This window comes from Orbicella franksi, unplaced genomic scaffold, assembly GCF_964199315.1.
Source record: "Orbicella franksi unplaced genomic scaffold, jaOrbFran1.1 SCAFFOLD_32, whole genome shotgun sequence".
In the NCBI taxonomy this organism is placed as follows: Eukaryota; Metazoa; Cnidaria; class Anthozoa; order Scleractinia; family Merulinidae; genus Orbicella; species Orbicella franksi.
In genome coordinates this window covers 17,688-77,003 of record NW_027670378.1, presented here as the reverse complement: position 1 = coordinate 77,003, position 59,316 = coordinate 17,688, and the positions used below count along the sequence as shown (strand labels likewise).

The 59,316-nt window shown below is 39.3% G+C and overlaps 6 protein-coding genes across 8 annotated transcripts in view; 3 read left to right on the top strand and 3 right to left on the bottom strand.

The window, feature by feature from the left end:
* Positions 1–5,498: 5,498 nt before the first annotated feature.
* Positions 5,499–7,278, bottom strand: LOC145471174 (neuropeptide SIFamide receptor-like). The gene has a single exon (XM_081454815.1). It carries the CDS (start codon positions 7,025–7,027, stop codon positions 5,915–5,917), a length of 1,113 nt encoding a protein of 370 aa, XP_081310941.1. The 5' UTR covers positions 7,028–7,278; the 3' UTR covers positions 5,499–5,914.
* Positions 7,279–11,929: 4,651 nt separating this feature from the next.
* LOC145471176 (uncharacterized) lies at positions 11,930–16,825 on the bottom strand. The gene is made up of 7 exons (XM_081454818.1): positions 16,816–16,825; positions 16,430–16,680; positions 15,758–15,866; positions 14,865–14,987; positions 14,053–14,098; positions 13,468–13,761; positions 11,930–12,233 (listed from the first exon to the last, which is right to left on the bottom strand). Exons 1-7 carry the CDS (start codon positions 16,823–16,825, stop codon positions 11,930–11,932), a joined length of 1,137 nt encoding a protein of 378 aa, XP_081310944.1.
* Positions 16,826–21,132: 4,307 nt separating this feature from the next.
* On the bottom strand, positions 21,133–39,214 carry LOC145471179 (large proline-rich protein bag6-A-like). Its single transcript, XM_081454820.1, has 25 exons — positions 39,022–39,214; positions 38,725–38,766; positions 36,847–36,922; positions 36,160–36,219; positions 35,684–35,811; positions 35,280–35,351; positions 34,891–34,941; positions 34,149–34,229; positions 33,000–33,115; positions 32,023–32,128; positions 30,831–31,052; positions 29,217–30,177; positions 28,511–28,644; positions 27,767–27,860; positions 27,133–27,204; positions 26,577–26,648; positions 26,151–26,248; positions 25,567–25,620; positions 25,269–25,368; positions 24,231–24,361; positions 23,378–23,638; positions 23,059–23,235; positions 22,826–22,933; positions 22,467–22,569; positions 21,133–21,746 (listed from the first exon to the last, which is right to left on the bottom strand). The coding sequence occupies exons 1-25, from the start codon at positions 39,088–39,090 to the stop codon at positions 21,586–21,588; spliced, it is 3,549 nt and encodes a 1,182-aa protein (XP_081310946.1). The 5' UTR covers positions 39,091–39,214; the 3' UTR covers positions 21,133–21,585.
* A 77-nt stretch (positions 39,215–39,291) lies between these two features.
* Positions 39,292–43,130, top strand: LOC145471180 (F-box/WD repeat-containing protein 5-like). Its single transcript, XM_081454821.1, has 3 exons — positions 39,292–40,073; positions 40,244–41,027; positions 41,510–43,130. Exons 1-3 carry the CDS (start codon positions 39,488–39,490, stop codon positions 41,772–41,774), a joined length of 1,635 nt encoding a protein of 544 aa, XP_081310947.1. The 5' UTR covers positions 39,292–39,487; the 3' UTR covers positions 41,775–43,130.
* A 3,186-nt stretch (positions 43,131–46,316) lies between these two features.
* LOC145471169 (uncharacterized) lies at positions 46,317–50,447 on the top strand. The gene is made up of 3 exons (XM_081454812.1): positions 46,317–47,159; positions 48,113–48,291; positions 48,918–50,447. The coding sequence occupies exons 1-3, from the start codon at positions 46,847–46,849 to the stop codon at positions 49,089–49,091; spliced, it is 666 nt and encodes a 221-aa protein (XP_081310938.1). The 5' UTR covers positions 46,317–46,846; the 3' UTR covers positions 49,092–50,447.
* Positions 50,448–50,906: 459 nt separating this feature from the next.
* Positions 50,907–59,316, top strand: part of LOC145471166 (uncharacterized) — a 9,753-nt gene continuing 1,343 nt past the window's right edge. Inside the window, exons 1-3 of one of the 3 annotated variants that reach the window (XM_081454810.1) lie at positions 50,907–51,128; positions 51,818–51,896; positions 54,277–59,316. The exon at positions 54,277–59,316 is cut by the window's right edge and continues 1,343 nt beyond it. In XM_081454810.1, the coding sequence (XP_081310936.1) occupies positions 54,289–59,316 (5,028 nt within the window). In that variant the 5' untranslated portion in view covers positions 50,907–51,128; positions 51,818–51,896; positions 54,277–54,288. The other 2 variants (XM_081454808.1, XM_081454809.1) reach the window with 2 other exon arrangements.

The window sequence follows — 59,316 nt, the reverse complement described above, 5'->3', positions numbered from 1 at the left end:
TAAATGCGTGTAATTCAATTTTATGGTGATATAAACTAAGATAAAAGGGTAACAAAAATGTCAGTGGTCCTTTAAGGCAAATCGAACTATCCACGACCAACCACTGTTTGCATCTTTAGTGTACCTGCCAGCAATATAGTACAAAGGAATAAAAAGCGACTAAACAACTGGGAATTTTGTCCCCAAGAGGGAGCTTTCCAAGTATTCCTTCGCAGCAGATTGTCGCTATGCGGAATGCAATTCCCGATGAGCAGAAAAAGCAGATTTCCAACGGTAACACCGCCTTGCAAACTCTTATCGTACGGAGTCTTACTGATTGGTCCCATAGCCCGATGGAAAATAATGCGAGGAATGCCGAAGCGCAAGTGGTACTGCAATCTCTGCCTGCTGGAGCAACCGAGAATGAGTGGTTTCATTCTCTAGACGCATTGGAACTTCACTCAGCTCTCGTGCGAACAGGACAAAACGAGGTTTCCGCAGAATCAGGAACGATGGAGGCGTTCAGTTTGATGCTGAAGGCTCCCCTGACAATTTACCTCCCAGGATACACCGAACTGTACCCTCAGGCAGTACAACTCGGGCCCGATAACGAGGAGTATCTTGTCGGAATCTACGACGGCCCTCATTTCTTCCTTGCTGTACCGAGGAGGTGGATTAAAGACCAGCAGGAGCAGCACAAAGGTATGTTCTGGATGCTTTCAAACTTAATGTCTCTTATTATAACACCGGAGGACAAGTTTTTCACCGTAGGACAAATTTTTCAAAATTCTCTCAAATCCCGTTTAAACTCTCCAGGATGAGAAAAAGTGACACCATTGAATGTTCAAGAGTCTTTATTCGGTAAATTACCCATACATTGAACGAATTTAACGTTAACTCCTGATCTCCATACAAACTATTATATTACGCTTGGGTGACCTGTGGTAATTATTAAACTAATAAAAGAAAAAGTAATTAGCAGTAACAACAACAACAACAACAACAACAATAATAATAATAATAATATATCTTTTATATAGTCGATAAAAGTGCCGTTTTTTGTCACTGACTTGTATATTTTAGCAAGACGTTTCGGCTAACTCTTACGCCTTCATCAGTTGAAAAAACCGCTTGATGTTACGCGTGATTTAAAAACTTTTTTAAATTGAAACGTTGCGCGTGCTGTATGACCGTGACTCGAGAGAATTTTAAATGCGTGCTAAGCACTTTTAGAGTATCACCTAACTAGCGGACTAACGAAAATCCTGCATTTTAATTTTAAATGCGTGCTAAGCACTTTTAGAGTATCACCTAACTAGTGGACTAACGAAAATCCTGCATTTCAATTCTCTACGCTACCAGAGGACTCGTGGGCTTCGCCTTATGGGCTATTGACCCGTAGCCCTTGCGGGCAACGGGTCTTATTGTTAAGTAGACTTCTGGGATGACCATGTGACCATTCCCAGCGTTCGGGTCTTTTACAGACATCCAGGCTTCTAGAAAAAGCCGCTGATGGTAATGTACCTCATGTCCGACGACTTCAACGTCTTCAAAATCCATGTCATGATGACATTCGTGAACACGGCAAGCAAGTTTGGAGCTATGATCGAACATCAAGACAGCCTTTTTGTGGTCGGAAACCCGAGCATATCTCTTATATCTCTGTTTGTTTTGTCGCTCCATGTTTGTGCCTCCGCTACTTCAATTAGAATGGAAGTTGAGCGCCGTAAATTAATACGGTAATAACACTGTAAAAATAAATTTTAAATTAAAGGGAACTAACGTTTATATCTTGTTTTGACAGAAAAAAAAACAGATCAGGGGAGTGGGTACTAAGTAAGCCATTAAAAAGAGCAGGGAAATCAAACAAAAAAACAATTGGTAAGTGCCAAGATCAACTCTCTCGACAAAACCTTAGGAAGCCTATTTACAACAATGGCACAGTTATTTCTTGGTAGTTTATGATTATAAAAGTGGCAATGATTATATATTATTACCCTCAGTTTAGGAAGTGGACCCTTTCCCAGATAGCCACCGACGCACCAAAGACAGCGAATATGAACCCTCAAACACCGACGGTAAGTCACTAAGGAAGTATAATTGTTATTTATACATTTAAAAGTTATCGAGAGAGAGGGAGGACATAAACATGGCCATATAGTTAGTTCGTCAAGCTTATACAAAGTAGAAATTAGTTTAATACTGTCAGGAAGGGATTGAAATATTGCAATTTTTCTCAGAGGCTGGAAGATCTTTAAAAGAACTAGTGCTAGTGATTTAACTCTTGTCATAACCTTACGTATCCCTGTTGCCGAATTTCCAAAGAAGTATTTTTTTTTTTTGGTGACTCCATCACGACGGCTTAGAAACTAAGGTGTTATTATAGACTCGGACATGGAAAACTTTACGTATTATTACCTGAAAGTTCTTACTTAATATGTTCCTTACTGTCTGACACGGTAATGGTTGACATGATTCAATCTTCTAGTGAAGTGCAACATGTGACTGTACCTAGTCATGGCTTCTACTATCTTGACACTACTCAGGAAAATACTACTTTTAATTCCATATTCATATATAGAGTTAAAAGTAGTATTTTCCCGACTATATATATAGGAAGAAGCTTACACACAACCAACCTGCCAGATGAAGTACTACAGGAAGTGTTTGAATATGTACGGTTCAATGGCGGAGATACAGCCATTGCAACTCTCAGTTTGATATGCAGCGGCTGGAGGGCACTTGTGGGAGATGATATTTTTCGCCGCCGTGCGCATTTTAGATGGCTTTCAACAGTTCATGATTGGGAGAAGGCCTCCCCTGAATTTAGCGAACAATATTATCTTATGTATGACACATATGAGTGCTTAGGTTGCCAACGAGAATCCATAAATACAAGCAAGAATCCGACGTTTACTAGTTAGAAGGCTCCGTTCTCGACTCGGGCAATATGGCGGCAGACACTCTCAAGTGTCGAGTGTTGTTTTTTCTTCCACTCTTGTGACGAACAAAGCGAAAGCGACTACAGAAAAGGAGGAAAACGAAACGTTTTAGGGTTAGGGATAAAAATCTACCGCGGCCTCCGCAATTTTGTTCAAATGCTCAGACTCGTGGGAATCTGAAACGACTGACCAGACGTGGTGAATTTCTCTGTGCTTATGCGATGTCTCGTTTTCATACGCTATAAGACGAACGCAAGCACAAGCGCAAGCACAAGAAAATGAAAAAAGGTGATCTCTTTGCTTGTGCTTGCGCTTGTACTTGTGTATTCTTGCGCCGAGTCCGTTTTCACGGTGAAATTAGAGTTGTTTATGTTTCTTGCGTTTGTGCTTGTATTTGCGTCACTAGTGAAAACCAGGCTTTTAAAGTTTAACACTTTTATTTATTAATATAAACCCAGACTTAGGACTTATATTTCATGTGCAATAACCTTTATTTTGCCAGCAATTTAATCTCTGGACAAAGGCTTTCTTAAATCCACGTAACATGTCTATTTAAAAACAGATGTACTGTAATGCAATATTTATGACATGATAACGGCCTTTTTGAATAATGTAGTTGCTATCCGCCTGTTTAAATGAATTAAAATTGAGAGCGCATGTGATACCAAATCTCGCCATCTGAAGATTATATTATGGTTAATCTCCATCTTTGGTGTTGTTCTCCTTTATTAAGTGCACATTAAGTCAATGTTTCTATTTTTTTAAATACATTTTCCACTATGAGATCTTTGTTCTAAAAAATTAATTTACATATGAAAGATTTTGTAGTGATACATCTATCGTAATACATCCATTTGTGTTTTCTTTTTTAACATTTCTAAGGACTAATGTATTTGATTCCTTCTTGACAATCTTCTAGTATTGATTTAGATTTGTAAAGTTATTCAGAGTTTGGTTCCGTTTTGATCACCTAACAGGGATTCATTTGTACCAATAGATCTTCTTGTGTTCATGAGAGTAGAATCGCGCTGTTTTTGCTTTCCAAAGCGTCTTCGGAAGCAACAGGATAATATCGACTAAACTTCCGTACAAAATTCGTGATGAATATGCAATTCTGCCACAGAATTCGTGGATGTAGATATAAGAACGGCCTGAAAAAAAAAAAAGGAATAGGGTATAGCCCTGATAAAAGAAATTGTCCCATTAAGCTGAGCCGAGATTGAACACATTTAGGGACTGGTCGAAAAGTATTGGGCGGAGGGGGCGGAGCAACGATTAATTTAAAAAAATAATTCGTTTGAATAATCAAAGTCTTGATATTTAATAATGAAATAGTTGGCCATACATTTAAATTTTGTACGCATCGAGCCGAACTAAGAAACTCTCATTCCTCTTTTGTGTCTTAATACAAAACGTAACTTATAATAGGTAAATGTTCTGTATTGTTCCATCTGGTAAGGGCAACTAAAATGAATTTGGGATCATTGGTTAGTAATAAATAAATAAATCAAGATATGTGTGAGTCTAAGGACTCACTATAGCCTTTTTCTAGATGGATCACTGTTCCACGCAAAGCGAAGACCGGACGTTTTTGGTTAAGTTTTATCAAGGGTTTACGCACATGACTTAAGGTTCCGATAGTAAAGGGAAACAACATTATTTTTAGAGGCCTTTGTATTACTGTTAAGAAATAAATCTAGCACATAAATAAAACCACAAGTTCAGACACAAGATATGATTTTGTTGGATTATGCAACCCAAAAATGTCATGTTTTATAAGGGCGGGTATGTAATATTCAACCTTTATTTAGGGGTGAGTCGCTCAGTTTTGTGCCAAGTGGAGGGAGTGGGTCATGTCTTTTCTATCCAACACATTTCTAAATGCTCTCGCCCACCACCCATCAAACCACCCAACTCGACACCCCCTCCTCCCCTATTTTTCCTATAATTTTCGATCAGTCCCATATGGGAGCACGGTCATAGCAAACACGATCACCAGTGGCTTGAAGATTCGCTGTGTTCTTTTGGTTTGCTGCAGTTCACCATCGACGAGGAATTCCTATTTTGCGGGTTATTCTTAACTTGGTAAGCAGTATTTTTGCGATGTCTGCACTGCAGTCGTGGCGATGAACCAAATTGCCGAGCTAAAGAGCAATTGCAAGAAGGGTACAATGTGCGAGCAGAGCGCTTTGGCGAGAACTGATTCGATGGAAATATAACTTATAGCTGCAGTATATTAACTAGAAACCGTAAAAAATTACACAGAGGTTATTGATTACGGCCGGACCGTAAAAAGATTCTGTTATGTATGACGATACCGTTGGGCATGACACACGTTTGTCCAGTTTTGTCGGTTAACCAATCACATTTAACCTCGCTGTTGAAGCTCTGATCCAGCATGGCATTCGTGACTGAACATGTAACAGGAAAAACATTACTCCTAATTAGACGCCATTCAAAGTCGCAAATCCTTGATATTCTTTGGTAATTTCTAGACTCATAAAATCCCTCTGTCTTGATAATCTTAAATGGTCTTTATTTTGACAACATTTTATTCTCTCAACAAAGACTTAATTAAATCCATGCCACAGATGTACTCTTGGGACCATTCATCAATACAATATATATGACGTGTTAACGACCTTTTTGAATAATGTAGTTGTTATTCGCCTGTTTAAATTAGATTTTAAATTGACAGGATGATAAAACTCGCTATCTGAAGATTACAGTATGGTTTATTTCTTTAAAATTTGCACCATTTTTTTCTTTTTCATCTTTACGTGCACATAAAGTCAATGTTTACAGTTTTTAGTACAACTTTCACTAAAACTAGGTCTAATGTGAAATATTTGCATTAACGAATTTTGTAGAGATTCATCTATTTTAATATGTACATTTAAATAGTGTTTTACATTTTTAAAGATTAAAGTGTTCACACGATTTTCATCCCTTTTTAACAATCTTCTAGTATTGATTTCGATTTCTTAAGTTATTTACAGTTTCGTTTCGTTTTGATCACTTAACACGGATTCATTGGTACCTTGCGATCTTCTTGTGTTCATCAGAGTAGAATCGCGTTGTTTATGCTTTCCAAAGCGTCGTCGGAAGCAACAGGATAACATCGATTTGATCTCTGTACGAAATTCTTTACTGACTATGCAGTAAACAAGCGGATCTGCCGCAGAATTCGTGCAGGTGGACACAAGAACGGCCGAAACAAGAAGAATAGCGAAGTCCTGATAAAAGAATTTCTCCCAGTAAACTGTGACGAGGTTGAACACATTTAACGGGAGCATGGTCAAAGCAAACAAGATCACTAGTGGCTTGAGGATTCGCTGTGTTTTTTTGGTTTGCTGCATTATGGCTTTCGTGTTCATCACCGACGAGGAATCCTTGGCTTGCAGTTCAGTTTCTGTTTCGTTTTGAAATAACCTTGATCTTTCTGAAACTCTTTTCCCGATCCTCTGGTAGCAGAAGGTTATAATGCTGAGTGGCAAAAAGTACTGCAGTGTGGCGTTGAGGGTGACCAAACCGCGTCTTACAGATTTCGGAAAAGGGGCATGGCATCTTCGCCGATGTGAATCGTACACATGTTGAATGTACGCTGGGAGGGAAGTTGTGACGAAGGACATCACCCATATAGCGATGATGATCAACCGAGATCGCTTTACAGACCGGCTTCCTCCAATCCGCATCATTTTCCAGGCGATGTTCGCGTAGCGTTCTACTGCAATCGTGGTGATGGACCAGATTGACGCCGCAAAGAACAACTCCGAAATGGGTTTGATGTACAAGCAAAGCGCTTTTCCGAGAACCCATTTGAATGGATAATGAACTCTTAAAACACCTACGGGGAGAATAAACAACAAAACGCCCAGATCTGCCAATGCTAGACTTAAAAGATACTGGCTCATTGCAGACAGCACTTGTGGTCTTCTAATGATCGTTGCGCAAACGATAACATTTCCAACTACACCCAAAAGGCCGATGATGATAAAAACGCAAAGTTCGAAGATTGTGAAGCCAATTGGTGGCGTTAGGTAAATCCCGTCTGTACCGCCTGTCGGGACGCTAGCTGTTGTGTTTAAAGAAGTATTATTTGACATTTCCCCTTGGTGTTCGCTTGACCTCGGCAAGGAATGTTGAATCTAATTACGGACAGCCTTGGAACGGAGTTCTCTTGGAATTCTGCTCGTGGTGCAGGTTTCAATGGGCTGTAGTTGATCGTGGTCTAAACGAATGGTAAATATATACATTGCCTCATGAATATTCATTTAAACACAAAGTAGTGAACGATGATCATAAATATTTTATTTGAACAATCACAGTGAAGTTATGACGTATCTGATATTCGCCTTAATAAAACATTTTCATCTGAACGAAATGCGCTTTTTATACATACTACTTGGCTTCATTTTTGTTTTTCGCTCTTAATTCCATTTTGTTATCTAATTTGTCCTTAAGAACTGCACGCAATGTCTTGAAAAGAAGGGGAAAAAACTAAAAAGTGTCCACGAAATTTTAGTTACGATTTCATTTGCCTGCATGAATTAAAAAGCAGTGACATTTCTTGTTTTAAAAATACTGACAAACAATCAGTAGTTGCCAGCGGGATAATTATGAAACGAGCTGAATTTTTAGTTAGGCTGTCTAGCTGATCTTTATTAATAGTCTCGCTGTTCCTGCATTTTAAAGCCGATTAAAAACATTTTCGGTTGCTTCAAATCCTTCATGTTTTTCATGCCAAAATGCGCTTTCACATTTATAAATTTGGAGCGAAATGCTTGTGTAACACTGCCACACCCATCGCATCTTACACAAATAAATCTTGTTATTGCTGACAATTAGAATGTTAGTGTAAGTTCGAAGTGTATTGAGAATGCTGACTTTCAGGCGAAGAACAATTTTTTACGTGTATTTCGGAATTGAAAATTAATCGCGCGCTAATTAATTAAATAGGCCTTGTAGAAGTCAACATGCAGCACAGAATAATCTTTTTACCGAACGGAACCGAAAAATAAAAGTTTACTAACCGGTAGATTAAGAAGAAGGAGATAATGAATCATAAAGAAGAATGAATTGCCAAGATAACGCAAGACGATAAGGCGGAAAATGAAACTAACAATTTAATTCCTTTTACCATTTAATAGCCAGTTGGCTTTTGGTTTTGTAAGAAAATTAAAATACACGTAAAACCTTTTCTTTTTGCCATTATATAAGGTTATGAGATATATATTTAAAAATATTTTATGTCGACCTTCTCCTTGAACTTACCGCTCTTATATATAAAATAGCTGGAAAAAGCTTTTTTGTTAAAACACCTGCAGTCATTGTTTACACAATAGATGCAGAACGAAAAAATCACAAGTGTGACATAATTTTTAAAAAGCAATTATCGGTCCATTTGAATGGGCATATTGTTCCACATACACATAAAATTCCTAACTTCAATCGTTGTAATAGTTTTGTGTTTAAAAACCAGTCGTCAAATGATACAGTGTTAGACTAAAGCCGACTTGTCTGTCAAGAAATATGAAAAGAAATAACTTAAGGTTTGCGTGCATGAGCTGAACTGAACGTGGGCAGGCATCTTTAGCTCCTCCAAACGGACAGAACATAAACTCAACAGTTCCCTTAGGCCAGTTATTAAGCATATAATGTAAACTGGGAGTTTTCAATGGAAAATATTCTACAAATTGGCTGAAGAGGAAATTAGCTGGAGAGGCCTGATTAGAACTAAGAGGAAAAGTGGGCAGGAAAAAGTTGTTTTTGCGTTATTCACTTCAGGAGATCACGAATTGCTCGAGGCGTCGAGAAAGAACTGAAATAAAAGGAAATGTGTCTGATACTAAATGAGGTCTTGAAGTCGTTAACATGATGTCCAAAATTCCTTTTAAATGGAAGGAATCCTCAAAATTATGCTTTGCTCAAGTCGGAAAAGAAATTATAGATACCAAGATGGCTATGAATGGGGAGGATGAAAGCACATAAGTAACCTTGGCCATGTTTTTCCAAATGCGATGTTCGTGGTATAATATTTTAAACTGAAATTAAAGATTATTTTAATAATACTAGTTTTGAACTCGAGCTGGACCGTCTTGGTAAATTTCGGAAATGGGTAAGTCTGCGTCAGGCGAGCGGCCCAGTACAGTAAGAAGCGATTATGAGTATTAAATTCACCGGGGACGCGTGGTCTTCAGGTTTCAAGAACACAACCCAATGACCCTGGCTAGGGCTCGAACCTGGATCGAACCTCGCTAACCATTAGGTCATCAAGCTTCCCCTGTGTTCTGAGCATAATTTTAAATCGAAAATTTAATTCTTCAATGAGTTTGTCGTTTTTTTTCTCAAATAGAAGACGCGTGCGTGTGGGTGGGTGGAAGGGGAGAGGAGGAAATTGAATGCTGGCACTTTCTTGGTTCAACAAGAGGGGAAAAAATCTCAGTCCATAAGTCGACAAGCATCGGCCAAGTGATTTCCAAAACTTGGAGTTACCTTTAATTTTAAAATTCTCCCCACCCGCTAGTACTATACCCTGCCTTTGTATTCAGTAAAGAGCAACGCCTAATTAGCTAATATCTTATGCTAAAAAGGGATGAGCACATTTGTGTTTATAAGCAAGGTGAATGTACTCCTTTGTCGCGCTGTTTGAAGATTTTACTAACAATATGTCTTGCAAGAAATTGGAAATGTTACAACTGAGCATACAGCGAGTAATGGATGCAATGAGCAGGTTTGGCAATTACAATCAAGAAGTCGTGCCTCAAGCAAGTGGCAACTACTCTTACGTTTCTTTCATCCTCTCTCGATCTCGTGTACATCCATAACGTAATGGCTTGCTAGCAGCACTTCTAGCATTCTCTTCTTAGACAAACAAACTGGACGCGAACATCATCACTAGAATTTTCGTGACAGGAAAAATATGTTGTTTACCTTTCTCTCATGACGCACCCATCTCCCGCCTTTCCTTTGAAATAGTTAAGATGTGATGTTTTTCAGTCCTTGCTTTGCACATTGCTTTTTATTATTACCATTATTTACTTATTTCAAATTTCATTTGGACAGTCGCCTTACGGGGTTATTATTTAGAGCAACTCGCTGTAGATCTCGTATAGTTGGTAGATCGAAAAGGTCAAATTATCCTCGTGAAAATTTGCGATTGTACATTTTGCGTAGGGAGTTTGAAGGGTAAAAATAAAGACAGCCAAAAATCACTTCCCCGTGGATTTCTTGTTTTTTTTATTATTATTATTATAAATGAAGGAGGCAGCGTGGCCGAGTGGTTAGGGCGCCGGACTTGAAGTCGGGAGGTCGCGGGTTCAAGTCCCGCTCTGACCACTTAGCTTTCTCGGTAGACCCTAGTTCAACTCCTCAGTCATGCTGGTAAATAGCCAACTGGTCTGCCTCCCGCTGGTTGGGATTTTTAGGCCTATTACGTTTAGTTGATATATTTGTTTCCTTCATTTAAAGTGGCATGCCTGTGAACTAGCTAGGTGTAGCTAAGAGCATTGACCACTATAAACAACCACAATGAATTTTTGTTAATATTTTGTTTTTGTGTTTGCTCAATACCTAAGATCCAACAGGAATTCTTTTTTTCACTTCCGTTTCTGTGCTAAATGCGTTTTGTGATTAAATGACACAGCAAGCAGCATACCATCAAAACAGCAAAAGTACACGAATGTCTGGGTCTAAAAAATTACCCACTTCATATTTGGCATTGAAATGCATTTTACTAGGCAGGAAACTGAGAGATCCATTCTGAAATCACAAATGACTTGTTTTCGCTGACCTTTTCTTTGGTGCAAACAATATTTTTACTTGAATAACATGTTCCGGCCTCCATGAGAAATGTAATTCGAATTCCATCAATTAAACACCTGGAGATATTCATTCAAATAAAAGGTTTGACATTTAATCGCTGGAATTTGATATGAAAAATTGTACAGTCTATTCACAAAGTCTATTCTCACACATTCCATTCACAGGGCGCATGGATTCTTCAAACTTTCTAGTATCCAGCCGGAATTCGGATATTTTGAGAAGATGAAAAAGTCTTTAACTCTTTAACATCGAAAGCAAAATTTAAGCAATCAATATCCAGACTAACTAACTTTTAACTGTATTTATCCCCCGAGGAACGAAGCTATGAGAAACAAATTGAAATAACCCCACTACATCAGCAGTCGAAGTACTACATTATCAGTAATAGCAACATCAACTTCAATACACATTTTCACGGTTTTTAACGCCATCTTGCTTGGGGAGGGGGGCAAACACGGTAGAAACTGCTGTCAATGAATGGGAAAAGTTACAGGTTCGATGCCCAATAATTTGAGATCGATTGTTTGAGAGCGAACATTTCTTGAGTTATACCCAGCAGAAGGTTTTATTGATTAAAGTAGAAGATATAGATTTGCTGTGAGAAGAAGAAATGCACTTTGAAATTTTCATTCAAATGTCAGCTTAATCTTCTCGCGAATTTCTCTCGGTTTCGTAAATTCTTTCACCCGGTATTTTAGTTTTTTAATTCACAAATATTTCAGAACTCGAATTTTCAGTTGGTTGTTAGATTATAGATTTCCCCAAACCAGAAATATACGCACGTATCAGTGGAAAATCTACGGTATAAAATTAACAGCGCCTGAAGGTTAAGCATCTTTTTATTTTTTTTCTCGAGTACTTTAATATATATGGGATAAAGTCATCCTTCAGAAAAAAAAGTCGACTTTCCCTCACAGAGATTAAACACTATCAGTTTGCACAACTCAACCCGAACAAACTAGTTCATTATTATTTAAAGGCTCTGCGACCTATCTTCGACGAAACTGTACTCGCTTTCTTTTCCAAGTTAAATCGCTTTAGTCTCCCGTTGGATTATTAAAAAATGGAAAAATAGGCACCACGCATAAAAATTTTGCCCCACTTCTTGCTTTTAAACTTGTGCCGACGAAGTAAATAAACTACCCGTTGAACTATCTTGTATAAATTGAGCCATGTTAACATATTCACATTATTTGATATCGCAGCGGATGGTTTAGAATCAAATCATTTGTTATTTCAGTGTCTGATAGCTGTCGATTGAAGACCGTGAGGTCACTGAAGTACACGTGACTGGTTTCGCCACTGTCCCTTTTCAGTCCAATGTCATATACTTGATGTCCTGAATTCCTCAGGTCCACAATCGGCTCGATGCTGGTATCAGCGAGTTCACTCTTATAGTTAACTCCATTTATGTACAGTTTGCCAGTATGCCTAGCACGCTCCCACGTGAATACCACGTGACTCCATACGTTTGTTGGGACGATATTGCTAAAGAAAAAGTGAATATGTTGAATACTGAGTTAAAAAAGAACAACGTGATGTTAATTATGTATATTTTGACTAATGACTGGACGAAAGGAAACAAGTATGTAGTGTGTTATGGATTTTAAAGCACAGATCTGGACTGGCTGCCTGGCTCCGCTAGCCCCTATGGTTATTCCAGGCACCTTGTACTCTAATTTTTACTTTTAATATTTTTATTGAAATTGTAATTTTTTCTTTAGCTAGAGTGAGTACAAATAAAGATTGATTATTAAAGAGTATTGAGTGCTGAAACAAGGGGTCTTAAAACTTGATGAAACACAACCATTGACGAGAACCTCCGTTTGAGTCGTTTCATGGAAAGATGTTTCAGTTTCCGAATTAGCTTTCAAGGCTTTATCTTCAGTGTTTGAAGACACAAAAGGAAAACAGTATCAAACTGAGAAATAGAATAATTTACTTATTCCGTCTGGTTGGCGCATGTTCAATAGCGTATGCTAGTTGTCAAAAGCTTTTGGCATCCTATAGGCATGCATGTACAAATCACATGATTTGCACACTTGCTATATGGACATATTCCCTCTATCAGACGCACCTGCAGGGAATCATGGTAGTTGTATTCATCAAAAAAGACGGATTAAAACAACTACCTGGCTTACCTACAGGTACGTCTCATAGAGGGATTTAGCCATTTAAAGGGAGGGTTTCACGGCTTGGCGCATGCCTAAGCTTCAACATTAATCATTCAATTAACTGTTTATAAAACAAACGGAGGCGTGCAAATGACTCTTCCGGGAAATTTGCCTTTGGAAATTTCGTGGTCAGTCACGGAAAACCTGACGATTTGGGTGAAATTTCTCATTAGAATTCCTTTCGTATGTTCCGACTGCGCGCATAAAGTACATTTTCGTTTTCGTATCAGCAAGATGTATTTCAGAAATCATTGACTTTAATTTTGTGACAGCGTGATAGCCTTTGAGTAGCTACTCGGCTACACGAAGGCTGGCAGAACGATTGGTGTCCAAATTTTACGGAAGATGTAAACGGATTTCGACAGAAAAATGGCGAATTTAAAATTGAACATCCAATTTGTTTTTCGGAAACCGAACCGTTTATTTTAGACAAGACGAACGAGTTATGTACTCGCGTCTGATTGGTTTATAAACAATGGAATTGGGCGGAGCTACGTCACAGCTTGCACATGCGACGAAACGTGAAACTATCCCTTTAAAATACTTACTCCCAGGGAGTGCAAAAGTTAAGGAGTCCGCTCAAGGCAAGAGATTCCCGTTTCACATCGACGCATAGGCGACCATCCGTCATGATGTCAAATCGAAACTGATGAGGTTGCGACCAATCACCGTAAATCATTTGTCTGTGGTTTGGCGAGGGGAATCGTTTGATCCAAACTGCAACGGTCAAGTCAGTTTGTTGGAACGGTAAGGCCGGAGTCTCAGCATACGTGCCTGGTGTTCCATCGAGGTACAGCACCGTTAGACCATCCTGCTTATCAAATTCCGCAGCTCCTCGAAGACTAGAAACAAAAATAATTTTCTCGTCACCCTCGTCGGGAGAAGAATGGCACCAATGCAATATTGATTCCCACGAGCGTGGTCAACTTAAAAGTTGACCACTTTATTTCAAAACAATCGACTGACATTAAAAAGTAAAAAGTAATATTTATCATCTCTACGTCATCAATTTATTCAGTGTGGCTGTGATTGGACCGCATATGTACATTCCGACCGACTTTTACTGGAAATTTTCACAAGCACATCTACACTTTGAAAGCTGGAATGATGTAAAAAAATCCAAACCTACTTACGTGAGAAACCGATCTGTACTGTTGAATGTCCAGCGGAAAGGAAAGTCTAAAATACGTAAACAAAGCAAAGCAAGGAATTCAAACAAAAAATTGCAAAATCAGATATGATTAATTTATTTGGCATGGCTGGTATTCTGAGCTGAGGGCAGGGTCATCGATCCAACGGATTGATCTGTTCCTTAAGACATGAGTTCCCTGGCGTAAGCTGTTCTGGTTGGGAACCCCAGGGATGCAAACTAATTTAACCAATCCGCAACCCGGAAAATGGCTTTGCCGCAACAGGAATTCTTTTCTGGCGACCGGCTCTTGTAATCAATCTCCCCCCTCGCCCCCCACCCCCCCCCCACTTCCCACCCCCACCCCCACCCTTATCGTTCACTGAAGGGGTAGATTTTACCCTGCGACCACACCCAACTCTCTAATTGGAGGGTTTAGAGAGTGGAAAAAAAAGTTTGGTTTCATTTTGATTGCACGTCCTCTGGCTTGGAGATTTTAACAGGGATGTTGCTAGGAAATTGGAAGTTCTGAACTTTTTCACTTGGGAAAAAGCAGTCGATATAACTCTGCCATTAACAGAAAATAGTTCCGAAATGCTTTTTTGTTGGTTACTTCGTAGCTGCCATGATGGTGCCAATTGAATTCTGACAAATTGGCCCTTGTGTCCCCTTGAGAAGGGACAGTACACAAGCTAAAATGTAACAACGGAATATAACATGTAAGAGAGTATTAAGGGACAATACCAGATTACCGGTGTTATTACTTAGTTATTCGATAACACTGAAAAAATGTTACATGTTAGGAAGTATTAGTACCAGCGCATGCCTTTCCATCTGATATCTCCCCTTGAAGACATGAACACGTGAAATTGCCGACGGTATTCTGACAAGTGGCAGTGTCGTCACAATCGTGCTGGCCTTTTGAGCATTCATCTATATCTTTGTTTTGAAAGGACACAAAATGTTAATAACACCTTATTTAAAACGTTCTTGTGAAGTGCAAAAACGGATAGTGAAGAAAGTTTCGCAATTATGTTTGTCGCTACTGTCGCGAAAATATTCGATTGTCGAATTGTTTGTTGCATGTTTTGCCGTCAAATTCACCCCAAACTAAAGAAAGATATTCAGCTGTCTGGGATATTTTACCCTGTCTAGGGTAACCCTAGTACTAGGGTTACCCTAGTTACTCATAAACGGGGCATAAGTATTTTGTGTTAATAGTCATCACCTTGACACGTTTTTCCGTTTCCTTCATAGCCTTCCTCGCAGGTACAAGTAAATGAGCCTGCGTTATTCGTGCACCGCGCATTTGCATCACAGTCATGCGCACCAGTTGAGCATTCATCAGTATCTATAATTGACACCAAATTCAGTACAATTGTTAATTTCTTGAAATATGAAGCAACCCAAAGGCGCGGCGGGTGTGTATAACAAGAAAATACAAGTCACAAGTGGGACATTCCTTGGGATACCACTTAAGAGAGTGGCGCAACTAGTATTAAACGATAAAAAGATAATCTTACCTTTATCGCTGAAACGTCTTGGGTTTCTTGACGGCCATTTTGAATTTTAAATGCCGTTAAATTGGGGGAGGTCTGGGACCGAGAATTTGTGGCGTTCTAAGTTCGGAAGAGGTTCAGAAAGTCTCCGAAAATCCGATTACGGTTTACAGGGATTTTCTGGTTCCAGACTTCGCATAAAAAATTTACCTTCACTGCATGTCCGTCCTTGAAAGCCAGGATCCGTACAGAAACAGGAATGTCCTTGGCTATCGGGAAAACAGGTTTTGTTGTCGGGGCATGGAGGTTTGCACAAGTCCTATCCAAATCAAAGGTAACGATATATTCTATAAACTCGAGTAACCAAATTTCAATAGAAACTAAAGGCTAGAGTGCTCCATGGTGTGAATCTCTGAAAGAAATAATCTATAATACCATAAGTAGTTTTCATTTCGTAATTTTTCTCCAAAGTGAGTAACGTTGTGACATCTTGGACATTCTAATAGGCCATTTTACAGTTGTGTGCTTAGGTACCTGGCCATGACTGCCAGCGAGGCGGGAGGTGACCTCTCTGCTTTTTTCATTTGAATACCAACTAGTGAGCATAAGAACAACTTGATTTACACAACAAAAGCAGTAAGGTCTGTGTCAAGACAAGGTCACCTGCAGCCTCGCTGCCATTCAAAGGCCAGATCACCAAGCAGACATCTGTAAAATGGTCTATTTGCATCACATGGCTACATAAATATGCAATACCGAATTTTAGAGACGATAAATAACAATACTGAATTCTAAACGAAATTTCGATGAGCTTGGTTTGTTTTATTTCATAGGCCGGTACTTAGGGGCTACTTATTGTTCACTAAAGGCTAACGAACTCACCACAGACGGACAGTAAATGAAATTGGAACGCGGGATAAGATGATCCGGATGAAAAATATGACGAGAACTGCTTAATTCGCAGACACGCCCTTGTTCAGTCGGTGGACCAAGGTTGTACGATTTGCAAGCAACGTGAAAATAGCACTCCAGTTGACAGTCGTCTTCGCTTTGTACAGTTGAGACCTTGATGATGCTCGTATTAAAAACTCTATCTGGATAAACATCTCTGAACTGAAGAGTTCGACAGCGATCTGTCAAGCAAAAGATATAAGGACCATATTCTGGAAAAGAAGTTTACGGTTACTGGCCTTACTACTGCGGTTAATTAGACGACTTTTATGTCATTTAGATTCATTGTTTTCAACAACTAAAAACTTTCTACCTACCGCAAGACATCCTGTGTATCCTATTCTCGGCAAGTATGAACGGTTTTTGAACAGGTATTTAAAGTAACCCTCTGACAAACTTAGATCTTGACCGTTTCTCCCTTTCTTCGCTTGCAATTTGGTTAAGTTAGCGATATACATTCTTGGTGACCTCAATTTACTCGTCCATTTTGTAACAGAAATTGCCTCAATCAATTAAGCGATTAACACTGAAGCCCCAGCGATGGCTCCAAAATTTCTGCGATAACAAGAACACGAGTTCTAGTTTTTAACTGAAATTGTTGCCTTCCTGAATAGCTAACTATTTTCTCATAGAAGTGCAGGCTCCCAACGTCAACAAATCCTCTTGACGTGTTGTTGAAAATATTCAAGTTCAATTACTTTGTACCGAAGCAAACTTCACAAATATTACTTCACTTTTGTTAGAAATGTGAATACTTTTCGAACACAACCAAAACTTCCTATCTTACCTCTTATAATTAATTCATCCTTTGCAGTTAACTAGCGGTACCTATTTAAATTGCTAACTGTGTAATAGAAACCCCTTCTCATTCTTCTAGCATGCGATGAGCCAAAACGAGTTTATACGAAAAGCCAGAAGAATTATATAGACAAGTAATGTAAAAGCGCGAATGACCTTCATATATCCACTTGTAAAAGGCAGGTAATATCATGAAAAAATAAAACTCATAAAGGTATCGTTTCGAAAAAAAACAAACAAGCAAACAACGCCAAAAGCAAAATTTCAAATTTTTGACGTTGAAATACTTACGAGAAACAAAATCTCAGTAATTTTTTCAATTACCGCTTACGCTGACTACCTAGTTCAGAAGCTACAGATAGGTTAGATTACCTTCTGTGGAGACAAAATGAAAGAAGCACAGCCAAAAGCAAAGGCAACTGATTCCACTGTGAATATAAACTCTGCCTTCCATCGATGTAGCGAAATGATTTGAGCCAATCTGATCAAAGTTGTCGCAGTAGCCGTTTACAGTCCTTCAGCACTAAGGTTTCATCGCTATTAGTACTATTTTGATGACACTAAGTCATTTAAGCTCTTAAGTCGGGTTACTTAGCCTTAGAATGGAACTACAATTAACTCCGTTGCGAAGTCATTATCAGTAACGTGTTTTTTTAATTTCAAAAATGGTCTCATTGGACAAATGAAAACTAATAGATACTAGACCCATTAAAAGTTAATCGTCTCCGTTTTGTGTTTGATGAATTATATATGGTACATTAATTAATTACGATAGTTTGAATGAACTTTTTAACTAAGCTAGTGTTGTTAATGATGAGGAAGACATCGATCTTGCACCCTTTATTCTTAGGCATTAAAAAGACAAACGTTACCGACCACATAAAGGTATAGAATGAACAAAATCTATCAAAAATTGCCCATTTCCGAGTTGCCTTTTGCCTCTGTGTGAAACCATTCATATGAAAATGTGTTCCTCCTACGGGTTTTTGCATGGAAATCAGACTCATTTTCATATGAGGGGTTTGGCGCGAAGACTTGTTTTCATACAGAGGCAAAAAGTAACTCGGAAATGGGCTATTAAAATCCACACAGTTTAAACAACTACAAATACAGTCATAAAAAATTTAAGTGGAAAGTGTTACATGTAAAGGATAAATTCAAGTTGATATCACGGTTTAAAACTCCGTTCAAATGCTGTGAATAAAAGAAACATGCTTTGTTAATTTTTCTATTGTTTCTAGAATGTTAAACAACTCATCTGTTGTACAATCAAGATGAGCCCAAATTATGTGCTTCTGACAGGTGGAAACCTTAATGAAATCATTATTGTTTTGAATACTGTCTTTATATCTTCAGAAGAGTGCCTCTCCGTGTCATGGGTAGGTGGCCAAACAGGATGCTAGGACTTTTCGTAATATTTCACACAAATCAGTATACGAAATACTTCGCTGTAAGTCGTCTTTCCAGCATCTCTTCAGTGCTCAGAAATGTTACTTTCTCTTAATTGTGTTTGCCTCTATGCAGCTGTCACATTTATGCAAACAGGACACAATTTTGCATGGGACAAATTAAAACTGATAAGAAAACATTTGGAAATACAATTGATTACAAAAAGAAGTGAAAGTAAACTCCGACATTTCGAAGTCATAATGACTCCATTATTAAGAAACGAAAAGAAAATAACACTCGAGATGTTGGTTTATAGTGCGAAAGGTGTTAGAATATATTAAAGTGTTTGGTACTGTCCAAACCTCGGGCCGATATTCTTCTAGTGCGGCTCTCCCGCGTAGTTAATGAGATATATGAATTGATATCAAGCTTTCGGACTTGTTATACCCTTACAGATTCTCCTTACAATAACTCAAAATGATGAGAATTTAGAAAATAATCAACTAGGTCGCGTTTGTCTTATTCATCTATCATTGAAGTCTCGGAAGTAGTGATAAATATTTCGACCGGGACTGACGGTTTAAATCGAAGCTGTTAATAAAGGTGGGCTGTACTCTGCTCAAGTTTGATCACAGTCGAAAGCGACGTTATAATTTATTTGTAAAACATAAAATAGTTACAGCCGGTTTAGAAGTAGCATTTTAATTTTACATATTGTCGAGTTTGAAGTTGAGTGATTTAAAAACAAGAAAATGTGAATCTGATGCAGGAAGTAAAACTAGCAGGCTGGAGTTGCAGTTAGCTGTTTTAAGTGAGCAATTTGTTTGTGCTCACATTCTAAAAATCAGAGAACTGGACTCGGGCGGCGTTTGGCTCCGTTTTCCTTAACGACTAGCCCGGAGCATTAAATTGCGTTTAGCCTCCGTTTTCGACCACTTTGCGTTCACCAAGCGTGAGGCTTAAACACGTGAAGGCTGAGGATGAGTAACGACCCTCGTCTCACTATCATAGACTATCTTCAATTATCATTCACTTTGAGCTTGTTCAAATTCTTCATGATAGTCCACGATAGTTTTCCCGTTTGACCACACAATGTGACACTTGATGATGGTAAGGGCAGAATCAACTATCATGGACTATCATGCGCCTTTTAACCACGGCTTTAGGTGCCTAGGCTTCGTCCAATTAAATAATACAATGGACTGTCCCTCTAGACTACAAAACAGTCATTTTTCGCGTTTCGTTGGGCGCTCTCCGCAGTTTGACAAACCGTTTTGACACTCACTCTATAGCTTCAGCTCGAAGACTGCGCACGTTCGCAAAAAAATACGGCTGCTTTGCAGTCTACTCCCAACAGAGTTCACATCGTACAGCGGTAACAAAAAACAAACATAACATGACTGCGGTAGTGATTTATTTCAATTGCCGTTTCCGTTCTTATCTAGTGTAGTCGATTGTAGTAGAACTTTTCTACCATATACTTTCAACCCTCCTGGCAAGCGATACACAGTTCTTAATAAACTCACAAGTCTTGACTGATTAATTAACAACGCTTACTTCCCTGTGTAACGCAGGCCTAGGTTTTGAGATAACGAATTAACAGTGCGTAACTGCAGGCCTAACCATAACTCTTTGTCTACAGCCCCAGCATCAGTCTTCACTGCTACAAATTTGGTTACCACGAACACTTGCGCCCTTCGTAACACAGCTATAAAACACAACTTGCCTTTTGCTCCGAAGAATGCCAAGGTTCAAAAAAGAAAACTTCTTTAAAAGACTAACTATGCAGAATAAGACTAGAAACGAACAGTACCTCCTGAAAGCACTTCTCGATTTCGTTAGCTCCATTCGAACGGTCATACATTAGGGGTTAAAAGACCTTACAATCCCTGTTCAAGAGTCTACTGGCAACAATCTCGTAATCGCAACTGGAAGTAGCATTGTGCAGAAAGACTAAGAAGAAAATATTTCTGCCCACGACCGTCACTGCTGAACAGGTTGGGTCAAGCTCCAGAGTGGAAGTTCCACGTAACATTTTGAGGAATTACGATTGATTATTACCCGACTAAGTTAGTTCAGAGTTCAAATATAACTAAAATCAACCAACCAGATTGCCCCATTGCCGGTCCAATATTCTCTAAGTATTGGACCGTGCAATGCCCCAAATGATCCTATAAAATAATTCTTAAAGATTTTCTGGTAGTTTTATGGCTTATGTTTCTGGAAGAACTTGCTTTGACATAAAAGATTCCGTGATCGTGGCATTTTTTTCCTAAACATTTCCAGTCGTGTAATAAGTTTCTTATTAACAGGTTTGCTCGGGACCGTACTGGGAGAAAGTCAGCCCTCGGTCTTCTTTTGTACGGACCTCGGTCCGTAAAGACCGAGGGTCAATATTCTCCCAGTACGGACCTCATGCTTAGTTAAAAAGATATATGTGCACGGTGTCTAATTACAAGCACCATTCATTTATTCGATTTTCGCCATTCTAGATTCAATCTTGAATACTGTACCTACCAAAAGTTCAGGTTTAAGGTTAAGTAAGAACTGACATGAGAAGTTTGCTTATACAAGTCAAACAGGAAGACAAAAAAGGAAAAAAAAAAAAGGAAAAAACCAACAAAGAAAGCAAAAGAAAATTTGAAAACGTTTGACTCATAAATCTGTGCAAGTTCTGAACTTGTCCACCGAAACACAGCTCTTGCTCTCACAAAGATCGAAGGTCCATCAGGTTAGCTTGAAAAAGCACCTTCATTTAACGATTTTCAACTTCAATACGAAAAACCTCCTCTGCTCCAGGCGAATCGCGCGGATGGGTGGTCAAACACTAAGATGACCGATTCCGCCCGCGGCAGAGTACCTTTAAGAAATTCTAAGTTTGGCCCGCTGTTCTCTCGGGTCTACTTCCTCTGCGTGTCTTTGTCAAAATAGTCTCTTGTCTGAGGAAATCTATCTGGACGGTAGTCGGTGTCTTTTTCCAGTCTTGTCTTGACTTCTTTCTTAATCTCTCGGCGGTACGCTCCGTGGAGTTTACGATTTCCCTTGGCGGCTTTGGAAAGATCTGCAAAGGGATGAGATAAAAAGGATCAATTCTATATCAGGAACCTGTTCTATATTCATTAATTAACTGCTGCAGATAGTGACAAAGCAAACAAACGCTTTAAACTACAAAGAAAATCCAAAGCAAGGGAAAGACAGACAATAATGAATCCCACAATGGAAAGGAGACCTAGAGTGTATTCCATTGATTGGAAAATGTTTCAAGACCTATTGATCGGGTACCACTTTTTTGTTCTAACCACATTTTGACGTCATCTGTGATCAATAGTGAGCTAAGGCAAACCCCGACGGCAACGGCAACAACAACGCCACCAAACAAAAGGGTTAATGAGTAAAACAATGGCTACGCACGTGTGTTGTAAGTCTTTGTACATTACTTTGCCGTCCTCTGCACATGCAGCAACAACGTTAAATGTCTATTAACCTCTGCGTATTTTGAAGAACGCGAACGACGGTGACTAATTTTTCGTATAGTCATTTAGAATTGAACGCTGGCGTTACACATTTAGCTTGAGCAAGTTCTGAGACGAATAGTCGCACTGAACAGATCTAAACAATTGCAAAATTTGCATGCAGGTAAAATATAAATTTATTTCTTACTAGGCATAGTCCTCAGGGTCGGTCGTCATTGCTTAAGCTTTCTAATTACCGAACAGACGCACGGCAACATGGAATCTATCTGTTAAGCTGTGGTTGTTGATGTTTTTTTTAGTAAGCTAACCTTCCAGACTGGTGAGAGGCGTGGCTCCGGTGGCGGCAGCGGCATGCTTCAGTGCGTCACCAATGCTGTCTTCACTTGGGGTAATGCCTCGCTGATCTACGATCTAAACAAGTGATCAACTGGTCAGTACTTACATAAAGTAGCCCTCCCATGCAAGATGACATGAGGTTAAATGAGTTTAAACGGCGAAAATAAGCCTAGGAATTATTTTGAATGTTTACTAAGACAAGGTCGAAAGAATTTTCCGAGAAAGATAAGGAATTTTCAACTTGTGTTACCAGAAACTCACAAGGGATTCGGTTTACACATGTGAGCATGTGAGCTTAAGGCTACGATTACTTGAATATCACAACGCATACCTTACGCCTCTTGGGTGGTAGTCCATTGATATAAGCATCACTGAAAGGTGCCTGGGGTGGCACTCTCCTCTGCCGTACAATATCTGTTGTGATAACAGGGATCCATTCCTACAAAGAAGACAAAAATGTTCCCTCCCTGTAAACATACCGACATCAATCGAGACTTGTGCACGAAGTAACGATACGATCTAAGATCACTCTATGAATGAAACTAAATCGCCAAAACTACATACCTCGGGCATGATGGACTTCCACTCTTCATCCCTGTCTTCATCCTCCATAGCCTCCTCCCCATCCGGACACTCTGTCTGCAGCCTGTCTGAATCAGTGCCTGCTGTAATGGATCCGGGGGGAGTAGTAAACGTCTCCGAGTCATCAGAGCCATGACTGTCCATTTCGTCGTCTACGGCCTGATGTATCAATGCAACTGTTAGCGTGTTTGAACAGTCAGGGGACGTCTGGTAAACTTAATCAGGCAGAGGGTGAATATAAGACGTTAACCTGACGCCTAAGCTGCCTCAAGACGTTCAAAGCACAAAACAGTTTCCTTACCCCATCCACCTTCTCATCGACTGCAGGGATTTCCTCAGCCATGGGTCTCGAAGGAGCTTGTGGCTCTGAAGAGGCTTGAGGCCGTGAAGGAGGTTCAGGTTGTGAAGGCGGCTGGGGCGGCTGAGCGCGTATCATAAAGCGCTGTAGTCGTGGTTCGCAGTAAGCTCTGCTGTAGTACATCTGTCGAATGTTCCTGAGTAGCAGCTGGACGAACACTTCTCGTGACTGTTCATTCATGTCCGCTGTTAAGCTTGACTGTGGCTGCAAGTTCACCATAACGGAAATCGTTGACCATTTGAGTTCTAAAATCTCCTACTTATTGCCGCACATTTGTTTCAATGTTGGCTCTGAGAATTTGGTGAGATCAAAATAGTGAAATAATACACCTTGCGTTACTTGTCAAAGCATTCAAGTACTGGTACATGAAAATATTTTGCCGGTTTTTGATAATGAAAGGGCGAGAAAGGGGTGTTTTCACGCATTCATCAGCTTTTCAATCAAACGATCGTATATTTCTCACACTTCTCGCGTTTAACCTAGTAATCTGTAGTTTTTCACATCGGCCTTTTACATCCCACAGTGGCCAAGCAGGGATTAATCTCAGGAGAACAGGGATAGCGTAGCGGTGAGGGCGCTCGCCTTCCACAAGCGTGGCTCGAGTTTAATTCCGGACTGGTCCTATATGTGGATTAAGTTTGTTGTTGATTTTCGTCCCTGCTCCGAAGGCTTCTCTATGGGTACTCCAGAAAAACAAACAATTCCAAATTCCATGTCGTCCTTGATAGGGGACCCGCATGAAAACAAGCTAGGACCTCTCTAAATATTGCTATTTATTCTATTAATTCCAGCTTACCAATCTATTCCTGATAACTTGCTCCACTCCATCCATTCCATCCCTGTAGCTGAACACCAGCAGTGTAAAGAATTCTGCCGCTATGTCTTTCATGTGGCCTTGAAAGTACTCTGCAAACCTCGGTTCGTCTTCTGTTAACAGTAGAAACGATTGCAATTAACAAACTTCACACTTCCAGCAGTGACTGCTATTAGCACAACATTCCAATGACACTACACTGTAGAGCAACGGTACGAACAAAATCAACAAGTGGTGTAAGTGGAGCAGTTTCTGTTTGAGCGAAATGAATTCAAAGTGAACGAGCGATCACTAAGATATGAACTAAACGCTACAGTTACCAGAAGTACGAGTAAAAGAAACAAAGGGATAGATATCTACCCACTCTTCAGGTGTTCTGCGGTTTAAGTAGTTATAAAGAAACCTCAAAGAAAAATGTTAAGATCCAGCGGGATTGGCATCACCATCTTTTCCAGCCATGCATGAAATAATGAAGAAGCACGGGAGGCGATCTGCTACATTGTAGCTCCTGGGGCTCTCTGGTAATACAGCCCCCTAACTGCTTCGAATGACAACTTGTAATCAGAGACAGTATTTTTGGTTTTTGTATACAGATGGTTGTTGCATAAGTAGACTGTTCACAGTCCCCTATTTTTCCGTGAGATCGTAGATGTCGATCGTTGAGCTCGACGGGCCGCCATCTTGGTCTCTTGATGCGAGCGAAACTGGGGAGAGTACAAAATGCCCGTGGGTAGGGGTGGTGGCATTTTGTACTCTCCCCAGTTTCGCTCGCATCAAGAGACCAAGATGGCGGCCCATCGAACTCAACGATCGACATCTACGATCTCACGGAAAAATAGGGGACTGTGAACAGTCTATTGCATACGCTGTACATTAAACCGCTATAGGCAGTCCTTTTTACACAAACTCCTTCTGTGGTCCGCGTAGTGAGCGCGTATTAAGTTCAATGTACCAAACCAGTCTGTAGCTATATTACAGAGTGACGCTACCCCATTTTATGCATGGTGGTAATCTGCTTACCTGAATGTAAAACCAAGCTTATGGCATTTCCAATGTAATGCTCCAGGAAACTTTGTGCTGATTCAACAATATCAATGTCATCTTTTGTGGGAGCAACTCTCTAAAGATCGGAAAAAAAATTAATAATATGTTACAGGTAATTTTTGACTGGCAAGAACGATTAAATAATTACCACAGCAATACATGGATTGCTTCCGTTTTCAGTTGTTATCCTACAGTCTTCAGGATTGGGGTTTAAGTGTGGTGTTTGATCCACTGATAGCTTGCTGGCAGTGGACATATTAGCTCAATCACTTACCAGGGAATCGGCAACACCAGCCACAATCTCTTTAGTCAATTCCTTTGCTGCTTCCTGCATGGATTTACAAGGAGGGCAAGCAACAGTAAATCAGTAAAGAACAACGATCACCAACTGATACTAGTGTAGTTAAGTTCCACGTTGTCAAGAGCGAATATTCCAATCCTACTCCCACATGTGATCAAACCCTCATTTCTCCATAATGTAAATACATTGTCAAAGAATCGTGTAATGAGAACATGGAAATAATCAACTCATCAGAATGGAATTGAAACAAGTAAAGGGAATTACATGGCATTGTTTAAGTTAGAGAGCGTAGAAGAACGAACAAAACCAGTCCTTGTTGAATACATGTACATGTCACAGGTGATAAGTCGGCAATGTCAGTTCAGTTCAATGGTTAAGAAGCGAGGGGAAAAGGACGCTTGCTATACAATAATAGTGAAACACATTTTGACAGGAAAATAAACTGCAGGCACCGCTATCCCTAGTAACTTCAGCTATCATTGCGAAGCCCTTAATACAATAATACAATAATTAAGAATGGACTGCATACTCAAGGCTAGAAAAGTGTAGAATCTTACACTGATGTTCTGGTGTGTGGCTTCTTTTCCACGCAAAAGGTCCTCGTTTACATACAGCATTAAAGCTGGCTGCATTCGTTCAAATGGTTCCTCTGAACCTAAATAAACAATAGAAACAAGGTTCAATTATACGAATAACAACAGTGCCAGTTATAGCAACAGTGCCATTACGGTGAACAAAGGAACTCTTACTGCTCTGACCTGTCCACTGTGCACTGTAGCTACTTAACGGAAAAATTAAGCCTAATAATTTTTGAAGTTCTAATAATTTCTGGAGTTCTAGCTCAGTGCTCCCCTTCCCTCCCAATGAGCAGTTTATTCTATTGATATGCTCAAGGTAGGGGAGTTACTCTAACCTCGGAAGGAGGAGGGGAAGGCGGAAGGGGGACCTAACTTTCCTAACTATGGTACTCTGGTATAGCGTACCTACAACCACACCCATAACATCCTCCATTGTCAGCACAGCACTCAGGCGCTGGTATAGGGCTGCAATTAATCCTTAACAAATAAAACGACACAGCATCACAATGAGCAGTAAAAAGGTGTAACTACTATAACAATGGTCTGAGGGAACTGTCTTATCTGATCATCCCAATACGCTTTGAAGTTCCGCTTTATCTTCCGATTCAAGTGAGAAATTCTTCAATGTTTATAGGCTTGCTTTATGCTCTTGCAAACGCATGAATACACGGCTAAATCAGAAGGCAAAATTCGCAATTGGAATAAAATCACATGAACTAAAACGGAAAAACAAACAGAAAGGGTCTGCCTTGGTTTGTTTGAACAGATAACAAAGTCATTGCTCAGTTGTTGTCAGTTTTAAAGCCAAATCAAACTGCATATTAGCACAAGCAGAACTGGATACATTACTACATGTATCATTTGGGGCTCTTAAGAGATGTACTTAGAAAGACAACCATCTAGACCTAAGGATGTATTAAACAGGGACCATACACAGAGTAACAAAAAGTGGAGAACAAACCTTCTTCATCTTGTATATCCAGCCCACTTGCTCGCATGGTTTGGATCAGAGAGTTAATTGTCTGTGTCTGACCTGTTAATTTGAAGCAAACGACAAAACAAACATTTGTTAAATGACTACATACATGTAACTAAAGATAAATGGCATAAGTGCAGCTTAAAATAACCCCAGATTGGCGATTCAGGACACAAAGTCATATACACATTGTTTGAAAGTATCAAGTGTACACTGATGTACTCCTCTGACAAAAGCGCTAGCTGAACAGCACATTAAATGTTCCATTGATTCCTCTCTTGAGTTAGAGCAGTAGAGTCATGATGAATGAGGTGAGATATACAGGTACACTGAAAGTGTAACACTACAGGTTCCCTAACATGAAGCAGCTAGGAGTAATGCTACTCCCCTGGAATGTAACGCTAGTCTACTGCAGCTTTTGCCAGGTTTGCCCTGACAGTTTCTATTAAAAATCCTGGCAGAAAAAGATACTGTGGCAGTGTTAGTAAATGTTTGCCCAAAAAAACCCAACAGACCCCAGCCAATGACTCCACCTGTCTCGATCAATGTAGAGATCTGCACATTAACCATTATACCACTGTTTCATGGTTGCCCACTGTAATTATATGACTGTACTGACCTCCTTCACTGTGGCTGTGAATGTCTGACATTATTGTATCTAAGAAATCCATCATTGATCGTCTTGTTTCCGATCCACTCATTGGTCCACTTGACTGTAAAACACAAAATTCATGCATCAACATGTAGACATTTGATTGTTTCGGTTAATACACAGTATAAATACTACACAGTGGTTCACAGAAGCCAGCTTTAACAAACAATGACATGCAGGTTGGAGTACTGCTCAAATATGTTGCAGCTCCCAATTTCTTCCTTTAAGGGTAAAGATGACTGTTCATTATTCCTACTGTTCCTAGCCAATTCTCACAAATCTCCCATTTGTCATACAGTACATGATGCATCTCACGATTTGAGGTAAACAGTTCTCCAAGTAACATACATGATCTCCTTTCAATTCATGAGGGTATCAGCACAAACTTCACGCTTGAAACTTCCATTTTGTAAGTTGTAATAGAGGCTTGTAGGGAAAGTCTGCACAATTTTCCTGTTTATTTTGCACCATAACTGTTTGTGTAACCCAGTACCCAATTTCCAAATGAACTCTGTAACAAGTTGCAGTGAAGTAATCTAAAATTGTCTGTGATGAACTGAACTTGTTCAACATGGTGGACATACTTTGCTCATTTTGTTACTACAACTTTCTTGATTATTTCACTACCAGTATCCCCGTTACTCCTCCAGTCCTGCAAACACAGCGATCATTGTATAAGCACAAGTGAACATGCGCTGTTCAATACGGTACCTGTCTACTTCCTCTTGGATTAAAGCCTCTGGGGAAATATGATGAAAGCCCTCGAGCGCCGCCAGTGCGTTGATCATATGCCATCATTCCCAATATCCCCTGTAAATCAGCTGGAGATATTGTGCGCTCACGAGCTGCAAATACAAGGAAACCAAACAATCAAATAACTATCTGGCTAGCAGGTTGGTTAAAAAATCATACCATGGATTTTCGAATCCAAAATCTAAAGAATTTATGTGGGTAAAGGTGATCTACAGGTACAGTAGTTTCCATTAATGAATACAGCACTGTTTAAAGTACGTTATACGTGCAGCAGTTCCATCCTATAACAAGTTCTTGTTTATTGCAACAAGGTGGCACAAAATGAGAACCTTTTTTCTTAATGTGGGTGTTGAAGTTCTCCTTTTGTCAAGAAAGGCTATCAAAAACTGTATAAAAGAAGACTTGCATGATCCGGCTATAATGCATTAATTTTCGTCAACTGACTTGGTAAGAAACCTGCACATCCGTACTAATAAACCCTCAGTAAGGACCAAAACAGCCAGATCCAACGATGGGCAGGTGACAGACAGCTTTGGACCACAATGGTGACAGCCTTATGTGCCACTTACATGTAGGCACAAAGAAGATTATGTATGTGTATATGTATAAAGACCAAAACAACAGGAAAGTCAAAATTGAGACCCTATTAATTTCTTTACTATACCTCTTGTCCTCTCGTCTCGTGGTGGTCTTGGCCTCTCCCGTGCAGGTGGTGGGTTAACAGGGTTGGAAGTCTGTTCACTTCCCTCCCGAGATGGAGCTTGACTCTGAGGTGTGCTAGTAACTGGAGTCTCAGCCTGAGTACTAGTAGTATTGGTAGTACTGGTAGTGGATTGCGTCGACTGCTGGCTGGTCTGCTGTGACTGAGCACGCTGACCCTGTGGCCCAAAATGAAATGACTGGCAAGGCAAAGATGGGTCTGGGTGATTTGAATTTGCTGCAGGCATGCCAGAGAGAAGATTCATGGACAGTCCTGCTGGTAATCCCTGAGGTCTTGCTTGCTCCTGCCCTGGGGTGGCACTCTGTGCTGCAGGTGTCGGCACTGACTGGGTTTGTGATTGTGGCTGTGGCTGACTTGTAGTGGTTGCTGTGGCTGTGGCTGTTGCTGCACCTTGTCCTTGTGAGCCCGGATTCTGAGCCCCGGTCATTGCTGGTGGTATCTGACCCTGGGCTGCTGCGGCAGCTGCAGCCATGGAAGCTGGAACATTTGAAATTAATGCAATAAAATCATCTACTATGATGCGAGTCCGTACGCCAGGCTGTGAAGTCTGCGTCGATGTACTGGTGCTGCTGCCATTTGTGTTAGTACCAACTGAGGAACGTTGCTCCCCAAAGGAGCTTGAAAAAGTCTCTCGTGCGGCACCATTGTCTGCACTGGCACTCATCCTTGTTCCACTAGTGGATGTAGTAGATGGTGTTGACTGTGAATTGACTGATGATGCAGCAGCAGTTCCACCTTGAGATACATTTGATATTATGGTAGTAAATGAGATTCCACCTTGAGGATTCACATGAATTCTTAAGTTCTGGTTAGTTCCCAGTGGCAACTGTGGAGTAGCTGGAGTTGGCAAGGTTGGCTGGGTTGGCTGGCTGGCCTGTGGTGCTGCAGAACTGGCAGGGGTTTGCTACAAATACAGATACATCAATGAGTAAGAAACATGCAAAGCTTTGTGCTCAGAAAATTGCTTCTCAATCCTTGACACCACCTCCATGTCTTTTAAACTGAAAATCAAGAAGGCCTTACACATTAAACAAGCAAGTAAATCATGTTAATTTAACACTTTCATTTTAATTTTCCGTGTTACAATACACATTGTTTTCTGACCATTGTATTTTCTAGTGTTTCATATTCATGTTGTTCTTTAGTATTCATATATTCTTTGTAAGTTCACTTTTATATCACACTGACTAGCGGTTCATTTGTATTTGCAACTGAAGATGGATGGTGGCCATCCAAAACATGTTTTGCAAATCTTAACCTGTGTGTTTTTATCTCAAAGCAATTTCTTGTCTGCTACTACATGTAGTTCGCAAATTTAGATACAGTCAGAATGAACACAAGTGCATGTACATGGAGTGCAACAGTTTTGTTGCAATAACTTCGACATATACATGTCAATTATAACAGAATGGCTGTGGAGACTATTGCCATTTCTACAGTGATACTAGTGATGACAGAGAAAACAATCTGTTAAAGGAGGCAACTAAAGGAACTCGAGGAAAATACTGTACTAATTTTTAACAGTTAAAAAATTAATTCTCTCAATCTAAATAATACCTGTGGCTGTTGTGTGCGTATCATTTGAGGTGCACCCACAAAGCTGGACAGCATGGGTACTGATGGCATGTGTGGAGACAGAGATGTCAGAACACTTGGTCGCCTTGGCTCTGGACCACGGAAATTGAATGTCAAATCTGACAGGGCATGGTAAGCATGGCTAAGATTGTGAAATGATTCAGCTACTCGGTCAGGTAAGGTGTCTTCAGATGGACCCAAGTCCTAAAGAAAACACATACCATAAAGAGAGTTAGCGATACTTGGCCAAGTGTACATTTGGCATCCTGGCTCTGTAACCAAAGCACAGATTGTATGGTACGTGCAGTGCTTGAACACAGGTACTAGGTAGTTAACACTTTAATCAGACACCACTGTGACCCAGGTGGTGGGTTGCCGACATGTACATGCAAGGGTGTCCTTAGTTTCAAGCCCTCTTCCCTACCATGGGCAGTGATGTTTAAACATCATAACATTCATTTGATTTGTGCGGTATGTTTCATAATTTAATATATACATGTGTGCCCATATGAATAAGTATGTTAAATGCGCCTTAAGCAGTCTAAGTTCCCAGTGGCCATCTCTGAAAATAGCAATGCAATGCCTTGAGCTACAGTACTGTAAATGATCTAATAAACGCCCTCTCTCTAATGAACGCCTCCTATCTTATTAACGCCCCCCTAAGCTGACAAGTTTGTATTAAACGCCCCTCTCTAACAAACGCCCCCTATCTAATAAACGCCCCCCACCATGGTGGTCGACGAGGACTCGGATGTTGACATTGAGCTATAAGAACTACCAGTACCCTTTTCCGCCACTTTGTATGTACCATATACTGTTATGGATTTGTAGACGGTTTAGACTTATCAGCAGACAGACTTGATAGTCTGCTAAAGCTCTGTCATTTAGATTATTATCATACAGTATTTAGGTTACCATGTTACAGTTATTAAAATAAACGCCTCCCTCTTTTAAATGCCTCTTATCTTTTAAACGCCCCCCCTTGGACCCTTGAAATTTAATAAACGCCCCCGGCCTTTATTAGATCATTTACGGTACATGTACATGGCGTAGACTTGAAAAGCTACTAATCCATGTGATTCAGTCTACAAATAAGTGAAATCTTCTAGATATTTGCATGAATAACACAACAAATAAATTCAAATTACAAAAGACTTGTTACAACTTGCAGTACCTCAGGCCTGTTAGTGTCCAGAAGAGAAGCATATCTCTCCAGTACTGTTTGCATGGATGTCATTGAGTCTCTTGCTTCTCTCAATATCTGTGCCAGGGCTGCCGGGCTGTCAGGAAATAGTCAAAAAAGTATAAACAGAAATCGTATCACATGGTGGCGAACACAATGTACATGTACAATTTCCACTGTTTGTCTAAAGCTAATGAATACATCAATTGTAAATGTACTTGTAAAAATAACTCTTGGGGGAGAAACAACTGAAACCAGTTCACCCAATTCTATGACATCTCATGGCTGTATATCAAAGGTTTCAACTGGCTACCATCACAAATCTGCAATGCATTCTTGGCCTACAGCTGTACACCAGTACAAAAGCACTGTACATCTAATCTGTACACGCACTGCTAGCCCATTTGCACACATTGGAACATGTAGATGTACATGTACATGAACAAGCACACATACAGATGGACTTGTTATTTTGAAAAATGATTATTAAGTTGTTTTTATTTCTCCTTGTGTGGAACAAAGCCTGATTCACAATGTACACTCTCTGTCTGAATTGTCTTCATTCATATCATTTTACATGTAATTGAATAAAGAAGGTTGTAGATAAACATTGTAAATCTGCAGCATACTACTTTCTTCGAGGTTTAAAAATTGAGTCTGGTGATTAGGGAGAATCCATACACTACATGTACATCAGGGCTGTCATTAAGTTTTATGTCACATGTAGCCTTGATCTTCATACCTGTAACAAACTTGTTACCTTTTGAGTGAACTGTATCAACTGTAGGTAAGTTCACCTGTTAAATTAAGGGCCCATCAAACATACTCAGCCATAGCAGGTGTTACAGGTTAAGGCCCTTATTGACAGCCCTGCTGCATCCTATATGTTATACAGTTTTAAGATAAAGGCCTTCCATAACAAGTCAACACATCTTAAATTCAACAATTACACACTACATGTACTGTACCTAGCAAGGGATGAAGTTTGGCTTGCAGCTTCTGTGGAGGTTCCTTGAGTTTGATTGGTGTTTTCAGTACCGGTACTTGGCGTTTCTGATGTGTCCATAGGAAGCACACCCTCACCCTGAAATATTGGCACAGCATTTTTTTAATCAATAATAAACATACTGAAGTACAACTTACATTGTTTTGTACCTAGACAGGTGTTCAAAAAGACTTAAAATTATGTGTGAAGGCACAAAGTGTTGAAGGTAAAGTAAATGGATTTGATTTCAGATGATTCAACTTAAAGAGCTCTTGCTTGCAGAACAAAATCCAGCCCAAGAAATATTTTCTGAACTTAATAATTATTACATACAATGTGCATGTAGAGCAAATATAAAATATTAAGTTGATATTTAAGTTTAGTTCCATTTTATGTTTTATCTTTTTTTTTTTTTTTTGAGGATAGCTATGGAATATGAGTGGGAATATTACGCTAATTATTCTACAATTATCTTGTTAGTAACTTCAATGTTGCTTTTGTATCAGTTACTAACAGGACATTACTTTTCAGTTGTCATCCAAAAAGCACATAAATATACATTTCCAAAATTGGGACTCCCAACAAAACATTAAAACAAAAATGTTTACATTCATTTTGCATCCAGTATATATTACAAATTACACTGTACAGTCGAACCTCGATTATCCGGACTCGCTGGGACTGAATGAAATAGTCCGGATAATCGAGGGTCTGGATAATCAAAAATATGAATATTAATGAAGAACTGTTTAAATATAGCAACACGTGACACAGCACTTTTACAAATCCTTTGGAAAACAATATGGTCTACTGTACATCTTGAACCACTCAACTATGAGCCAATCAGAACTCATTCGAGTGTTCTCCACTAGTTATGATGTGCCCAAGCTCTGCTTTTGCTCTTTAAAAGCAAAACAAACTCACTTTTGAAAGCACTTTTCAATGCTATAGTTTTAAAAAGAATATTGCTATGGATCTTGATCGTGACTAATAAATATTCATGACAAAATTGGGACTAGAGAAAAAGTCCAGATAATCGAGAAATCCAGATAATTGAGGTACGGATAATCGAGGTTCAACTGTAATACCATTCTATAATATATGCATAGAACTTTCATAACGGGTGAATTACCTCAGTCCGGTTTAGACAGGAAGATGCAGCTGTCATGAAGTGTCTGGCCCTGTTAATCCGCTGGGACACATCATTTCCAGGCTGATGAACAGAAACAAATGCATGAACATTAAGTACACTCGAGACAAAATTCCTAATTACCAGGCCAAAAAATGAATTATTAATCAAGAGAGAACAAACAGCATCTAAAAAACCTTCCAAAGAATTCAAGGTACAATGTGGGTGTAGGCTTATCATGGTCAATGGTATTAAATTCATGTAATGTGACACAGAGTGTCTTTTGAAAAACTTAGTAAAACTTATATTTTGCCAACAAAATTTGTCTTAGTGAAGACCATTTTTTCAAGGGAGGTCACCAAAAGGCGATTACTGAAAAACTTGAGCTTGGAGCCCTGACTGAGTACATCTAGCTTTGGTACAAGGACCTGATTGAATGTAAAAGAAATACACACACTACTACAATTTTTTGGCATATCTAAGCACTGAACTTATTATTAATAATATTTTTTTGAGGGGGTGGGGGCTAAATATTTGTATACTTAGAAGAACTTTAAAAAGTTATAAGTATTATTTACATTTACAACTGTATTTAGGAATCAAGCATTAACATGACAGATCTTTATGTAACTGCTCAGTGACTAACTTCTGTTCAGAAAATTGTATACTATGTCAGCACATAGAGGCAGGACTGACTGTAAATGATTTTATCTTGTACAAGTACATGTACATGTACACACTGTACCTGAGTTGTTGCTTGAAGGTTAATATGAACATTGACAGACGATCCATCATCCTGCAAAATAAATCATTATTACATACTATCATGTGTACATGGTTAAAACATACATGAGATAACAACAATCAATGTATCTGTCAAGCTGGCCACCAAATCAGCAGTCATGGCAAACTTGAACTGATCATCAAGCAAACATTCAAGGACAGCTTTTATTTAGGAGGGAGCCATTACTGCCATGGGTATGCAAGAGAACCTACATGTACACTGTAAACTAAAGCTACAGAAACATGTACAGTGTAAGTGTAAGTAATTGGAGACGAAAATTGCATGCCATGTATCTGGAACATATAAGGGCAAACAGTGAGCCATTTATTCATTGTGAGGGATATACTTACAGATGATGTTGTACTGATATTAGCTTGGGCTGAATCCACTCCAAGTTGATTAACCAGACTCTGGACTATTTGCTGAAGAGCAAAATTCAAGAATGTTATTTTAAACCTCCGCAAAATGCAAAACTATCCTGTTACAGTTGTAATATAATCAAAAAAATGACTATTAAGTATACATGTAGTACAAATTATATGTGTCGGCTACATGCATGCATTGAACCCTACACCATAATGCATACCCTGTATGTGTAATATTAAAACTGTAAAACATGATGCATGTAAAGAGCAAGTTAATATTATACATTAAATCACTGAAACATACAATTTGTATTAAATACATGTTCTGTACAGGTACATGTACTTGTAAATGTGAATAATAGCCAACCTAAACATTTAGACAAGATTACCTGAGTAGCACCAACAACATCAACTGGCATAGAAAATGCTCCCATGACGATGTTAGGACCCAGACCAAAAGAAGGACCTCCTGGAGTAGATGAACTGGTGGAAGTGCTGGAAGAACCATTGGCACCATCTGATGATTTGATTATTAGTGACAGTTACTCTTACTATTTTATTCCAATGATAATTTATATCAACCAGGTGAATGAAGAACCAAACAGAATTGAGAATTTTGTCATTCATATGACTACTCCTCTACTGTAACGGTACAGTGTACATGTACATGTGCTATATTTGGTAACAAAACTGTTTACAACATGTAGATGTCTTTATTATACATGTAAAAACACAGCTGTTTTTGATCAGATGGCAATACATATTATATGTATGGCTGGACAGGATCTGAATGGGATGGTTTGAAGGAACTATGGTAATTTAATCCTGAAAAATTACAGTTTGTTGTATGCAATGTCACACAAACCTTGAGAACCAGGAACAGTCGGTTTTCTTTCAACAAGGTGGATCACACAGCCGTCGGCTCCTGCATGATAAATTTGTCTACTTATTTTGATATGATCAAACGATGATTAACATGAAGTTATTAACATCAATAACTTTAAATAGCATTTCAGATTTTCCAAGATTTGGTAGACATGTATCTAGATAATTCAGCAAATTTCTTGATTTTTAGACTAATTCTATTACCAATTTTTCATAACTACAGTATTAAACACACCATTTTACAGTAAGTTAGTCAAATGCAGCCAAGCCTCTCCATGAGAGCAAGGTAAAGGGTTGATCTTGAAATAATGAAAAGTAGAAATGTAATGCAGCAGAGACCTTTGATTGGATTGAGTAGCTACTATTAAAGATACAGCTGCAAAATAGACTATTTGCTCAATTAAAGGACCCTAGTCAGTCTCCGCCATTTTGGATGCCATCAAAATTATTGATATTGCATGGTGCAAGTTGTGATCCTGAAAGCATGTTTAATTATCTTTAGTAGTTTTACGATGATTTCCTTTGTTTCAAAAAATACAACAGCAAAACTATCGCATGTAAACAAAAACAAAGGTGTGGCTGACTAGGACCGTTTAAGTTGTCATCAAATATAATAATTGTAACTTGTACATCTTGATCTGTGGAAAGTATAACTTTTGAGACTTACCATACTCTGAGAGCTTCTTATCATCTTGAAGGACCTTGCCTTTAAATATAAGTCTTTGTTTATCAGGAGGTATGTTCTGAAGAAGGTAATTTAAATAGTAAAAAGTGAATCCTAAGGGTTAAGTAAATCCCTGCTGTGATGCAGGGCATTTTGGGGTTTTACAAGTCCATTACCACATTAGGAAGACTCTTAAATGATAATCAGGGAACACAGTGCAAGCCATTCACCGATAATTTCTAGAATAACTGTTATATTGAAAAAGAAAGAAATTTTATTGTCAACAAGCACCATCTGATGTCAAGTAAAAATGTTCTTTAGATCTGTACAGTGTACATGTGAGCTCAAAAAACAATGAAAAATTTCGGACAAATGAGGATTGTTTAATTTAGAAATCTTGCTCCATGTACTATGAAGGCACCTTCTCATTTCTAAAGTGGTCATTAATTGATGGAAATGTGATACTGAAAAAAATTGGTAGGGCATCCACATTAATCACAAGTACATTGTAACAATAAAATTATAAACAACAAACAACATGTAGTTAAGCGATAAATTAGCAAATCAAAACAGCACCTTGTACAACGTATTTACTTCTTACCCAGTATGCCAGACTGCAAAACAAGTAGCCTTAAAAATAATCCTCTAGATGGAATGTATACCATTCATGTTTCAACCAAATAATAAACTATACATGTCTGATGTGTAATATTTAGTAAGAATTTATATGGCGCAAATTTGACACACATGTACATTTTCAAATGCACCTCACAAAATGCTAAACAAGAGAACAAAATAAATAACTAAAATAAAAATATACTATTAAATAATTAACAGTTACTGGTTAGCGATGTGTTGCTATTCTGGTGTTCCTGGTTCTAGTAAAAGTTCATTAAACTTGATTTGGTCACAGTAGGAAAATGTAGCTTTTATTTTATTCATGTACTTGGTAACTCAGTTAATTATGTCAGTGTGTCAACCCTTACGCATGCGTACCATGTAAACCTTATCTTGTGTGATGCTAAACACACGTGCAAGGACTCACAAAAGTAGACACAGCATCTTTAATTAAAGGCTGATCCAATTTCTAAATGTAGAGACATCAATCCCACCCCCCCTCTCCTCCTAAGACATACCCCAGGCATTCAACATGTTGATGCATTTGACCAGTTGATGACAAGGGTGGGAGATGGGACATCAGTGGTTGATACGGGAATGTGATATTCAGAATTCAACATCACATGAGAGGGATAGAGGTGGATTCGCACAAGAAGTGTAAAGATCAGTAAAGCTAAAAGACAACAAGAGACAACACCGGTCTCTATATAATCGAAAAACAAGGGCCTTCGAAGGCCTTGGCCTGTGTTCGGAAGTAAATATAAAGTTCTGCCTGTGAAAACATAATCACTTTAATTTGTATTTTAGCCTTCACAGCATCTGAGCAACACAAAGACAGAATGACCCAAATACTTATCCTGTTTGCATGTCAACCTCCAGGCAGCTGCAAGGACAGCTTTTACCACTCGATGCTGTGTTGCACAACCGTGCATTTTAAAGAACTTCCTTAATTCATTTGATATACCAAGTTTAATTGCAAGAAAATAAATCATAGCCGACATAGTTGGGCGAAGAGAATAATTAACAGTCAGCCAAACTTCGCAGCAGAAGTTTCTGCACTCGACAGCAAGCACATGAGCTAAAAAAGATTTTCCTTTCCATGCTACGCCTATACGAAACGTGAATTAAACCCGCCATGATTTTTTCTGCTTTCAGTTTTGTTTGTAAAGTACGTGTATATATGTAGCTTTATAGGGCTACATTTGTATGTTCAAGCTAGCTAGTTCATAGAGTAATCATATCATCTTATACTTTAACACTTACCACATCAGGTGAAATATGCTCCTTGAATTCCTTTACGGTACACTGCCAAAAACAAGACACATTTCAAACCGACATAACAGAAGAACTGCTCGATGGCCGCGAAGATGTCGTTGTGAAAAATTACCTCGATAAAAGAGTCTAAAAAGAGTTCAAGCTGTGCTTTACAGTGAATTTTGAAGTCAAATGAATCACTAAGTAAATAAAATGTAAAAGGAAGGCCATAAAATGTTCATAAAACTGAAAGGTTGTATGTAATTTATCAAAAATTCGATAAAACTTCGCTTCCTGGGTAGTTACCTCGTCGGGCACCGTGAAGACTTTTGTCTGTGAATCTAACGTCTTCACCGATATTTGCATCATTCTCATAGGCTTCGGCTACTCTTGAAGAGTAGTACTGTGTTTTAAAGGGTAAAAGGCCGTGAAGAGTGACTTCAACCAGCCGTATCGCGAAAGCTTTCTATTTCAGTCTTTGCGAAGTCATCGCCGTTCCTTCCAAGAATGGCCGCTATCTAAAACGCATACCTGAAAGCTCTCCCCAGGGTCTTCTCCCCTCAACGGCTCCTCGGGAGAAGATCCTGGGGACGAGGATGCATTAGTCCAGTCTGCAAACTTTAACTTGAGGGCCGGGGTGGGTGAGGTTATGTTTAGACTTTTTTGCGCGGCTTCTAAGTTCATGCAGAAAGATGGCGGCGCGGAAGACTAGCATTTTTTCCGGGCAGAAAATTAACTAGCGTCATTACAGTAAAGCAGCCTTTTAAAAACAATGTCTCTCATTGCAGACGAAACTCAAAAAGGTACCGGAGGTCCAGGAACTTTGTTAGAGCTGTTGGACGAATCATCGGCGAAATCTGTTTGGACTGAACTCCCAGATAACCTTCTTTTGCATATCTTTTGCTTTCTTTCCCCGAAGGAAGTGTTACTTGCCGGTGAAGTCTGCCGAAACTGGCATCGCCTGTCCAAAGATGAAATGCTGTGGAAATTCTTACTTCAAGGAACTTTAAATCCTGGCATGAATAAGGTTAAGCTTCCCAATTCATCCACTTCTTGGTTGGCAGAGTTTCAAAGAATTCACTCTAAGACTCCTTTTGTGGAAAGTCAAGTACTTGAGGAACACACCGATGAAGTCCTTCATGTTGCGTTTTCTCATGATGGCCAACTTTTCGCCTCAAGCTCCAAAGATTGCAGTGTGATTCTGTGGCGTGTGAGTAACTGTAATCGTGTTGGTATTGCCCAGAAGATCAATTTCCAAGAGTATAATTGGGAGTACGTTCAGTTCTGTGAGTTCAATGGAAGCGACACTTTGCTTCTCGTATCAGGGGTAAACAAGTTGCGACAGTTCAGCTTTAGAGGTGAGCGAATGGATTAGAATAAATATTGAAGCTTATTTGTAATTATTTTGTTTTGTTTTACTTGTAGTTTGTTTGGTTATTTGTTTGTTTAATTATTTTCTATGCATGATTTATTTTCTATTACCATTATTATCATAATTTATTTTTTCTTTTGTGTATATTTTTACCAGGTGAAATTTTTATATGTGAGCTTCAGGGATCGTCTGTCATTGGATTGGTTCATGGGATTAACAATGAACCCTATGATGTGTTTGGAGCATGGTTGACTGAGAGGTGTTACATATCAGGAACATTTGAATTTCTGGAATCTGAAAATGATGGGTCATCAGTCTCAGAACTTTGGGCAAATTGTGTTGATGAATTGCCAGAAAATCAGACAAACCTAACACGTGTTGTTAACCGTAATTCTAGCTCAGTACGGACTGTTCTTGTCGCAAGACCAAGTGGCGGTTTACAACGCACCTATGCCTCTGCTATTCGTGAACAAGACGATCAGATTTGTCTAATTTTTACTCATGGCACAATGACTTATGTCCCTCATCAAATAGTTTTCAAGTGGTTAAGACACACAAATGGCACCAGCAAAAATCACAAAGGTGCAAGGAAAAACTCCTCCCACAATGGACAGGAGGAAGATACTGAAATGTGTTCAAGTGAATACCAGTCCTTCTCTTCCAAACCAGACCACTGCATTGAAACCAACGCACACATAATTGGAATGAGCTTATCGCCTGACCACGAGTATCTCTATGTGAATTGTCGCCAGTGGGAGAAGCAAGATGGTCAAATTGGCTACTGCCAGCTTCCTCCTGAAATCTCCAAAGATATATCATTGCAAGTGTACAGTTTGACCACATACAAACTTGTTGGTGTTCATGTCGGCCATAAGGCATACACTCCTAATGATGGCTGTTTCTTTATTTTTCTGAATGTTGCGGACAATCTGGTTGCAAGGTAAGTTCAGACAAGCAGTAGTTATCCTATATATGCTGTGCAGAAAATTCTACATGTGAAAGAAAATGAATTGGTGTGACAAATAAAAAAAAAACGTTTGTGTCTCAATGTTCAATGTAGAAAAGGCGTATGCTTGGTACAATTCCTTGGAAACAGAAACCTTAAGCTTACAGTCATGTCCTACAGGACCTCTCAAAGATACATGTACATGTAGAACTGTGGACTACTGAGAATGCCACCAGCTAAGTGGTCTGAATGACACTTGAATCTGCGATCTCAGGATTTTAAGTCTGCTAAGTCTGGTACCTTAACTACTCATCCATGCATCTTACAATCCTATAAAGATTTGAAGTGAAACTTACCTATCGTTTTGTTTTCTAAAGAAGCAGGTCATTTGTGGCAAGTGATTTTCCATTATTTATTTATTTAATTGCTTTTGCTATGTCATATTGGTAATAATTCTATTTATTATCTCTGACTAGTGGAGCTGAGGATCATTGCACCCATGTTTGGGACAGACACTTTGGAGCCAAGCTGGCCACTCTAAAGGGACACAGTGATGTAGTAAATTGCGTGGCATTTAACCCTGTCAATGAAGAGATGTTGGTTAGTGCTAGCGATGATCACACCATTCGAGTGTGGAGATCGAGACAGCTGTCTAAATTAAATCACCAGTCAAACGTGGGAAGACAATGTGGTGAAGTTAGCTTTGTTGATGAAGGAATTTACAGAGAAACAACTGTGTGATTATTGAAAATATCTTACATGTTAGACTACAAAAGATTGATATTGCACTTTCAAAAAATATCCTCCATGGTACAAGGCTCTTAGATAGCTTTTTTAGGTCATTATGGTTCTAAGGTATGATCTCCCTCAAGAGACCAAAAGAAATCAAATGCTTGGATGGGCTGGAACGTTTTGGAGAAGATCAATAACAACACTGCGGATAAAATTAAACATTGAATTACTCCCCAGATCCTCTCTCAACTTTCTGCTTTCCTTCCCCAGTACCCACTCTTCAAGCCATTTCTATTTCTTTGACTTGCCTTTGGGTAATGTATGCCGTATAATTACGCATAATAAAGTTTACAAAGAGAAGGGGATTGCCATATGCATGTCACTGCGACAGATGGTTCAGTGATCATATACACATCTGTTGTTTGCTTACATTTTACAAACATGTAAGTGCATTCTTCAAAGAAATTGAGGTGGACTGTATTGCAGTGTAGGGGAAATCTAGAGAGAAAGAAGGACAAGTTATGTAATACAGTAATTTAAAAACATTGGTAACAATAGAAAATTCTGCTTGCTTGTACATTGCATGTCCATTCCTGTGGCAGTTTAATATTTTCAGAGATACATTTTAGAGAGAATGATAAATATTTTAACAGATGATTTTTAGGTTCAGGTACATGCAAGGACAAAACAATTTGAGATTTCCTTTGATTTAAGGCTGGTTTTTTGACTTTATTTCACATTACTCATAGAGATAATAAAATTTGTACCAATGAGCATTTAACATATGCTAATTAATTAGCTGGAGAAACAATAATGTACAGTGGCCAAAGAAGGGTGACGAATAATAAGATCCGAGACTTGCTGAGAGGTCAAGAACCTTATTTAAACTTCAGAAACCAAAACTTGCAAGATTTCAGACTGAAACAAAACTCCATGACTCCTCACAAAGGATTCTGAATTTTCTAATTCAGGATCAAAAGTTCCCAATACCGATGATGTATTAGGTGCCATTCGTCACCTCTCAAAGTTGAGAATCCTCTAGAGTACCAGTAGGCTGCTGTTGTGTGAACCTATTAGAAGAAAGACCATAAAATGCAAGTGGTTAATTGCAATTAATGAATACTTAACTATTGCACAGATACTGTTTGTCTCCGTTGCAGACAGAAATTTTGTCTTGTTGTACAGAGCTTTAGTTGTTATTTAAACCAATTCACTGAGAAGTAGGCAGTAGTACATAGCACTTATAGGGAATGATTGATGAAATGATAAATTGATTATATAAATAACAGCAGATGTAAAATTTACATATTTGGGAGTATTTAAACCCTGAAATGACATGTATTGTTAGTAATAAATGAAAATACTAAACCTAAATGCTGTCAGCATCTTCTCTGATCTTCGTAAACTACATTTACATTTTTGTGATGCCAGAAGCCTTTTTCGAATGTCAAACAAGGAGAGAGCAAAAGCTGATTTCCTCTTAATTGCTGTGCAACAACCCCATTTGTTTATTCCTTTTCCATTTCATAGTTGATATTGCAAATCATTTCTGTGTGGGCTTGCACAAATGTTTAAACCCACAATATTAACGGCAATAATAATTATTTTTGATTGTATTATACACTGTTAAAAGAATGTAAAGCACACAAAGTAGAAAATGCTAATATTTAGATTTGGCCAAGTCTAAAAGCCTGGGCCAGGTTGTTCAAAGCCAGATTAAGCTAACCCAGGAGAGGCAAGAATTTTCATTTGAGTTTTGTAACTTTGCTGTGAGGTTTTCAGTTTATATTGTTTGGCCTTCTGTTTTGAGTTTGAATATTTATTTCAAACTACACTAAACATAAGCAGTGATAAACATTTTTATACAAGAAAAATTTATACTTCCATTAACTTTTAACCCAGGGTTAGCATTAACTTGGCTCTGATTACAATAAGTACTTGAGCCTGCAATGCAATGGAAAAACCAGTACCTGGGCAGCAGTCAACTTAAGAAAAAAAACAAGTGACTTCGATGAGCTCTAAACTTGACCCTGCGATATGGTCACGTGACACTGGCCAGCGGATACCTTGATTAAACAGGTATCAATTGCTCATAACATGGATGTCTAATATCAAAGTTATACACTGTAAACCAAGGCTGCATGTCTCGGTCAACCAATAAGCCGGAGTATGGCCGCCATTTTGCGCGATTTTGTCACCGTCGTCATCGTCTTGAGTAAGCGCCCACGAGCAATACCGCTAGCCATGATGACCATGAGAAAAGCAATTCATGGGTACCTATGAGTATGGTTCTCCGCCGGAGCTCCGCTAGAAAGAGATTTTAGTACTCGGGAGATCGGGTGAAGACTGCCGTAAACTGCCTTGGGCTTATACAACTTCGTAAGGGGCTTTGGATGGGCTTATAAACGGAGAGGCCTAAATATGGCACAGTGGGGGGGGGGGGGAGGGGGGTCTTATAGGCGGAATAAAAAAAAACCCGCTTAATTAAAAACTTGTTTTAAATTTAGCTTTGAAACGTCACTACAAATCGAATTCATTTCATTTTAAACTAGGGGGCGTTTATCCGGGGGTTTAAAATCGCAATCAATAGTTTGTTTACAGGTAGATGGGCCTAGAACGGGAGGGGCTTATAAGCGAAAGGGCTTACAAGCTGTGGTTTGCGGTATCCGAGAAACGAATGTTTTGCAGTCTACCGCAACTTGTATAACGTGTGATGTAATATGGCCCTTGTATTACTCGTATTATCGGGTCCGCGTTGTTAAGTTTAAAAACGCCCCCAACGTTTATTCCAGGTGTGAAAAGCTCCCGTCATTCCGAAAGCATTAACCGTCAACCGTCAAATGACCTAAAATTTAACTGTCAACCGTCCCAAACGGCTTTTACTTTTAACCGTCAAAGGGAGCCTCCCCACTGAGACCTGATGGCGGCCCAAAAGTAAACACTGGTCAGGTGGATGGGACGATTGATAGTGTGCACTTAAAAGTTTCTGGACGAAACATTATATAGGCGAGAATATGATGTTCCGTGAATGGGACATTTCTATAAGGAAGGAAAAATACCATTCCCCACCAAAAACGATTTCTAGATTAAAAATATATATATCTATGAGAAGAAATGGAAGAAATGTAAATAACATCTTCGAAATTCGCTAAAAAACAGTCGAACCGAAATATGAACAGGTTTCATGTCACAGAATATACATGTAACAGTCTTTCTTGCACAACCTACGGAATAGGCTGCCTTTAGTGAGTAATTACAGCTGCAGCAATTAATTTCGCGATTTCGCGAATACTTTAATTGCCGCGATGGAAAGGCACTTTATACTGACCTAATAGTACTTTTTGTACGCTTCGGTGACTTATCAGTTTGAGCTGGTCGCGCCATGGTTCGTATTTTTCCGGGTATCAGTTGCCGGATTCAAAATACCCATGGCTAGCCGGACTAAATGAACCTGATATACCACCGAAGTGTAAAAGCAGAGACCGGTACAACGTGAAATGAACTTTTAAAAGCTGTCCTCTATATTCTACGTTGAATCAGTCTTCCCTTTTTTATATTCTTCTTATATATATATTCTTATATATTTTTCTATGGTAAGTAGATCATTATTGATCGATGTATACCAGCAGGACCACGGTTGCTTGCTTAAAAACATTTGCTAGCAAATAGGGAAGATAAGGTATTTGCTGTGCCTAAATTCGTCCAAGTGACTATGATATCACAGCCATGTTGCAGAATACTTGGATAGTAGACACGGCTTGTGATTGGCTAGCTGTGAGTTGGTATGGTAAATATGAAAATAATAGTAAACAGTAATAATAAATACATTGTTTTATTTGTTAACGTTGGTCAAACAGTGGTAACCATATAAAGTTCTGTATTAAAGTTTCAAAACTGAAAAATGACGGTGCAGTTTTTTAAAACGCTGTTTCCCAGTAATTCATTAGCGCTTTACAATGATTGACACTTGAACCATGTATTATAGCAACCGAGAAAAAAAACAAATAAAATAAAACAAAATGAAATAGAAAAGGATCAATAAGGTTATTCAGTTTTAAAACAATTACAACAAAGGATGTTACGGCCGCCATCTGCACGAGCTGTGAAAAAAGGAGCCAGTTTAATTGTTTCTTTTCACATAATTCTTTTTCACTTTCAACATATGTTAAATGACGCGTATATTTAGTTAGGCCACGCTATTATGCTGGCGATTCTGTTATGAGTGATCATGAACTGCATTATCTAATTAAAACCCCATGGAATACTCGAAATACTTATTTTAAAAGTTTTCTTGTTTCAAACAAGCGAGGCCAGAGGAAGAAAGGATGCCCAAAATTTAAACATCAACATCAACTTGTTTTTAAAAAGTCTCTTCCTTGACTGAAAAGTTGTGTGTAAAATTCGTGACTCATTGTTCATTATATATAGCTGGCATTTAAAATGAATATTTCATCGTTATTGCTGCGTTTAATTTCGTGCTTATAATTAAAAGGAGATTGACAAGAATCGCGAAATTTATTATTTATTATTATTGAGACCCGAGTAGTTTTTAAAAAGTAGAAATAATAAACATGGCTGCAGTTCTGAGAAACCCGTGTCTTTCCACACCTCCTCTAATTATAATTCATTATGTAGGTACTGTTCACATTTGGAATAATCCCTTGACATTTAGAACGTCAAGGAGATATGATTATATGAAGACAATTGCTAATCCGGAGAGCGTTAAATATAGCTTTACATGTTAAAAAATAATAGCATACAAAATGCGTCAAATAAAAAATTATTAAGGAGATCTTTGATTGTTTTAAGAATCACCCTTTTTTTTTCTCTGCGCCCATCTTCAGTGAAGGTAAATTTAGTTCCGTGCAAGACTACGTGATAGCTAATAAATATATGATTACACTTAAAGAAGCGAAATCTCATCATATCCCATAAAAGGCACTGTTTTATTGTGTTTTTGCTTCATTATGTAAGCGATACCGAGCTAATTACACGCTGAATTCTTGCTATCGATGAACGGTTTCTAAGGAAACTGCCCTCATCCGATTCATCGCCAGCTAGCGTAAAAGATTCAGCAAAAGATGTTCCACAGTGCAGGTTATCGCTTAACTTTCCATCCTGCTCACGTCTTCTGCCCTCTGTGCACTCTGCCAGGCAATCCGCGCGTTCCGCTGCGACCTTGCTGTAGGTACCCGGGGAAGCCGTGTCCAGAATCACATATGGAACTTCCGGTGAATTCTCTCATGGCCCTGCGCTCGCCCGAGTCATATAGCTTCCCGGCTGAGTCGCTTAATATGAAATCATTTTCGCCTCATCATTTTCAGTCGTCAACAGTTGATATAGCGCACGCACAACGTGCAAGAACTGGCAGGGAAGAAATCAATTCCAACAATGGTAGGTTGAAAACATAAGCTTTAAAAATTAGAACCTTGAGTTTAATTTCTTGCGATTTGCAATTACAGTAAAACATTTTAACATTTTGTAGTTAATTTCTCCAAGACGCACCTATAATAGATGGCTTTCAAGCCGGTAGTTTTCGATAACCTTGTTTTTCTTACCTAAAATTAAAGAAATGATAGATCACAAAGTTTTGAATAGGCAATTAAAAGAAACTCACCTCTAAGATTTAAAGGCTTTGCTCACCGAATTAAAACTTGACAAAGAAAGATGTTTTGATGAGAAACCAGCAAAAAAAAAAAAAAAATACTCGGTCATGGGAGTGCCAAAAAACCTAAAAGAAAGAAAAGGGCAAATTACAATCAAATTCATCAACGAGGCATGCTAAATAGGCCAATTACATTGTAAAATCAAATGTAAATCACAATAAATGTTGCTTATACAGAAGCAGTTTTGTAATGATTGTTACTAAACACTGAAAAACTGTAAAATAAAAATCATCAATGAGAGATAAATCAATTTACAACGACATTGTAAAACCCAAAACATGCGTGAATTTGTTAATTACGGTAAAGACACTTAAATGGAAGCAATTGTAATAATTGTCTAATAAGTGTAATAATTTTCCTTAAAAAAACCTGTGAATCGCTAGGACTGAGCGTGGGAAACCTCGCGAAAGCCAGTTAAAAATTAGCAACGTTTTCAGTGTTGGAAACTTAATTTTGATAGCACTCGCCATTCTAATTCGGGCTTTTCTTACTCGCATTGGAGAGCGGGTGAGCGCTAACTTCTAACGCTGCTGTTTTGCTTTTGCACAGCTAAAAATATAACTCCCTAGTCTATCTGTTGTCTGATTGGTTAACGCACGTTATAAAGCCTAGAAACGGAAGTATCACAATTAAACTTACACTGAATTTGAAGTCATCTTATCTTGCAATGTTTCTTTATAGTCAGGGATGACTCAAGACAACAGCGTTACAGTGTTGTCAACAAGAGAAAACGTCGAAAGCGAACCATCTTTACGTCCGAGCAGTTGAGCCGACTGGAGTCAGAGTTTGCTGACCAGCAGTACATGGTGGGCGCTGAAAGACAGCAGCTAGCAGAAGCCTTGAATCTGTCTGAAACACAGGTGAATTTTTAACTCTGTTGCTTATTACACCTTTTGAAATGTCAGGTGAATTAGAACTTACTGTATCTTTCCCTGTGGGACTGTGAACCTCGGGATCATTCGAGACACCGCCTGGTCCAGTACAAGCCCGGGGCGGGGGGTACTCCCTATAATGGCCTATATGGGGAGGCTCCACTCGAAAGGGGTATGAATTTTACAAGTTGAGGTATATAAAAGGGTAGGGAAATCTGTCATTTAGTTATTTTAAAAAGCCTTTAATTACAATATTTCGAACGGACGCACCTTCTGGCTGTATCATTTCATTAATTAGGCACTATGCAATAGGGTAAGAGGCTGGACCTCGGGACGGAGCCTCCCCGTATAGAACTTTGTAGAGTTGCCCCCCACCCCCCCCCTCCCCAGAATACAAGAGGGAAATCACGTGGATTGGTGTTAGTAGCTGGTCCTCTAAAGTAGAGTTCTAATGCAACTTAGTCGCGTAACAAGTTCATTTTAGATATACTGGAGCTGTACACAGCACATGTACAGAAAAGCCAAGGTATTCGATTCATACGTCCTATGTGATCTTGTCTCATTTTTAATGAGGTAAAACTGAAATTACGTCTATATTTCCGTTTCTGCAACAGATCAAAATCTGGTTTCAAAATCGGCGAATCAAATGGAGGAGGGAAAACAAGCAAGAATACCCGGACTTCTTTGCTAGTTCGCTTTCCGCAATGGCATGTGAAGCGCGCCATCCGACTGCAAACACTGAGGCTTGGAATGATGGAGACAACCTGGTTTCTAGTAACAACGTTTAGGAGAAGACGCGTATCTCCTAGGTGTATCTTGCCGTTTGTCGCATTTGAACAGTAAATAACGTCACGAAAAGAATTCTTAGTTAGGTTGATTTTACACTATAACATTAATAAGAGAAAGACACTAATACAAGGGGCCTAAATGGGGGTGCTAGCCGCAGGAATCTCATGAGTTAGAATTGCAGCAATTTTTTGGCTATCAGTTAAATATGTAATGTAACCCATTTCTCAGTTGTCATTAACTTTTTCTGATCACAGATCTCAGGTGTCAGTTTAAAAGTCCCGTCACTTCTCAGCCCGTGTCATTTAACATGTTCACCGAATTTCCAGCTTTCAGATGAACCCAGCAAGGTCATTTTACAAGAGTGTTTTTCAAACAAAACGCGCTATCGCACGTAAGCTTTTACGTTATTCATAGTCGGTTGCAAAACGAAATGACATAATATAGCAGACTGTATACGAAATAAAGAACTAGATTAATTGAGTAATGATGACGAAAGATTTATTTGATTTATCAACGCTTCAGTGAAATAAACTCGCAGTAACGCACCTTTTGGTATTTCGTGCTTTTTCATGGTTTAACTTTCATATTTAGTATTGACTAACCTGCTGTTGCTACGCGACAAAGGTTTTCAAGACATCAATGGCAAATTTGTGACAAAAATCTGATCGGTTCCCGATTTCACCAATCCAAATATAGAATGTCAGGTAATTAATTATAATTTGATAACTTATGACCCAAGGGACATATTCCATCGTGCCTGTTCCTCGCGCACTAATTAAGAGCGTGGCTTGTCACTGGGTCCCTCAAAAGTTCCTGTCTTCTCCACCCTCCCTCCAGTGAAAATACAAGGAAGAGTTACAGTACAGTTACCTCAGAAAACAGGATAGCGGGACATTGTTTGGTAACACCCAGTACATCAATTCGTGGCCCTAGCATGCCCTAATACGAGATTTCTAATTAAACAATAGCGCGTTTCTGTCGAGAAACTATCGGCTGATAGTTGCCCCGCGGAAATTTGATGTTCTTAAAACAAATATTTGCCCGAGAAGCCAAGCTTCGAGGGCAGATATGCTAGTTTTAAGAACATCAAATTTCCAAGGGGCAACTATCAGACCGATAGTTTCGAGACAAACACTCTATTATCTTTATTGTTCACCACTAAATTTTCTTCCGCGCGCCAGTTCAAAAATCATATTGAATTATTTTCAACTTTTTTTAGATGAAAGCCGTCAAAGCCAAATGTAAAATTTAAATGGGAAAATAAACAAAACCACTTAATAAAATTTCAATTGTTTATTTTTTTATAAGCTCGCTTGTTTACAGAAAATGTTTTACGGAAACAGGTCGTTTCGCCCCAGGTCGTTTCGCCCCAACTCAAAGTCGTTAATTGTTTCAATGCAACTGTAACTGAAATTTGCTTCAAATAACGATACCCAATCATTTCTCTTTGTTGTATTAAACTTCTCAGTTAAGAAAAATCGTCAGTTTTTTTTCCCAACAATTTCGAATTTTTAAGTCGAGAAACCGTAAATACCCTTCTCTGGGACTTAATTGTCCACTAGTGTGTTTCTAGATATACTCCTCCAAAACGTCGGGAAAAAACATGGGAAAACGTGGCCATTTCGTAGACGAGTTACAGCTACTGCACACCAATGGCTTATAGTTCAAGACAGTTCAACCAGTCAGATTGCAGCATATTCATTATTATTAAAGTAAAACTCCACTGATCATTATGATGATGATGATGATTAGTATTATTATTATTATTATTATCGCCTATTGTAATTCTATCTGACTCTTATTTATTTTACGTATAGAAAATTTCTTTAGCCCTGATGCAACTCTCGTCCCAAGGTTGACGCGGGTTTCAAACGTCCGGCAAAACCCTGGGACGAGATAGGTGAATATTCATAAACATACTTCCTATTTCTGAACTACTTTCGGTTTCAATGGTCAGCTAAATTTGAAGCTAATTTGTGATGATATATTCTTCATTCACCCACAAAAAACTGCTTTAGCCAAGTAAAGTACTGCAGGTTAGTGTTGATAAAGATGCAGTAGTTTATCAGTTCAACTCGGAATTGTAATATTTCAGTGTAGAGGTACTCAGTTGATACTGCAGCTCTGAATATTATAACAGCAGCGTTCGGAGGTAAGATCGGTTCTGTAATTTCTTAACAATGAATGTAGCAAGTTATAACACAAGAGAAAATTACTGACCTTAACGATAGAGGGCGAGAATGATATGGAAAAAACTGTAAATCAATCGCACGACTTCCATATGTTGAATTCAATCGATTAACATGCCTTGTTCATATAAATTAAACATCCCAAGCAAGCAGTGACTGACTTTGCTTGGCGTTTACTCTCGTCGACAAAGCAATTTTTGGCCAGAAGATCTGGTCTTCAACGTCTATTATATTTTGTTTCCCGTTAGTGCTCAAATCGAGCGATCTAGTCAGTATTACTGGTGAGCTCAAACGACGGGCTGAAAACTCCCATGTTCAGTCCGAAGTACATTGAGATAGTGGAATTGTTCGCTGTTGAGCCCTTGAGCAAATGACATTGCGTACCGATCGGTAAGGCCATAAACCCCGTCGAAACTACAAATTCTGGTTTACAACCTTGTTACAAAGCAGTTTAATACCACTGAAGGAATTGAACCATAAACCGCTTATGAGTTTCATCGAACGTAACTGTTTGATCATTTAATTTGTTTCAACAGGTTAACTATCGATCTGTTGCTTTGAGGGTCACTAGAATCAGTTAGTGGATTGAAGAGGCCTGATTTGTGTCTCGGGCAGGTAACGTTGATTGAAAATTTGATTTGTCATCTGAAAATCACACGTTGCTCTGCGTAAGTTCTCAGACTATGAATTGTAGTGTTCTTTCTGCTCTTTAGTACAATGTTAGATATTCTGTGAGTAACCGTTCTCTGACTGAATGGACAGTGATTTCAGTTTCCTCGGACACAGTTAAAATTAACCACGAGGCCATCGTCGACATTGTCTACAAACTCAGTAATCGATATTAGCCAATGGACCTCTGTGGTTGAACTTCGTCTGATCCCTTCCTTGAAAATGAAAGTTCTTAGTTCGAATTCACCGAAAAAGAAATTAAGGATTTCCGATCTCCAGGAAATAAGAGCTGGCTAGTACATGGAGGTTATAATTTTGCCGTTTGGCTGAAGTTGCCTTCAATAGTTTTCTTATTACTGTCATTGGTAACCTAAAAGCATCTTGGATCAGTTGTCCATCTTTTTAACATAATGGGGTCTAAAAGCTAATTTTGATCGTGTCAATTAAATATTGTTAGGGCTGTTTTCAATTTGCGTCACGCATAATTGGTTTCATAATTGGAGGCAACTAACATTACTTCTTGATTTTCACACTTCTGGTTTCATTATCATTTTCATGTTCCCTGTTTCCTCGGCTTTCTGCTTTCTTCCTTTCTTCACCATGCGGTGACATACCCTAGAGAGGCTGTAGACGCATCTTACATGAGCTTCACGCTGATGGCACAATGTAAAAGGGGCCAAGGAAGCTATTACGTATTATACTCCTCTTACATGATCAAAGTAAACTTATCCCATGCATTCTCTAAAGAAAGGATACTGGCTTGTTTTGCGTGTTCTTTACAGTTGTTTTCAATTGTAAAGCTTAAGACACTGCATATCATAGAGGCGACTCAATTGGGTTTACCTAGATGAACTCTTGAAACACATGTGTATTCGGGAAACACATGCAGTTATAAAATTATTTCTGTCGCTCCTAATCAAGGTTTACTTTTCTGAGTTTCCTACTGACCTTTTGTCACGAAGATATGTACTTGTTTCATGTCTACTTCCCCCAAGTTCCTATCGGATTTTTTATCTTTTTTTCATCCAAGGAGCATGATGGTAACGCATGTTTTAGTAAAGCCTATATTTAGGGTCTCAGTGGAGGGTCCCTTTGACGGTTGACGGTTGAATGCTAGGTCATTTGACGGTAGAAGGTTAATTTTCCGGAATAACGTTTACAATACAAAATTAAAGCGCAAATTTGGCTGTAACGTTCCATAAAAGGGTAAACTTTTGCCCATATTTGAATAATCCAATTAGTCCTATAATTTGTGCATTAAAAATTGAGTCTTTGGTCTTCAGCTATATTTCTAATTAGCGTAGTTACATCATCTTTATTACCATTGGATGCATTAATCGCCTGCTACCGAGACTAAAAGTTAAAGGACTTGAACATAAATCTATTTTTCTGATATATTAAAACGATCATTTATAAACAGCATAACTTGACCCCATTTAAGGCAATCGTTAAGTTCTTAATTAAGGATAACTGAGACATTTGACGGCTAAGAGTGACTTGCTCATTTGACGGTTGACGGTAAAATTACGGAGCTTAAGAAAACCACGACGGCAACGGCAACGGCAACGGCAACGGCAACGTCGCTAAACAAAAGGTTTAATGAGCAGAACAATGGCTGTGCACGTGCGTTACAATTCTTGGTACATTTCTTTGCTGTCCTCTGCAAAACAACAACGTGAAATGACCAAATTCTGCGTTGTCTGGAGAACTTAAACAACGACGGCTAATTTTTTAAATTTTTATTTCGAATTTATCGAAGTGTCCTAGATTCAGTTTCGTGATAGCTTTGACAGTGATAAACAAAGTAAATGACTTTAGGGTACCGCGAGATTCGTAGGTAAAATATAAACTCATTTTTAATCGACGTTGTCCTCGGCGTCGCCGTCGTGGTTTCTTTTTGCATTTTTGACGGCTAACGGTTAATTTTTTGGCCATTTCACGGTTGACGGTTATCCGCATTGAGACCCTCTATATCAAAGTCTTTAATCCCATTATTTAATTCAACAGTGGTTAACAGTGTTCCTTAAAAGTGTCTGAAGATGAGAATTTTGTTCGTTACAGAGACCGCCAAATATAGCGCAAACGTGAGAACACATCGGGCAACAAATAAATGTTTAGTTGGTTTCCATTCCCCGAATAGTTTTGATCACTTGTGCGTTTTTTTAATGGCAGTTAATAGCCAGAAACATATCAGGCACGGTTTTTACCTCCATAAAAAAAAAGAATTGTTTACAACAAAATAACAGGCGAGCGTCTTGGCAAGTTCAAGGTACATATAGAATGTGTGAAAATATAAAGCATCATGCTTTTCATTCTCATCGGGCAGGAACGTTTTGCAATGGAGGAAGTGGAGAGAATACTTCAAGACTTAAAGATATACAAGGAAACCGAAAACAAAGAAGCCGAGGGAAACTCCTACATCGACCTCGGTAGCGCCTACCACGATCTCGGTCAACACGAGAAATCCATCGAATGTTTTGAAAAATCCCTTGTGATTTGTACCGAAACTGGAAATAAAGATGGACAGTGGAAAGCATGCTGCAAGCTTGGAACTGCCTATACGTCTCTTCGAAAGCATGAGAAATCCGTTGAGAACTTCGAGAAAGCGCTTGCGATCAGTAAGAAAGGTGGAGATAGGGAAAAAGAAGGAGAAGCACACATCAATCTGGGTGGAGCGTACTATGCTCTCAGTCTGCACGATAAATCCATCGAGCATTTTGAAAATGGGCTTACCATCAGTGAAGAAATTGGCAACAAACCGTTGGAAGGCAAATCTCACAACAAAATCGGCAAGGTGAATTTTTTCAAGGGCCAATATGACAAGTCCATCTTTCATTTCGAGAAGGACCTGGAAATCAGACAACATTTGGAAGACAAACGTGGGCAAGGGCGCTCGTACAATCTCCTGGGTAAAGCTTATTATGCTCTCAGTCAGTATGAGAAATCTATTGATTACCACGAGAAAGCTCTTGCGATTGGCAAAGAAACTGGTGACAAGAAAGGAGAAGGGAACACCTACAACAGTCTCGGAGATGCATACCACACTCTTGGCCAATACGAAAGAGCGATCGAGTATCTAGAGAAAGGTCTTGGAATAAGCAACGAGCTCCATTACAAACAAGGAGAATTAAAGTCTCACAGCAGTCTCGGCATGGTGTACCACGCCCTTGGTGAATTCGAAAAAGCTATCGAGCACTCGACGAAAAGTCTTGAAATCAGTTCAGAAATGGGAAACAAACAAGCAGAAGGCACATCTTACAGCCACATCGCCGGAGTATATCATGCCCTCGGCCAATACGATAGATGTCTTGAATGCTATGAAAAAGGTCTCGAGATCGCCCGGACACTTGGGGACAGACACGAAGAGGGCACGATCTGTACAAATCTTGGCACTTTGTATTATGCCCTTAGCCAATTCGACAAATCGATAAATTACTACGAGAAGGGAATTCAGATCTGCAAAGAAATAGGCGACAAAATAGGAGAAGGAAGAGCCTACCTAAACCTCGGTGGCGTATATGATGCCATTGCCAATTATCAAGAAGCTCTTGACTTATTGCAGAAATCTCTTGAGATAAGTCAGGAAATCGGAGATAAACAAGTCGAAGGCGCGTCCTATAGCAGCATCGGTGGTGTGTATAATTGTCTTGGCCAGTTGGAAAAGTCGATCGATTGTCAGCAGAAAGCCCTTCAAATTTATGAAACGATCGGGGAAAAGCAAGGACAAGGGGAATCCCATAACAAGCTTGGCAGCGTGTACAGTGATCTTGGCCAGTTTCAGAAGGCACTGGTTTGCTACGAGAGAGGCCTTGAGATACGGAGAGCAATCGGTAACAAACAAGGAGAAGCAGCATCCTACAACAACTTTGGCAGCGTCTACTACGAGCTTGGCCAGTACGAGAAGTCAATCGAGAATCACGAGAAAGCACTTGTGATCAGAAAAGAAATTGGAGACAAACGAGGGGAGGGGAGATCATACAACAACCTCGGTAGTGTTTATCACGATTTAGGCCAGTACAAGAAAGCGATCGATTACTTCAAAAGAAGTCTCGCAATCAGCGCAGAAATTGGCGATAGGCAAGGAGAGAGATCTTCGTACATCAACCAGGGCAATGTGTTCTACGCTCTCGGCCAGTATGACAAATCTATGGAGAGCCAAATGAAAGCACTTGAAATAAGCCGTGAGACAGGAGACATCCAAGGAGAAGGAGCATCATACAGTAACCTGAGTTCTGTATGTTATGCTCTTGGACAATACGAAAAGGCGATGGAGTATCAAGAAAAAGCACTAGAAATAAGGAGAGCCATTGGAGACAAACGCGGCGAAGCTGCCTCTTGTACCAACATCGGTGGCCTTTGCCGTCTTCTTGGACAGCATGAGAAATGTATCGCGTATTTTACGCTAGCTATCGAAGCTAGTGACGTGATAGGCGATGAGAGCCAGCAAGGAAAGTTGTACGGTAATCTTGGCGATGTGTATAACGCACTTGGTCAAAAGGAACAGTCAAGAGAATGCCTTGAGAAAGCCGTTGAAATCAGTAAAGCTGTTGGAGACAGACAAGGAGAAGGTACGTCCTACAACGTCTTGGGAAGTATCTGCTACGCCTTACGCCAGTATGACAAAGCTATTAGCTATCTTAAATCCGGTCTTGAAATCATGCAAGACCTTAGTGATAAAAAGCTAGAGCAAACCACCTACACCAACCTCGCTACTGTGTATCAGGCCCTTGGCCAGAATAAAGAAGCGATTGAGTGTCACGAGAGAGCGCTCGAGATCAGCAGAACACTGTGCGACAAGAAGGAAGAAGAAGCATGTTGCAGCAAGCTCAGTAGTCTTCATGAGGTTCTTCGCCAATACGAAAAATCTATCAGCTACAGAGAGGAAGCTCTGGAAATCAGTAAAGCCCTGGGTGATAAGCTAGCTGAAGGGAGGTCGTACGAGCTTCTTGGTACCACATATCACGCAGTCCGTCAATATGAGAAATCAATCCAGTGCAGAGAAAAAGCGATTGAGATCAGTAAATCAATTGGTGCCAGAAGGGCTGAAGCAAGATCACACAGCCAGCTTGGAAATGTCTATTATGATCTTGGCTTGTATGAGAAGGCTGTCGAAAAGCATCAGACGAGTCTTGAGATTCGGGAAGCCATTGGTGACAAGCAAGGAGAAGGAACCTCCCACAACAATCTAGGCTCCGCGTACTGTGCACTCAACCAGTTTCAGAAATCTATTAAATCCACCCTCAGAAGTCTTCAAATTAGTACAACAATTGGGGACAAGGAGGGAGAGATAACATCCTGCAACAACCTCAGTACGGTCTATCAACTACTGGGCCAACATGACAAGTCAATTAAATACGTTGAGAGGGCACTTGAAATTAGCAAAGAAATTGAGGACAAGCAAGGAGAAGGAGCATCCTACAGCAACCTCGGCATTGTGTACCATGCTCTCGGTGAGTATGAGAGGTCAGCTGAATTCGAAAGGAAAGCACTCGCGATCAATAAAGAGGTTGGCGATAAAGTGAGAGAAGGAATTTCCTACAGCAATCTTGGCAGAATATACTACATTTTTGGCCAGCATCAGAACTCGATGGATTGCTTTAAAAGAGCTCTCGAAATCAAGAAAGAATTTGGAGACAGGGAAGGACAAGAATTTTGTCACAGTGCCCTCAGCCTGTTGTATAGTAACCTCGGCGACTATGACAAGTCAATTGAAAACCAAGAAGAAGCCCTTGAAATTTGCACAGCAGTCGGAAACAGAGAAGGGGAAATAAGATCTCACGATGTTCTCGGCACCTTATATTACATGTTCAGCCAGTTTGAAAAATCAATCCAACACCAAGAGAAAGCTCTTGAATTCAGCAAGGCAGTTGGCGATAAGAGAAGAGAGGGGTCATCTTACAGCAATTTAGCTACCATCTACCATGCTCAAAAGCAGTTCGAGAACTCAGTGGAGCATCAAGAAAAAGCTCTTGACATCTTTAAGGCGATTGGAGACAAACACGGAGAGGCAGCATCGTACAGCAACCTTGGCAGTTCTTATTATGCTCTTGGTCAATATGAGAAGTCCTTGATGTATCTTCAAAACGCGCTGAGAGTCTGTAAAGAGATTTGTGCTGTAAGAGGACAACTCAGATCATACAAGATCCTTGGAAGTGTTTATCATCTTCAGGGACAACTTAAGAAGTCTATCGTGAATTACAAAAAAGTGTTAGAGATCAGCAGAGAAATTGGAGACAAACAAGAAGAAGAAGCTGCCTGCCAGAATCTATACACCTTGTACAATGCACTTGGCAAGCAAGAGGAAGCTGCCATTCAACAAGAGAATGCACAGAAGATCGCGAAAGATATTGGAGGGAGACAACAAAAAGATGAATCTCAGGAACGTTGTGCCCAATGTGTGTATTATGTTTTCGACCTTTATGAAAAATCTATTGAGTATCAAGACAGGCCCAGTGGAATGGGCGATGTAGTTGCAAGTAAGGATCGCAATCCAAGTGATTCTGGCAAACAAATTGAGATGTCCATCAACTATCACGAGAGGGAAATGGAAATCAGCAGGGTAACCGCTCACAAAGCGGGAGAAGTAAAATCCTACTGCACTCTCGGAGAAGATTACATGGTGCTTGGCCAATATGCGAAGTCCTTTGACTATTTCGAGAAAGCAGTCGAGATCAGCCAAGCGACTGGTAGCAGAGAAGCTGAAGCGACCTCCTATAATGGCCTTGGGGGTGTGTATTACAACCTTGGCCAGTATGAGAAGTCAATAAAGTTTCAGGAGAAAGCATTGGAAATTTATAAGGAGATCGAAGACAGGGATGGCGAAGGAACAGCATACAATAACCTAGGAAGTCTTTACCGTGCCCTCGGCCAGTATGATAGGGCGATGGAATGTCAAGAAACGGCACTCGGCATCTGCATTCAAATTAAAGACCGAAAAGGGGAAGCCATAGCATACAATAATCTCGGTAGTATACACAGTGCTCATGGCCAATATGATGCTGCAATGAAGTTTCACGAGAAAGCTCTTGAAATCAGAAAAGAAGTTGGAGACAGAGAAGGGGAAGGAATTACTTATGTCAACCTCGGATATGTTCAATATATACTTGGCCACTATGAGAAATCCATCAGCTATCTGGAACGAGGACTTGAATTAATAAAAGAAACTGGAATAAAACGTGAAGAGCACATGGTTCTTTACAGTTTAGGCGTGAGCCATTTCCACGAGAACAGCTTCACAAAAGCATCCGACTACTTCCTTCAGAGCATTAAAGGCCACGAAAATACACGGGAGTCTCTTAAAGATGAATATAAGCTTTCATTAGATGATCAGAGCATTTCTTTTTACAAGGGACTTACTTTGCTATTG

What these genes read in the sequence shown, in the direction of transcription:
- LOC145471174 (XM_081454815.1), bottom strand. Translation starts at nt 7,027, where the DNA reads ATGTCAAATAATACTTCTTTAAACACAACAGCTAGCGTCCCGACAGGC.
- LOC145471176 (XM_081454818.1), bottom strand. An exon ending in AGGACGGACATGCAGTGAAG is followed by an intron (nt 14,988 to 15,757) that starts GTAAATTTTTTA and finishes TTCAAAACAAAG; the next exon opens with ATATAGATGAATGCTCAAAA. An exon ending in AGATGGAAAGGCATGCGCTG is followed by an intron (nt 14,099 to 14,864) that starts GTACTAATACTT and finishes TACGTATTTTAG; the next exon opens with ACTTTCCTTTCCGCTGGACA.
- LOC145471179 (XM_081454820.1), bottom strand. Translation starts at nt 39,090, where the DNA reads ATGAGAATGATGCAAATATCGGTGAAGACGTTAGATTCACAGACAAAA. An exon ending in TCTTCACGGTGCCCGACGAG is followed by an intron (nt 38,767 to 39,021) that starts GTAACTACCCAG and finishes TGTTTTTGGCAG; the next exon opens with TGTACCGTAAAGGAATTCAA. An exon ending in TACGCACACAACAGCCACAG is followed by an intron (nt 30,178 to 30,830) that starts GTATTATTTAGA and finishes CTGTATTTGTAG; the next exon opens with CAAACCCCTGCCAGTTCTGC.
- LOC145471180 (XM_081454821.1), top strand. Translation starts at nt 39,488, where the DNA reads ATGTCTCTCATTGCAGACGAAACTCAAAAAGGTACCGGAGGTCCAGGA. An exon ending in GCGACAGTTCAGCTTTAGAG is followed by an intron (nt 40,074 to 40,243) that starts GTGAGCGAATGG and finishes TATTTTTACCAG; the next exon opens with GTGAAATTTTTATATGTGAG. An exon ending in GCGGACAATCTGGTTGCAAG is followed by an intron (nt 41,028 to 41,509) that starts GTAAGTTCAGAC and finishes ATCTCTGACTAG; the next exon opens with TGGAGCTGAGGATCATTGCA.
- LOC145471169 (XM_081454812.1), top strand. Translation starts at nt 46,847, where the DNA reads ATGTTCCACAGTGCAGGTTATCGCTTAACTTTCCATCCTGCTCACGTC. An exon ending in AGAAATCAATTCCAACAATG is followed by an intron (nt 47,160 to 48,112) that starts GTAGGTTGAAAA and finishes GTTTCTTTATAG; the next exon opens with TCAGGGATGACTCAAGACAA. An exon ending in TGAATCTGTCTGAAACACAG is followed by an intron (nt 48,292 to 48,917) that starts GTGAATTTTTAA and finishes TTTCTGCAACAG; the next exon opens with ATCAAAATCTGGTTTCAAAA.